A 71752-nucleotide genomic window follows, 5' to 3' on the forward strand; every position below is an offset into this window, starting at 1 on the left:
AACAAAATAATGCCATTTGCAGCAACATGGATGGACCTAGAGATTATCATACTAAGTGAAGTAAGTCAAGCAGAGAAAGACAAATATATGATATCCCTCATATGTGGAATCTAAAATATGATACCAATGAACTTACAAAACAAAAACAGACTCACAGACATAGAAAACAAACATAGTTATCAAAGGGGAAAGGGGAGGATAAATTAGGAGTCTTGGATTAGCAGATACAAACTAGTATATATAAAATAAACAACAAGGTCCTATTGTATAGCACAGGGAACTATATTCAATATCTTGTAATAACCTATATGGGAAAAGAATATATATACATATGTATATATGTATAATGGAATCACTTTGCTGTACACCAGAAACATCATTATAAAACAACATATACTTCAATCTAAGAAAACCTTCTCCATCGACGCTACTTCTCCCGGGCTCCTGGTGTGTAACTTCTCGGGTTGCTGGTGAGGGGTGGAAGTGTAGCTTTAACATTGAATGGAACTGGGGATAGAAGGGATCCTCCTGTGAAACTGAGCTGATCAGAACAATTTCCAGCTAGAAGACCCCCCACTCCCACCCCTGCTCAGAGACTTGCTCGGGAATCCCTCAGGGACAGGGTAACTTTGAGAAGACAGAGTGACCAAGGTGCCACCATGGTTCCAGGCCATCAAGCAGGGCTACAGTAATCTCTACCAGGGGAATTTTTTTCTAATTTAAGACAATTATAACTAAACACCCACCTAAATCATTAAAAAAAGAAAGTCATTCATCTTTGATAGTGTGACTTCCTAATGAATCCTCCAAGCTCAACTAGTGCCAAATGTGCTCCAAGGTGACCCAGGTGATGAGTGCCGGGGGTTACAAACCAAGCACCAGGTACAAGCTGGGAAATCGCTGCCGCCAACAATGGCTTCGGATACATGACAATTAAACTAGAGTTTTTCCTGCCAATAAGTAGATAGAAATTTTTATGAAAACCATTGCTGCAGGTCATTAGTCATAATAACAATAGCTGACATTTATTAATCATTTATTATATGCCAGGCACTCTATGTTCTCAGGGGAGCCTCACAACCGTGCTGTAATTGGGGGGAGCAGCCCATCATTCCCATTTTACAGATGGGTGATCCAAGGCTGAAAGAGGTGAAGTAATTTGCAGAAAGTCAAATAGATTTGTCTGACTGATCTGCCTTTGCCCTCAGCGGCTATGCTGCCACATTTGTGAATGTGAAAAGTTCAGCTCACCAGCAGTGGTATGGAATGGTTAAGGAATGAGTTTCGGGGTGGGGAGGGAGCGGTGGTAAGGGGAAGAAAGTCCTGCTTACCCCCCTGAAAATAATTGTCATATCCATGAAGAGAACATTCTCCCTGTTTCAATGATCTATTATTGTATAACAAACCACCCCACAATGTGGTGACATAAACCAACCATTTATGATTGCAATCAGGTGCTCCCTGGAGGTGGAGTCCTCTGGAGGGTCAACTGGGCTGCATATCCAAGATGGCACACGCACAGGCCTGGCGGTGGATGCTGGCTGTCATCTAGGAGGTCAGCTGTCGACCAGAGTGCCTATATGTGGACTTGAGCTGTGAAATTTGAATTTCAATTGTTTTTTTCAATTAATTGTTTAATTTTTCAATTGTTTAGTGAATCAGTTTTTAGTGTAAGTATATCCCAAATATTGCACAGGATGTACTTACACTAAAAAAAAATCATTGTTTATCTGAAATTCAAAATGGAGACATACTTATACTTAAAAATATATTAGTAATCTTGTAGTAACCTATAATGGAAAAGAATTTTTAAAAGAATATATGTATTACATATGTGTGTATATTCAGTAAATATATATATATATATACATATATATTCAGCATAACTGAATCACTTTGCTGTATACCTGAAACTAACGCAACATTGTAAATTTATCTGATGTTCAAATTTAACTGAGAGCCTTGTATTTTTATTTATCTGGCAACCCTACCCAGGAGACCACTCTGCCTCCATTCTCAACTACGTGTCTGGCATGGAGTTGGCTTTAACCCCGTATTAGTTTTCTTTTGCTGCATCACAAATTATTATAAACTTAGCAGCTTAAAACACCATCCATTTATTCGCTCACAGTTTCCACGGGTCAGAAATCCCGGCATAGAGTCATTCAGCCCGATTCTCTGCTTAGAAGCTCACAAGGCTAAAATCAAGGTGTCGGCAGGACTTGTTCCTTTCTGGAAACCCTGGGAAAGGATCCACTCCAAGCTCTTTCAGGTTGTTGGCCAAACCTAGCTCCTCCTCACATTTTCCACCCGGCCCCCTCCATCTTCAGGCCAGCCAGGGTACGTCAAGTTGTTCTCCTGTTTTGAATCTCTAGGATTTTTCCTTCTTCTTCGGCTTCTGCCACCAGCCAGAGAAAGTTCTCTGCTTTTTAAAGGATCATGTGATTCGATTAGGCCCATCATCTCCCTTTTTAAAGGTCAACTGGGCCACATAACATAACACAATCATAGGAGTGAAATCTCATTAAATTTACAGCTTGTGAGGGGGGCATGGGATCTTAAAGGGCCATTCCTAGAAATTCAACTCACAACATCCCCAGACCTGGGGGTAGGCCCTGAGGGTCTTAGGCCAGTGAATGTTTCTGATGTCCAGCTGCAGCCCAGAGCCAGTGAAATGGAAGGAAATGTTTGTCCAGGATTTGGGGAAAGAATTTTTTCTCTTCTACAGGATTGGGTGCTACCTGGGGAGAGGTCTGGAGGTACCACCATCAGAAAACCACCAGGGGTGGGCTGGAAGCCAGCAAGGACAACCACAGAGATCTAGAGATGGAGCCTGCCCAAGGGAGCAAAGCCAAGAACTGGGGTGGTGGTAGCATCACAGCCCTGAATCTGGCTGCTCTGGAACCCCACTCTCCTTGTTGACTTTTTACTCATGGTGGCCCAAGAAGTCTGGGTAGCTTTTTCTCATCAATTTCTATTGAAGCCTTCTTCGTTGATGCAGGAGGTGATGTCACTAACCCACCTGGAGTGTTTCTAGCTGCTGGTAAACTGTGTCAAACAAGCTCCAGATAAGTCCCTCATTTATAAAAACAGGGCCCTGAACCCATGCTTGGCTACCCGCAATCCAACGGAGGAAAAATTCTCTCTCTCAAAGTAGGGAGAGAATGAAATAACTCTCAGAGAGAAGCGGGTCTCCTGTAGATGCCAGAAGCCTGCTCCCCTAACTTTTCCAATTCCTTCAGGGGTCAGTCAGGCTGACCCAAGGGTTATCATGAAGAAGAAAAGCAGTGTGCTTGGCCTGGCTCACTGTCGCTGGTCCTTTCTAGAGCTTCCTCTGGTGTGTTACGCTGTGAGAAAGGCTCATATCACTGGTCTTTGCCCTCAAGAAATGTACAATCTATTAAGGAAGATGATTTGTTTGTGTGCCGAAAAGGAGTTGGAAAGGGTTGTAAAGGAGAGATAGGGTTTCTACAAGTGAGAAAGGAGTCTGGGGGTATGTGAGAAACTGAGGGCAGAACATTGTAACAGGGCAGGAGGCAGGGGAGGGATGGCAGAGTTCGCAGCAGGGAATAGAAGATACAGAGAATGAGTGGCTTGTAGTCCTGCATGAGGGAAGGAACCCAGCCAGTGAAATTAGAGCTTCCTCACAGATGGCGGACCGTCTCCATGGCCCAAGCAGATGAAGTTTCCTCATTCTCCATTTTGTTCTCAAATGTTCACAAGATGGCACCACAAGGAAGTGGAGGATTCCAAGCGACAGAGCCAATGAGGAAGCCGTTTGCTGCTGGCCAGTTTGAAGAATCTTAACCTGAAGGGTCAATCTGCTGGGCTCTTTTATTTTGGGGGGGGGTGGCTTTTGTTATATTGCATTGGTGAAAAATCTTCCAGTTCGACCGCTGTGAAGTATTGACCCAAAGAAGATAAATTTCAAAAGGAACCTTCCAAAAGGAGCATGAAAGGCACTGGGAAAGAGAAAAGAATGATAATAAAAAAAATTAGATCTTAATTTAAGTTGGAACTGTGACTAGAGGGAAAGGAGGAGGTGGTGTATTTTGTAATTGAAGACACAAACCCTTCGTGGCTGGAACCAAGAGTTAACACAAGACAGGAAGGGACCTGGCTGAGGCCTCCTGGACTGGCCGGGGCCTCCTCACGGAGTCCTAATTGGCTTAGGCCAACAGTAGTGTGGGAACACAAATGGGGGAAGGGCCATATATAAAAAGTTACGGGACAGTTCATCTACCTCAAGTGTCTTACAGCGCACACCTCTTGAATTTTAACGACCAGAGTTACGACTGGGCAATTAACCCCATGTGCAGTAGCCCTCCACCCAAGACAGCTAAAGACAAAAGGCAGAGATGGGGGCCATTCAGTCAACAAGCAGGGCTCCACCCTCCTCCGCCTGGGCAGAAGTGAATGGCTTTTCTTTTCACGCCAGGATCTCCAAAAAAGTAAGCACACAAGCAAGGGAATTACCCTATAACCTACTGTCTAAAAAAAAAAAAAAAAAAATTGTTTCCTTCAAATGTACTGTAATTCAAAATGTTTAGAGGCCAAATGGTAAAAATCCCTTTAAAAATCCGAAAGGCCCAAAGCAGGTTTGAAGCTGTTAGGTACTTAACGACCATAATTAGCTATTCAACGCAAAAATCACTTTTCTATCCAGGCTGGCACAACAGTGGGGAATGAGTTACTGAAAGAAGTTAAGAACAGAGTTTCCAAGGCAATCCTTCTGCTCCCTGGAAGGTCACTTTCTGGAGGGTTTATGCAACATTTTGGAAAAGGGTGGCATTTTACCAATTGTGCTTCACCGGTCCCAGCCTCCCTGCTCTTCTGACCAAGGCAGAAAAAACAGAGTGGGGACGGCCCACAACTGACAAAGCGCCTAGGAGCACTTTGCTCTTTAAAACAGGGGTGATAAGGGTAGGATGGAATTGAAGGTGGTCTCATTTCAAAAAGAGTGGCTCCTGATACCCAAGCTGCCATGAAAGCAGTTCCAGAGATGGAAGGGATAGGACCGTGTGTGATCCCAATGCTCTAGGGAAAAAACAGCAACAACAGATTTATTAAGTCATGACCCCAACCCCCTCAAGTCATGGACCACATGCTCTGGAGTCTTTATTCAAGGCCCTGCCTGATCTCGTCCCTCTTGGTTATATACACTACCGGAGACTGCTATGCGGGGGTGCATTAAATAATTTATGTGATTGTTTTAATGAAAAGTTCACTCTCTATAGGAAAATCAATAATGGCTACATCACGTCCTACTTTGGTCCAGGAGTGCACGGAATCTACTCTCTTGGACTCCCGCCGCCCAGAGTGGGTGTCCAGCTGGCCGGGTTGTACTCTGACTTAGAGGCCAAATACTGAGGACATAGAGGCAACCCCTCTAGTAGCAAGTCTTGTCAAACTAAGCCTTTTGAGCATTAGTCGTATCATCAGGCAGGGCCGGCTCCATGGCTGATCACACAGGACCCTGGGCTCAGAAGGGTCCTGTGCTGGGGGTTTAATGCTCTGTGGTGGCCATCTTGAAATGCTGAACAATTTTATCTTTGGATTGTTGTTTGGTAAGTGAAGTCTAATAGGATAATAAAGGGGACTTGGAGGCTCAGCTCATGACAGTCTCCCCCATTCCTTGCCCATCCACCCAGCAACCACCCAGGGTCTCCATCCCTGGTAGGAGGGCTGAGGTGGGATGGGCTCTCCCCGGACAGTAGGGAGGGGCACGGTGGAGGCCACGCCCACCCCAGGCTGGTAGCACTACCCACATCTGGTACCAAGCATATCTCAGCAGGGAGGCAGCTTAGGGTATTCCTGTGTGAAGAGGACAATGACTCCCCTGCCGGAGGACCACATAGGTCTGGCTGAAGAAAGGGGGAACCTGGCAGCTGGTGGGCCAAGGGTGCAGAACGGTAAGGCGGGACCCCCAAGCCCCTGTGATGGTGTACACTTGCCCCAGAAGTATCCCTGTGCCCAAGGGGACACGACATGAAGTAGCAAATTAAAAACATGATTGGTTGAAAGAGAGACTGCAGAAGAAAGGGAAAAGTTTCATATGTTAGTACCTTTCATGGCACCTTTTATCCTGCTTTTTGAATAAGGAACCTTGAATTTTCATTTTGTTCCAGGTCCCCCAAATTATGTAGCTCGTCCTGTCCCCATGTTTTACCCATATTTTGATCCTGAGTGCTGACACAGATTCTAGATTGCCCCTCACTGATTTCAATCTGTATTGGGCCCTCTGGCCTGGGCCCTGACCCTCCCCGTCTGCAGCCATGCCTGGGTTCTCCAATCAGGGTACCGGCCCAGCGGTGACCTGCTGATGATTAACAAAAGTTCTCCAGGGATGACAGCCCTGATTTGTAGCATGTGCCCATTTTGGTGATGTAAACACTCCCACCACAGGCAATTTCAAGAAGAAAAGCCCACTATCTGCTGTGTGTGCAGGTGAGCACTGCCTGTGCAATGCCACTTGGCCTCTGAATCCTCGAGGCATTAAGCCAGGGCCCCAGGAAGCCCAGGGAGATAATAGAACAAAAGAGCTTTCTCCTAGATGCAAGGTTTTCCATTTGGCTGCACATTGCAATCACCCAGGGAGCTTTAAAAATGCGTAGACCCAGACTACGCATCCCAGACCAATTACATCAGCATCCCTGGGGGGGGACCAGGCTGCAGTATTTTTAAATCCCCAAGTGATTCCAATGTGAGGCCAAGGTTGTAAACCTCAATGGATCAGTGGTTCTCAAACCTTAGTGTGCATCAGAATCCCCTGGAGCGCTTGTCAAAACACCCATTCCTGGGCCCTGGGCCTCGACCTTCTGATCCTGAGGCCTGGGGTAGGGCCCAGGAATTGGCATTTCTAACCAGTTCCCAGGCGATGCTGAGGCTGCTAGTCCAGCGACCACAATTTGAGATCCAGCGTTTTCGAAAAAACTGCCTGGTGTCAACCACCTGGGGTTCACCCTGATTAAGAAGGTGCAAGGTGGGCTTCTCTGGTGGCGCAGTGGTTGAGAGTCCGCCTGCCGATGCAGGGGACACGGGTTTGTGCTCCAGTCCGGGAAGATCCCACATGCCGTGGAGCGGCTGGGCCTGTGAGCCATGGCCGCTGAGCCTGCGCGTCCGGAGCCTGGGCTCCACAACGGGAGAGGCCCCAGTAGTGAGAGGCCCGCGTACCGCCAAAAAAAAAAAAAAAAAAAAGAAGGTGCAAGGTATAAAGCTGTTACTTAATTGGAAGCCCTGGAGTTGGGCTTTACAGAAAGCCTCCCTCCCGTGAAAAAGCTATTTGTTGAGAGGAAGAGGCAGGAGCCTGCTAGTGAAATGCGACTGAGCTGTGACACGCCACCTGCTTAATTAAAAATGCATACCCGGAGACAGAGGTCAGGTTGGTCAGTCCTAGTTGGTCACCTTGAGGGATTTGCTGCCAGGTGGGCAGGGAAGCAGAGGAAGAAGCAGAGAGAGGGGAAGCTGAGCTGTCTCCCTCTGGAGAGTCCTAACCACTGGACCGCCAGGGAACTCCCCCACCCCAGCTTTTAAACCACCATCCCAAGTTCAACCACCATTGATTAATTTTGCCTGGCCTGGGACTTCACGTAAATTGAATCAGAATGTAGGTACTCTTTCATGCCTGGCTTTGTTCAGTCCGAACGTCTGTGAGGGTCATCTATGTTGTTACATGTGTCGCTAGCTCTTTCTCCTGCATTGCTAGGTGGTATTCCATTGTATGAATACACAAGCTGGCTGCGCCGGCTTGCTCTAATCCCCTCCAAGGTATGTCAGGCCCCTGGACCTGGCTTCTCAACTCCCTTTGGAAGTTCTTTCCCGCATGTCTATCTCGAATTCACCCTCACCTGCTTCTGCACTGCAGCCCCTTTCTTGGACTAAAATAGGGAGCCATGCTTGGCAAACAAAGGCTGGTTATTAACGACAATAATATCAACTTTAAAAAAAAACTTCAGGACTGGAATTCCTGTTGCCTTGTGTCTGGAAAATCACCAGGTGAGACTGCGGAGGCAGGTATGGGGAAACGGCTGGTTCATGAGCAACTGTCCCACCTAACGCACTATCTGAGCCTCGTTCTTTTTTTTTTTTTTTTTTTTTTTTTGCGGTACGCGGGCTTCTCACTGTTGTGGCCTCTCCTGCTGCAGAGCACAGGCTCCGGCCGCGCAGGCTCAGCGGCCATGGCTCATGGGCCCAGCCGCTCCGTGGCACATGGGATCCTCCCGGACCGGGGCACGAACCCTCGTCCCCCGCATCGGCAGGCGGACTCCCAACCACTGCGCCACCAGGGAAGCCCTGAGCCTCGTTCTTGATAGAATCCATCTTTTTAAAGGTAACCGGAACTAAACAGAAACACACGAAAATATTCTGACCCAGGAATTCAACTCCTAGGAACACCCAAGAGAAAGGAGTACACACACCCTCACGAAGTCACGGATACGAACATTTGTGGCAACTTTCTTCATAAGAGCCAAAAAAATGGAAACAACCCAAATTGCCATCAACAGGAGAATGGATAAATAAATTGTAGTGTATTCATACAATGGAATACCACCTAGCAATGAAGGAGAAGGAGCTAGTGACACATGTAACAACAGAGATGAACCTCACAGACACTCAGACTGAAAAAAAGCCAGGCATGAAAGAGTACCTACATTCTGATTCAATTTACATGAATTTCCAGACCAGGCAAAATTAATCAATGGTGGTAGAACTCGGGATGGTGGTTTAAAAAGTGGGGTAGGGGGAGTTCCCTGGCGGTCCAGTGGTTAGGACTCGACACTTTCACTGCCGTGGCCCAGGTTCAGTCCCTGGTCGGGGAGCTAAGATCCTGTAAGCCACATGGCGCAGCCAAAAGTAAATAAATAAATATAAAATAATAAGTTTGTGTTGGGACTTCCCTGGTGGTCCAATTGTTAAGAATCTGCTTTCCAAGCGAGAGAGTGGCATGGACATATATACACTACCAAACGTAAAATAGATAGCTAGTGGGAAGCAGCCGCATAGCACAGGGAGATCAGCTTGGTGCTTTGTGACCACCTAGAGGGGTGGGATAGGGAGGGTGGGAGGGAGGGAGACACAAGAGGGAAGAGATATGGGAACATATGTATACGTATAACTGATTCACTTTGTTGCAGAAACTAACACACCATTATAAAGCAATTATACTCCAATAAAGATGTAAAACTAACTAACTAAATAAATAAATAAAAATTTAAGAAAGTAAAAAAAAAAAAAAAAAGGATCTGCTTTCCAATGCAGAGGACACGGGTTCAACCTCTGATCGGGGAACTAAGATCCCACATGTCGCAGGGCAACTAAGCCCGAGCGCCACAACTACTGAGCCCAAGTTCTCTGGAGCTCGTGCACCACAACTAGAGAGCCCGCACGCCACAACGAAGAGTCCACGTGTCACAACGAAAGATCCCGCGTGCCCGCAATGAACACCCGACACAGCCAAATAAATAAATAATTTTTAAAAAGAGGTTTGTGTTAAAAATAAATAAAAAATAAAAGGTGGGGTAGCATTGACTGAGAAGGGGCAAGAGGGAACCTTCTGGAATGCTGGAAGTATTCTGTATCTTGAACTGGGTAGTGAGGACACGAATCTAGACATATGTAAAAATGTATTGAGTTGTACACTTAAGATAAGTGCACTTTCTGATATATAAGTTACAGTTTCAGTTTAAAAAAGTATTTTAGTCCATGTGACCTCAGACGATAGTTTTTGATACCTGGGAACTGAGGTTTGAAGAAGTTGGACAAATTAGCAAAGATTTTCTTCTTCTCCTTCTTCTTCTTCTTCTTCTTGAATCAGCCAAGATTAAGAAATGATTCTCGCCAACCCAAGACCCCACGGGCCAGCACACTGGGGTTTGGCAACTACCACTAGTATGTATTGAACGCTTACCCTGGACCAAGCCTCTACCAACACTGCATGTGTGCCCTCACCTCATAACAGCCTGGAAATATGGGGACAATTATTATCCTATTTCATGGACTAGGAAGCTGAGGTTCAGAGAGCTTGAGTAGCAGCTAACAATGGAACCCAGCCCTCTTGTCACCAAGGCTGAGTGCTAACCCTCCCATCAAACTGAGTCTACCACAAAAGGTGTCCTGTGTGTTTTATGGATGGCGGTCCTTAAGAAGGGGTGGGACTCTCTTACACCATGGACCCCTGTGGCATCCACAGGCTGGCAAAGCCTATGGACCCCTTCTCAGAATAATGCTTTAAACGCATACAATAAAACACCATGGATTGCAAAGCAAGCCAATTATACTGAAAGAGGCATCCAAATATCTTGTGATATAGCCATATACGTGCTTATTTAATGCATTAAATAGAGAGGCAAAATAACTGCTAGAATTTCAAAATAATGATGAGTGTAAATGATATTTGCAACTATCTGCAATAACGGTAATGTGATATGAAAATATCTGTGATTTCTGTTGGTGACAAAGTTACAGCGACTGCCAATCTCACTGTGGTTTCTTTCCTACGTCCATTAAAGGCAACGCTAGATTTCGCTTAGCGGTTAGTGAAAAGAAAGATGTAAATTTTCTTCTCATCCAAGTTCACGGACCTTCTGGCGTCTATCAGTTTAATAATCCTGCCTTCCAGGAAGCAGCCGGAGGCCCTAGAAGGAGAAGGGCAGCTGGGCTGGATTTGGGGCCTGGCTCTATCAGGAGCTCACTGGGTGGCCTTCCAGAGCTTACTTCCTCCCTCTGGCTCTGGTCCACTCCGAGGAAGAAAGGAGGTCGCACTTAGGCACTCTTTGCAGCCTCTGGCTGTGTGCTTGTCCCCAGAAGCTCCACGGCTGCCTCTGGAGCCGTCTTCAACCCATCAATACATGTTTAATGTGGGCTCACCCTGTGCTAAGAGGCTGGAAACCCCTGAGGGGCACCCCTCTGCTTCCCAAATGTAATCGGGCCTCCCCTCCCGAACCTGAAAGCTAGCGTAAAGCCCCAAATGCAGACTTCCTTCCTGGCCAGCTCCCCTCCAGGAGTTTGGTGCGACTCCAAAAACGCTTATTGCCGCCTGCCTTGCCATCGAATGATCTATGGGCGGCTCTCACCCTCCCCAGCCGACCTGAGAGGACCAGGACTGTCCCCCTCATCTCTCAACACCCTTCATTCCCAAGCGGAAGCATTTGCGGCTCAAAATTCTTTGTCGCGTTGATGCTGCACCCAACGGAAGTGGGGTTAAGTGAGAGGAGAGAGTACATAACCCGGCTTCGAGTCAAAGTAGTAAACACCGGGGAAGATAAATAATAACACAAGGGTCAGATCAGGCCCAGGAAGGAGTGATTAATTACCCAGCACCCACATCCAAAAGCAAGCACGTGGCGAGAGGGAGCATTCAGTGGGATCAGACCCTGTGTCCAGAAGCCTTTTGCAAACGCAAGGGCCAGAGATGGGCCTTGAGAGCCAGCAAGATGTAAACTGGCCAAGGGGAGGGGGCCCAATGGCAAAGGTCAGTAGGCCCGGATCCAGGGCACAGGGGTACATCTCTCCACCGGTTACACTGGTTCACCCCTGCGCCTCAGACCTGGCAGCACCGCAGGATCAACTGGGGTGATTTTTTTGTTTTGTTTTGTTTTGTTTTGTTTTTATTAAGTCAGTGCTGCCTGGGTCCCATCCTCAGAGATTAGGATTTAATTTGAGTGAGGTCAGGGCCAGGCATAGGGATTTTTTTGTTTGTTTTCTCCCCCGATGACTGGAAAACAGGACCAGGACTGAGGACCCCAGCTGGCAGTGATACCCCACAGCAGCAGACTGGGAAAACAATTTTCCTCTTCCAGCTGCGGGCATGGGCGGGGCACTGCCAGGGCAAGGAGGCTCTCCAAAAGAAGAAACCTGCAGGCAGGCCAGCGGCGGGCTAGAGAGATGAGACGCGAATTCTAGGAACTCTCTGAAGTAAGACTGCCCGTCCTGCTTTCACGGGATCGGCCAGTGTAGACACCTGCTGTTGTGTCTTTTTCCCTTTCACTCAACAAAAACACAGCTAAAACATCTGCAAGAGCCCAAGCAGCTGGTCTAGGGGTTGCAGTAGATATAAAAGGGTCTGCCTATGTCTAGCTTTACCTGCCAGTGTGCATAAAGAAAACAGCCTTAGCAGCAACAGCAAGATGCCCCCGAGTCATTCCTCCACCCTACCCCTCAGCTGAGTGCCAGCCAAAGTTCCCCTGGGTATTTCCTGAAACCCCCAGAGGGCCTCCCAGGTGCCCAGCATTGAGCTGTCTGCTCTGCTCAGGGGCCCTCCAGCCATGGTGGGAAGCGGGGAGGCCTTCCTGACAGCACTGCATACAGGACTCCCGGGGCCATCAGGGTGGCCAGGCAAGGCCTCGGTCAAAGACATGGGAGTTGAGGGGCTGGGTGTGGGGAGAGAATAGTTCTTTCTCACACTCCAGCCCCATTTTATTACCAACGCACGAGTCCAGTATTTGCCCCAAGCCCCACTCATTCACATATTCAACAAATATTGAGAGCCTACTCTGTGCCAGGCACTGAACTAGATGCTGAAAATACAGCAAGAAACCACAAAACAGCTTTTTTTATTTAAAAAAACAAAATTCCTTGTCGGCATGGAGGCTGCCATTCTGGTAAAAGTAAGACCAGAGACAAGATAGCCAAGTAAACAAAATAACCGAGTAGGGACTTCCCTGGCGGTCCAGTGGTTAAGACATTACCTTCCAATGCAGGGGGTGCGGGTTCGATCCTTCCTCGGGGAGCTAAGATCCCACATGCCTCGCGGCCAAAAACCCCAAACATAAAAGAGAAGCAATATTGTAACAAATTCAATAAAGACTTTAAAAATGGTCCACATCCAGGAATAAAGAAGCAGACGTAGAGAATGGAGTTGAGGACACGGGGAGGGGGAAGGGTAAGCTGGGATGAAGTGAGAGAGTGGCATGGACTTATATGCACTACCAAACGTAAAATAGATAGCTAGTGGGAAGCAGCCACATAGCACAGGGAGATCAGCTCGGTGCTTTGTGACTGCCTAGAGGGGTGGGATAGGGAGGGTGGGAGGGAGATGCAAGCGGGAGGGGATGTGAGGATATATGTATATGTATAACTGATTCACTTTGTTATAAAGAAGAAACTAACACACCATTGTAAAGCAATTATACTCCAACAAAGATGTTTAAAAAAAAATGGTCCACATCAAAAATAAATAAATAACCAAATAAACTATATTGTGGTTCAGATGGTAATAAATGCCAAGAGGTACAAGAAACAGGGAGCGGGGACAGGGTGTGTGGGAGTCAACAGCCAAGGAAATCCTCCCTGAGAAGCTGACATCTGCACAAAGACCTGAAGGGAGGAAGGGATCAGCCAGTGTCAGGGGGCAGAAGATTCCGGGCAGAGGGAAGAGGAAGTGCAAAGGCTCTGAGGCAGGAGCAGCCTTCTGTGTTCTGGGCAGTGTGGCCAGAGCAGAGACAACAAGGAAGAGAGACTAGAAGATGAGGTCAGACAGGTGGCAGCCTGGGTGGTGCAGACCTTATAAGACACCACCAAGAGACAATAGAATTGCCATCAGCGAGGTTCTCACCCTGAGTGAGCTGGGAAACTTGGGACGGCTTTGAGCAGAGGAATGATATGACCTGACAGGGGCCCACTTCTTCTTCATTGAAACTCGGACTGCAGGGGCAGGGGTGAAGCTGAGAGGCAAGCGGGGAGTCACAGCAGAGGGAAAATCAGGGCTCGACCCAGGCTGGTGGCAGGCACCCATGAAAACAGTCTGGGGGTGTTTTTTTTGTTTGTTTGTTTTTTGTTTTTTGCGGTACGCGGGCCTCTCACTGTTGTGGCCTCTCCCGTTGCGGAGCACAGGCTCCGGACGCACAGGCTCACCGGCCATGGCTCACGGGCCCAGCCGCTCCGCGGCATGTGGGATCTTCCCGGACCGGGGCACGAACCCGTGTCCCCTGCATCGGCAGGCGGACTCTCAACTACTGCGCCACCAGGGAAGCCCTGGGGGTGTTTCGAAAGGGAGGCCAATGGGGTTTACTAACCAAGCAGATGCGGAGTAGTAAAGAAAGAGAGGCAAGGGGGACTCGGAAGGGTTTGAGCCTTTGATGCAAGACGAAGGGGGTAGCTGTTTACTGAGATGGAGGGAGATTGGAGATCAGAGGCGCTGGGGAGGGGGGTGCCAGGCCACGCTGGAGGGGCCTTTCTGACATCCCATTGGTGATGTCAAGGAAGTTGGTAGATGACTGGGCTTCCATGCCCTGTTTCTGAGCTTTGGACCCTAAAATGGGGAAGTGCAAAGGCCCTGAGGCAGGAGCAGCCTGCTGTGTTCCCTGGGCTGGGGCATAGGCAGCCCACATCCCTCCATCCTCCTGAGTCTTTGCCCTCTCCCCCCACCAAAGAACAACAAAGCCCCCAGGCTCATCAGCTCCTGGAAATACTGGAGACCTTTGTCACCTGAGGTCAGCCAACATGGGGAAAGCCCACTTACCCTGAAACCACTCAAATAGAGATCAACACTCCCAAGTACATATGGGAAAATTTTTTTAACTGGGACTCGATCTCAAAAATGACACTTGAATCATAAAAATAAGTTATTTCATCTTTAACAAAAGAGAGCTTCTAAGTGCAACGGTGCACTAATTCTTAACAGTAGCAAAGTACTAACAAGTTTGGTTGGGGGTTCAAAGCTTTTCCCTCCCCCCGCCACACCAAAGCATCTAGTTGGCACAACGGCCTCTAATTCACCCTTACATTTCACATGCCATCATAAAGAGGGTCATTTGGCAAAATGGTTCAAGGCCTCCATGAGTTAGCCCAAGTCTCTCTTGAGTCTTTGTTCTTCAAAGGGTCTTCTTTTGGAAACTCCCATCATGCTCCCTGTTTGTGAATAGTCTCTCCAGTTGAGAATCTGGCCAACTCAACCAGACCCCAATTAGAGGCTTCGTGTGTGATGGGAGCAACTCTCCGGCATCGTTTTCATTGACTTCAAGAAATCCAGCAGCTATTGACTTCACTTCGCAATTGCACTGCACCGTATTGGGCCGTAGCCCGCATCCTGGAGATTCAGGGACTCGGGAGGGACTTGGCTGCTAAGCAGGGAGGGATGCTTGAGTAGGGACCGATTTCATGTGGTCAGTTCATTACTGACTGTTTATCTAATACGACAACTTCTGCTTTCCTGCCCAATCACACAGCTGCAGCGACCCAGAGAGCAAATGCTTGGAGAAAGAGGAACTCCCTGCACGTGGCCAAGGCCATTCTAAAATACCCGCATCTGGGGACCTCCCTGGAGGGCCAGTGGTTAGGACTCCATGCTTCCACTGCAGGGAGTAATGGGTGGAACTAAGATACTGCATGCCGCGTGGCGTGGCCAAAAACAAAAAATAAAATAAAATACCCGCATCTATATCCCAGTTCCGACTGCGCTAAGGCACCTCAAAGAGTTACCATCTCAGACGCAGAAAAACACACGGAAGTTTCCCATCCGGCAGATAGGATTCTGCAACCCTAGTCTTTCGAAACCACAAGGCTGCGTTTTCTCCTTTGTTTTGCTGTGTTTTTCTTCGCAACTCCAAGGGTATTACCCGTGCAGAGCTCTGTGCCCACAAAGCCACGTTTATGTAATCATTCCAAAACTCACAACTCCTAAAAACTTTGAGGAATGTTATTAGGCCCTGTAGGCCAGAAGGGCCGTTTCCAGGGTAACAGCAGCTCCACACTAAGGAAGCAAGGCCTTTCCTGTCCTGCACGTCTCTCAGAGTCCAGGCCACTGGGGAGAGACACAGGCCTGGAGCCTGAGGAACACTCCCCCTGGTCCTGGCCCAACGAGCCAGCACCCACGGTGAGGACACACCACCCGTCCCGGTGCACTTAAGGCCATACCTCCTGCTTGCCATACCTCTTCCTGTTGTCTTGTCATAAATCCACCCATTCTTGTTCATCAGCACGTCCCCATTTGCGGTCTGGAAAAGCCGGCAGAGATGTGAGAGGGACTCCTGCTCGGAGTTTGTTTTTCCACTGTGGAGCTGGAGGCCAGCTGCCTGGCTTTTGTTTGGAGCAAGGTGGAAATGAAAACTGTGTCTCGAAGGGGAAGGAATGCTCTTTCCAGGTGCTTGAGTGACTCCAGGCTCAGAGAGCTTGACTGTGCCCCTTTGACCTTGGTGCAAAGATAAAACATCAGTGTCTTTCTTGCCTGAACAAGATACATTTCCCCCATCTGATAAGGAAACTTGGAAATGAAGAGGGAGGCCCGCAGGCGAGCATTGGGAACCGGCTGTCCATGTAAGGCTTTCTCCCCTGTGATTGTCAGCTTTCTGCGCTGCCTAATCCAGCCCAGCTCTGGCCCGACAGCTGAAGGGGGGTGCGTTCAGCCGGGTGATAGATGCCCCCTGTGGGACTCATGACTTCTCACTGAAGTCCAAGAACAGGGTGATAAAGCTCATGGGGCCAAGGCAGGTCATAGCCACCGGCCATTCTACCCTTTCTTCCTTCCCGTCTCTCTGCATCCCACCTCCCCTGCCCCCGTGGACACCAAAATCGGCCTTGGCCTCGCCTTGGCTTGTAAGTTTCTTACTCAGGAGAAGTCTGAGCTATGGCTGGCAAAACAGATGTTTCTGCCTATGACACTGAACTTCTCTGATTCATATGGAGTCAGACCTTCTGATTCCTCACGGGTGCAGAAGAAGTGACAAACAGGAAACCCTTGGGATTGTGGGCCTTCACCCTTGGGAATGGGAGAGCCCAGAGGAGAGAGAAAATTAACACGTGTGACAAATAAGGGGCAAGGGTAAAGCTGAATGGCTCTATTTAAATTCAATAGCAACTCAAGAGCTTTTGGGGTGGGCCCACTTGAGAGGGGAGGGCCAGGCAGAAGTGGGAATGCCCCTGGCCTGTGCGAGCAGAGAAAACCATCCACAGAAAAACAGCGTTTGCTTACTTCATTTAGAGGCTTTTCTGCTACAGATTGGAGCCCCTCAGCATTTACCAGGCACCCACTACAGGGTACCTGCTGTGGGTCAGGCAGGGGATCTGAGGCTGGTTCAGCAAGACCAGTACCGAGCAAACAAGGACAAAGGACCGGAACAAAGTGACATGTCTTCTGAACTTGGGCCCCCCGGTAGCCTCCACTGAGACAAAGACAAGTGGTTTATCTGGTAGGAGGCCAGGAAGTGAAGGCAGCCAGTGAGCAGGTTACCCTGTGGACAATCAAGGCTCCGTCCCACTGGGGACCTCTGAAAGCCGGCACAGGACAATCACTCCAGAATGTTCCACCACGGGGTGAGGGAGCCGGGGTGTTTATCCACCAGCTCCCAGAAGTCATTGGTTGAGGGCTGCTCCCAGGCAGCATTAATCCCCTGGCACTTCCTGGCTCCTGGGTGGCTAGACACAGGTGCTGGCAGCTGAGAACAGAAATGGTGAGCACAGGCACTTCCCTGGCAGCCCAGTGGTTAAGACTCTACGCTTCCAATGCAGGGGGGCGTGGGTTCGATCCCTGGTCGGAAAACTAAGATCCCACATACCTTGGTGCGGCCAAAGAAAAAAAAAAAAAAAAGAAAGAAATGTGAGCACAAGGGGATGGGGGTGAGGCATGCATAACATCTGCTGCACATGTGGTTGAAACGGGGGCGGAGGGGAGAAGAGGACATGGACTTGTGACCTCAGTAAAGACACCAGGACAGAGATGGGTTCCCAGAACAGTCCTCGAAAGATCCTCTGGAATCCAATATGTTGATTGAGGGGGGGTGGGGAAGAGGTGCATCATTTCACATAGATGGAGCAGCACAAACAATGACAGCCAAGCAAGGGTCATGTCTGCGGGAGGCTGAAAGGTGCAACCTGGCTGAAGCGCAGTGGCTGGGAAGGTCAGAGGGGGACCTGGGGGACCCCGTGGAGAAGGCAAGGCCTTTGTCCCAGGCAACAGCTTTATTCCTCATTCATAAGCAGTGGGGAGCCACCGAAGGTGCCGGAGCAGGGGTGGCATTGAGCTGTGTTTGGGGAACATTCACCTGGCCAAAAAGCAAGGGAATAACTCCGGGGTGGGGCGACAAGGGAAAAAGTCCCCAAATGAACCATTTGTCAGCCACAGCGGTGATGATGTTGCCGGGGAGAGAGATGAAGGGGGCTCCCTCTGGAGCTCTGGCCCCAAAAGAAAGGCCCTGAAAAGAACCGCGTGGGAGTTGCTAAAAGGGGGACCAGCCCCTCAGCTGGCCGGCCCAATTGTTCCTTCTGGCAGAGATGTGGGCCCACTCACTTCTCTCCTATTTTCTTTCCTCCCCAAAACGCTTTTGGCCTCTGGTTGGTGAAAGCTTTGCTCCATGAGTTTAAACAGCATCTCACAGCATGGCCGAGCAATAACAAATGGCGCCTGGTGGTTCGCCTGCTGCCGGCTTAAAAAACAATTGATGACTTTTAATCAGCTGAATGAGCATGGGACAAATGACAGCATGGCCTGAATGCGCCCAGACGTCATCGGGCTGACATCAGTGGGGAGGAAGGAGGTGTCCTTCTGGCGAGCTCGGGAACAAACAAGAGCAGTTCCTGGCCCGGGTCCTGGCTCCATGGGGAGCCCCGCCTACGCCCCAAGGCTGCAGCTTCTTTCACAGCTTTTGGGGAGACCGGGAGAACCAGCTGCAGAAACAGCAAGGGTAAGCCTCTGGGAATTACAGAAACCTGCACATGGTGTCACAAGACCTGATGGGCAAAGGGCTGGGGCCCTGGAAGCCCAGGGCCCAGGTCCTTTAAAACCTGCCCAAGTCAGTTTCCCTCCAGACCTCAGTCTTCCCCTCTGGAAAATGGGTGATAAAGACAAGCCTGCTTCCACTGTCAGGTTGCCCCGCACGCCGGATGGCTTTGGGAGAGGGCCGGATCTCTAAAGGAGACTTATTTAGGGGGGTCTGTCTGTGTATTCTGCCTCTCCCACTCCTACCAACACCACGCCCCCGCAATGACTCCCCGGACCCATACACCAAACAGTTCTGATAAAGGGGTACAAAGTAGAGCAAACGAATCCAAACTGAAAATGAAGGTAACTATTGAGTGTTTACCATGTGCCAGGCCTCGCGCTAAGCGTTTAGAGGCATTATCTCCATTTTGCAGGAAACAGACTCTAAAGGGTCAAGGCATTTGCCCCTAGTTCCACAACAGCTACTATGTTGTAGTGAGAGGGACCTGGACCCACACCCACCTGCTTTCAAAGCCTCACTTTTCCAGATCAAACGGGGCACAGCACCCACCTAAGAAAGTAAGAGGCCAGGGGACACGTGGCTCATTGCGGAAACACATAAATTATGTTAAGAAGAGCCCAAAGTCTGACTAGGCAGCTAAAAGTAACGCTTACGGGCTACACCTCTGTCAGAAGCACAGGAATGCAAGATCTTTGGGCCATGAATCCTCGCTGACCACCAAAAATTAGGGATCAAGAATCTGCTTCTGGGGCTTCCCTGGTGGCGCAGTGGATGAGAGTCCGCCTGCCGATGCAGGGGACACGGGTTCGTGCCCCGGTCCGGGAAGATCCCACATGCCGCGGAGCGGCTGGGCCCATGAGCCATGGCCGCTGAGCCTGCGCGTCCGGAGCCTGTGCTCCGCAACGGGAGAGGCCACAACAGTGAGAGGCCCGTGTACTGCAAAAAAAAAAAAAAAAAAAAAAAAAAGAACCTGCTTCCCAGGATTATCTTTTTTTCCTTCTGACTATGTGCACTGCAGACTTTCCTGATACCTCCTGTGCCCACAGCGCCTTCGCAATCTTCCTTACGCCCATCCTAACACTCCCTCCCTCCTCTGACCTTCCTAGGACTTACTGTCCGTCTCTGTCACCAGCCCATCACAGACCCGGTCCCCATGCACAGGAGGAAATCCGGACTCTCCTGCATTGCCCCAGGTAACGCCTGCCCTCCATGCTCCGTGCCCCTCTGCACACAGTTTCTCTCCCTCAGAAGGACTGTCCATCCCTCCCTCCTCCCCTCCCTCCTTCCCGTCCTCCCTCCCCCCCCCAGGCTTGTGTCAGGTTGCCTGGGAGATGAGCCCCCAGATGGAGACCAGTATTTAGGAGGTTGGCTGGAGGGTGCTCTTGGGAACAACGCCCGAGAGGGAGTGAGGGCCATAGGATGGGGCAGAGAAGTTGAACTACCGTGCAGCTGCAACAAAGGCCTCAGCCGACCAAAAGTTCTGGAGCTGGGATGGCCCTTCAGAGGTGTCTCAAAATGAGGCAAGGGGGTGTGCCCTAGTACCCCCCGCCAAGACCAGTCATTGAATACAAGTTGGCCCCCCCGGGGTAGGGGGGCATTACGTTGGGTAAGGCAGCTCAGCACCCCTCAGCTAAGGGCAATTCTAAGTGGACAGCAGTCCCCCCCCAACCCCTGAAGGGGGGATCTAGGTGGTACACCACTGCGTCGAGTACCCCAGCCCTACAAAACTCCTGCTCAGCCTTCCATTAACAGCTCCAGCCCGCCCCATCCTTGCCAGACTCTAGCCACCCCCTAGGTGCCTGGGATTCGCCACTATTTCAGTACTGATCACCGGGCTTCAGAAAAGTCAGACAACTCCTTACTCTCCGTGTCTACACAGTGAGAAGCAGGGATCACCTTTACTTCCCAGGGACCCCCTGAGCCTGCAGCACTGTTCTTGCCACACAGAAGTCTCTCCCTAAGTGCTGAGTAGATGGATATTGCATGGGAGGTGCCGGCAGGTCCGTGGGAATGTTCCAGCTTCCACGATTTCTACTCTGTCGGTGCCTCAAAGTGTCGACGTGGCTTCTGCCCATGACAGGCAGGCACAGAGAAAGCTTGCTTCCACGGCCAACCTGGCAATCTCTCTTGGGCTCAAGCCAAGAAAGTCCTGTCCTTGTTTCCTTCCCTGTCCAGCATTCTGCTGCAAGTCCATTTCCTAGCTAAGAGGACCGAGTGCACAAGTGCATTTAGAGACCTCCGTGCCAGGGAAAGCCCAGTACCATTGCCAACCGCGCTACATCGCCGTTCTTCTGAAGGAAATTACTATTGATCCCACAGCTCGCCTCCCCATGCTGTTTGCCGGGGACAGCCAAGGATTCCCATGCCAGCTGGGCTCCCACACGGCTCCACTGTTCCTGCACCAGATGGCCAGACCAACACCCTCTGGCTGCCACACGCCCCTGGGAGACGAGGCTCTGACGTCTATCCGCCTGGCTTTTTATGTGCGGAGGGCTGCAGGGTCAGAGATTACAGGGCCAACCACATTACAATAAAAATCTCTGCAAAACGAAAAGATGTCCAAGTCCCAGTCACTGTCAATGGAACCAAAGAACCAAGTTTTTCTGTAGCCCTGACTTTCACTGCTCATTCAACAGATCCTAGTCAAAGACTTATTCGGCCAGAGGGATGCAGTGGCAAACAAGACAACCCCTACCCTCAAGGAAGTTACAGTCTAGCGGGACACAGGGAGGGCGACTACATCATTTATTGTTCAAGCCAGGACACTTTTGAGAACAAAAGGGTGTGCGATTAATAGTTAAACCAAGGCTGTAGGCATAAGGCAGGACTTGTCCCAGGCAAACCAGGACCCTTGGTCACCCCAGATATAGATCCAACATGTCCAAAGTGGGGGAGTTCAGACAAGGGGGTGTGGTAGTGTTAGGTTGTGCCACAAGGTGGCGCAATTGAAATACTCGTAGCTTTTCTTTGTTTTTGTTTTCTATCTTGATGGAAATTAATTTTTCTTTCCTTTGCCACAGAGCAAATAGAAGCCTTCCCTGGTGTGCTGGAGCTGGATAGTACCAGTTTGTGAGAGCTGATCATTAAATTTTCAGGAGTTTTGTAAGCCAATCGTTAAATGCAACCCCCAATACAAATGAAATTAAAATCACTAAAATTAAATTACAATTAAAGTAATTAAAAACTGAACATTGAATAAACCATATTAAAAACAACGGTGATAAATACTCAAAACTCACGCCTTCCTGATGACTTTGCTGCCGTTTCTATTATCTGTGTTTCTGAGATTAGCTAATCCGTGTTTCTGTGTGGTGGAAATGCTACTTAATGGTGTGCTATTGTACATCGCTCCCCAGCTCCACAGTCAGAGCCAGCGCCTGAGTAGCTTGAGACTGGCCGGGGTTGGAGTATTTCCATCATGGAAATCAACAGATGCTACAGCTCAGGAAGGGAAGTGGGTGGGGCAGCCAGTCGTTAAGCATTTACCAGCACACTGCTGAAACCAGAATTTAAGCTCATGAGTTAGGTGGCCAATTTTCATGTACTTTGGACAGTTTTATCACATTCCCCCAAAAGGACGATGTCCTCCCCACCCCTCCAAAAAACAGAGCGTTGGGAGAGAAAGGGCTCATGTTCCTCCCATAACCTCATCTAGACAAGTAGGAGTGGGGACCCTGCACAGATAAGCCAGTTCAGTGCTAAATGTCACGACAGGGGTGAGTCAGGGGGTCCACAGCCAGGCTCTAGACTGTTACGGAAAGCTTACCCCCAAGTAATTGATGCCTAGCATTTGCATATTCAAATTGACCAATGGGGAACTCAAGGTATCTTGTCTGTGATTGGTGAGATGACTTTGAGGCTGCCCACAGCACAGCTCTCGCTGTCTTGAGTCAGGGCCCCAGCAGGAACGGATGGCGCTCTCAACGAGACGGTTAATTGGGAAGAGTTTAGCAAAGGGGCTATTTACAGAGGCGTGGGCAGATTACAGAAACCACAAGGGACAGGGAAGTGCCCTGGGACTAGCAACAGTGGGAAGCTACTACCAGGCCCTGGGCTGAAGAGGTGAGGGCTGAGGGCTGTTAGCAGAACAGGAGAGATCTATAGGTGAAGGCTCCTGTGGGCATAGAAATGTAGCCCGTGGCAAACTGCAGCCCAGCCAGGGAAACAAATACTCCCACCTCTTGACTCTTCCTGCCAGCCAGGTTGCCGGTTGGTGCATCTCACTGGCCAAACCTTAACCCAACCGGGAGTCAGTGGCCAAGGCCACCCAACTGATCTGGTCCATGACAAGCAGCCTCCTGGGATCCACAGACAGCAGACCTGTGGGGGGGCAAACGGATCTGCCCAACCAATGTGGTGCCGCCCTCACCGGGCTGCAGGCCCCAAAAAGACGAGCCAGAGACCACTCACCTGCTTGAGGCCTGGCCCAGCAGAACAAACGACAGGCTGGCCGTGGCCTGGCAGAGCTATACCAAAGAGCCAAAGAAGAGCTGTCCCAGACCATGCACTTGACCCACGCTTAACATGTGAATGTGTCTTAGCTACACGTATGCCTATAATTAAGCATCTGCACAGGTGTGGATTTTACCTTGACGCTAATAAAGCTTCATGTTCAGGCCACGGGACAGGGACTCTATTCCCACCACCCCGCGTCTTGAGGGAAAAGAGGGGTTTCTGGGCTGCTACCTAAGAAGTAGGATCTAGCGGAGAAACGCACGGCTCTCCCTGGCCCCAGCTTCTCTCAGAGGACCCTTTCCCATTTTCTTCCTTCTCAGGGGGAGGGTTAATAGATATGAGGGGGTCGGCGGAGGCCTTTTGTGGCCAAACACTCTGGAAAAGATTGGCGCTCCCCCCAGCCCCCCGAAGATTCACAATGTACATTAGCATAGTAAAGGCTCCAGATAAAGAAAACGTTTGGCTTTGTTTACAGTGGAGGTTACCCGTACTTCCTGGAGCTTAAGCTGAAAGCGAAAGGAAGGGTAGGAGTTAGATAAGAGTGTTTGAGGCTGAGGGCACGGCCCAAGCGAAGGCCCGGAAAAGCCTGGAGAAGTGGATGAAGTTTGAGTGCAGCTGGAGGAGCCGGCCTTTGATCCAGAGGGCCCCGGGCGACGATGCGCTCGGAGCTAGCGCGCCGCAATCCGAGGCAGCTCGCCCAGCTCTCCGCAGGCTTGGCTGGCTGCCCCCTTGCATCCTTCCATCTGTAACCGATGTCTGGGGGACGGGCAGGAGTGGATGAGGACCGCGGGATGAGCACGTCCTCTAGGAGTTCCTCCCCCGTAGCCTCCGGCTCTCTTCACTGCGAAGAACCACAGTGCCCAGGGGTCCCCGGCAGCAGATAACCCTGCTAGCCCCTCAGAGGGGATGCGCACTTCAGGCTGGTTTCCCAAGAACCGAGGAGGGTTTGGAGATATCCCTTGAGCCCCACCCCCGCTATGATCAAAAGTACTGTCCCCAAAACCCTTGGCCATGGGGCTGCAGCCTGGCACCACCAAGTAAAGTCTGGCTCCGGGGACAAAAAACAAAACAAACAGCCTGCAGGGGTGGCACTGGCTGTCTTGGAAGCTCTACAACCCAGGTCACTGGGTGCTGGTCTCAGTCCCGTGAGACTTCACAGCTGCCAGGGATGGCAGAAGTGAGAGTTCACAGATGGATCCTCTTCAGAAAGGTGGGGGGATGGACAGGTGCTGTGAATGGCTGGCAGAACGGGAGACCTCCGCAACGCATCCCTGTCTGCCACTCTCCTAGTTGAGGGCCTGGCCGTTCTCCCCAGCGAATAGTATCTGCGGACTGCATCTCCCGGACCAGAGTGCACTTTCCAGCCTCAAATTACCACCCTCCTTATGTCAAATATAACACATTCTCCGAGCTAATGACCTCTGCCCCCGCCTTTAAAAAAAAAAAAAAAAAAGAAACAGCCCTCCACTTCATCTGTCTTTAGGCTGGTGACTGCCTTTCCAGGAGCAGGCGGACAGTCTAGCAGTTCTTTTGTTTTCCAATGATGTTTTTTCTCCTTGATTCCCTTCCTTTCAATCTGATTTTCCCAGGCTACTGGCTCACCCTGGCATCAGGCGGAAGGCGGTCAGGGGAGCCTCTGATTCGATGGACAGATTTGCAGGGTTGGCATTCAACTCTCAGATTCATGCTCGGAGCGGCCATTCGGAAGGAGTTCTGGGCCTCAGAGCGCAGCCTGGCCTGAGGACTGACTTTCCAAGAGCAGCCGGGCAAGCTGGTGGGTAGAGCCAGCCTTTTTGGCAGCAGGGGCCCTGGGCAGAGATGAGTCCGACTGTACCCAGGAGCAACTGGAAGAATAAATACAAGTCGCAAGCATCATGGCCACCCAAGTGTGGCAGCGTGCCACCTCGCCTTAGAGGCACGTGGGAGAGCGTCTGGTGCCTACAACCTTCTGGAACAGGGGCAAAGGGGTAGCCGAGAGCTCCGAGCTTCACTCTTGACTCTACACGACCCTGCACACACAAGCGTTCTACCTAAAATGATGGAGAGCGCAGGAGTCTAAGTGTTGGTCCCTGTGGCAGTCCGGGTCCTCCAGGTAGCAGACACCAACATGGAATCAGAAGTTCAGGAGATGTATTGGGGGTAACGTGCGTGACGGATCAAGGGGGAGGGGGCAGGAGTAGGTGGGAGAGGCTTCAGGATTCAGGTCTGATCCCTGAGAAAGGAGGGGAAAGGAAGGAGGATGGGGTGGGAAGAGCCTCAGACACAGCGCAGCTCTGAGAAAGCCTGCACCAGGCCGATGGGGAGCCCCGCAGCAAAGACCGCCCATCAGAGACGTCCCACGTCCGGCAGAATGGCCCAGCTCTGGTGCCCCCATCTTGCGGTCACTGGGTGGGGCAGCCTGGGGAGCCTGTGGTCTCAGCTGCTGTGGCTCCTGAAGGTACAGCAGCTGGGGGCTGTCAGCTAAGAGCACTCCTTCCAGAACCTTCTCCACCGAAGGGAAGCCTGGGCTGGCCTCCCCCCCCCATGGCTGCCATAGTGCTTTTGTGCCAAAGCAAGAGGCTGTATGGGAGGATGCGGTGCACTGGCTCTAACCCTGGTCTCCTGACCGCAGACTAACTTTCCCCCCTTTTTGTCTCGGTGTGTGGATGAAGAGAATTAGCTGTCACCTCACCTGTCCTCGTCTCTATGGGATGCTGAACACCCTTGGATTCTGGTTATTTTCATCTTTGAGCTCCTCGAAGGTAGATACGGAATCAGAAAGGATTTGGGGACTGAGGGGCCTCTACCCCAAAGATAATTACATTCAAGTTGGAAAGGGTCCAGATTCGTATTTGCAAGTCCAGAAGGAAGGTGGGGTGGGCCAACTCAGCTGCCCGTTGATTTGATTACTCCTCAAAGGTGTACTAAGCACCTGCTCTGTGCCCAAGAGAGGCCACGAGTCTCCTGAGTACCACAGCAGCTGGAGCAGGAAGACCCTGCCGTCCACTCCCTCCATCCCCCACCCGAGGTAGACAGATGAGGGGTTCAGAAGTTCCCTAAAATGGAGAATGTAATCCCAACGCCCCCTTCACACACACACTGCCCATTCACAAATGAATGCGCGTGCACGCACAAAACACACACACACACACACACACACACACGTGCGCCCATACAGAGCCATCTTTGGCATCGTTAATAATTTATCTTTGTAGAACTCTGTACAGTTTACAAATATTAAAGCATTATCTCATTGTTTTGATCACAACAACTGCTTTGGAGCAGCCTCATTCTTTCTGATAATGAAGCTGGGCTCAGAGATAAGATCTGAGCAAGGTGAAACAGCTGCTAGGTAGTTCTTAACCTTTGGGACAATCTCAGATCCCTTTAAGAACCCTCCTCTCAGAAAAATGCTTACCAACTCAAATTTTTCCCCAAGCTTTCAGGGCATGACAATTCCCTCCTCCAAACCCTCCCAAACCAGGGTGAACACCCCACCCACCAACCCCTAGTGGTAGCAGGCCAGACTAAAGTTTCGACCTGCTGGGGCTGAGGTCCATGAGGCAGCCCCTGGATGCAGTCCCGAGAGGAATCTGCATGCCACCACAGCAGGACGAGGAAATCTCTCAGCCAGGTTGGGCATGGAAGGGTTAAGGGGGTGTAGGGTTTTGTTTTTCGCCTCTGAGGACTCTGTTCTGGGTCATTAAGAACACGCAAGGCCGAGTGAGCATTCCACTCGCCCGGCCTGCCTCTAGCTCACAGCTCTGCTTCCCAACAAGATAAGTCCTGTGCAGAGGACAATTCTGCTTCCCCGAGAGGCAGATGGGAAATCGCCCCAGATAAGGGCCGTCCAGTGCCGGAGTCACACGGGCCCTTTCTGCTGCAAGAATGGCCAAGCCGGAGGCTGCATTTCTTGCAGGCTAAGGTGGGGGAAGCCTTTCTGAGGGGCCCCCTAACACAATGCTCTTTCGGGCCGCTGTGGAGGAAGAATCCTGCCCCGGGTGCAGCACGGTACAGGGCAAAAGAGGGGCTGCCTCCAGGTTGTGGAGACGGGGCCTCGGTGTCGGTTTGGGGCATGGCTGGGTTCCAGGGATGCCTCAGCGGCCTCCGGCTGGGCTCACATGCAGCTTACCCACCCTACCCGGGCCTTGGAGCACCCCCCAACCCCCATCCACCATCCAGGTAGTACCTGGGTCCGCACAGGTAAGGAGAAAGGCCTGTGGAAAACACCATTACAGATAAGTAACAGCCCTTTTCAGGTTTAATGACACGTTGCATCCATCCTAAAGCTCTCAAAAAAAAAAAAAAAAAAAAGGCCCTCTCGAGGGACAGCGCCTCGCGCCTGTAAGTAGGAACGACATGCCGGGGCGCGCGCGGGGGGAGGGAGCACGGCGCGGCGCGGGTGTGTAAATTAACTGGGGGCAGCAGAGTAAATACATTACACACGGTATTTATTATGCGTCCGGGCCTCGGAGGGTTTCTCCGGCTCCCGGACGTGGCAAATCTTGTCCTGAGCGCCGCAGGCCGCGCTGCCGAGGCCGATGGCGAGCAGGTCGGGGCCCGGGGGGTGGCGGGGGGAGCGGGGGGACTTTTGATCCCGCCCCCAGGAGCCCCGCCGGCAGCCCCCTTCCCACGGCTGGCGGTGGGGGGAAGGGCGGGGCGGGGGAGACGTGGCCCCGGGCGCCAATCGGGCGAGAGGCCGGGCAGGGAGGGCGGCGGGGTGGGACCGGGCGGCGCGCCCGGTCCCTTAGCATTCTGCCGGCGCGCCCGCCATCGCCGCGTGCGCCCCCGCGCCCCGCTGTAATTACCCCGATTACCAAATGAATCTCGCGCTTTTGTGCTCGCCGGGCGGTGGGTGCGGGGAGGCAGTTCTAATAGTTGTCATTAGGGCCGGGGGAGGCGGGGCGCCGGGGGCTGGGGGTGGGGAGCACGAGGGGGGGGGGAGGCCCGCCGTTCCCTCGCTCGCTCCCTCGCTCGCTCGCAGGCGGTCCCGGGCGGCGCGCAGGCCGCTGCTGGCTGCTGAGTAATGATTTTTTTTCTAATTGGAGGCGAACAGCGGCCCTAATGGATGGAGCCGCTCTCGGCGCGCTCGCTGCGCCCGCCCCTCGATCAATACTGCCTGCAGAGAGCGCCGGGCCGAGCTCCCCCGCCCTTTGTGTCGGAGATGTCGCGGGGCCCCCAATCTCCCCCACCACCGAGCCCCCCACGCAGCCTCTGCCCCGCCCGGGGAGGCCCCCTCCTCCCCGGACACCCTCCCACCCCTCACGGACTCTCCGTCCCCTCCTGTCCTCACACCACGCCAGCAGCCTAGTCCTGGTGGCTTTCCAGCCAGGGCAGGTTGTCGGCGAGGCGCAAGGGTGTAGGGGGAGGACGGATCCTGGATTGCGCCCCGCCCCCCTCCGCAACCACGCTTCCGCCGAGCGCCCCAGGCCCGGAGGAGAGCCAGGCACTGGCGGCCGCCTCTGAGGGTTTGCGCCGGCTGGTCCGGGAAGGGTTCGCTGAGTCCAATGAAATCCCCACGTTTTTTCCTCCCTGAGCCCTTTCCAGCTCAAACTCGCTCCTCCTCGGCCCCTTCAGCTTTCTGTACAAGTAGAACCACGGCGGTTAGACACACACCCCGGGGTACCGTTCTCCAAGAAGCCCCCGGTCTGTTTAGCTCCGAAACTGGACAGGGGGAAGAGTTCTCGGGGATGACGAGTCAAATGTGCTCCCTGTTTCGCCAGCCCGGTTCCTGCACTGCTTCTAACTAGCTGGTGACCTTGGGCAAAGACTCAGCACCTGGGAGCCCTTTTGGTTACACCCTGCCAAGTTTATCCAGCCCTACCAGCTAGGTGCCTGGGATACAGCGTTCAAAGCCATGGCCAAACCCTCCCGATCCTCCCTGTAGTTTGCAGACCCTCCTCCCTCTGGAGAAAATCCGAAAATCCGGGCTTCTGGGAGGACCTAGCTGCTCCAACGTCTACCTTCCTTCCATTCTGCACTTTCTGTTGCTGACCATCAGTCATGCTTATAGCATTTAACATCACCCAATATAATAAGCTCTTGTTTGTTTATTATCAGTCTTCCCCACTACCATGTAATCTCCATAAGGACTGGGATTTTTGTCCATCTTGTATCCCCAGCACCTGAAATTAAACTTGGAACATAGGAGGCGCTCAATAAGTATTAGTTGTATGAATGAATTGAAGGAATTTGAACTTGGCCCAGCTTCTTCATCTCCTCTCCCAGAAGCAGATAAGACCTTGGCTTCTCACTCCTTGGGTTCTGTGGCATATCGTATTTTCCAGAAATGGCCACAGCAATATTTCTGGTCTCACATGCTCTTCTGTATTTTATTTATTTATTTAGGCTGTGTTGGGTGTTCATTGCTGTACGCGGGCTTTCTCTAGTTGCGGCGGTTGGGGGCTACTCTACGTTGCGGTGCGCGGGCTTCTCATGGCGATGGCTTCTCTTGTGGAGCACAGGCTCTAGGCGCACAGGCTTCAGTAGTTGTGGCACGCAGGCTCAGTAGTTGTGGCTTGCGGGCTTAGTTGCTCCGCGGCATGTGGGATCTTCCCGGACCAGGGCACGAACCCGTGTCCCTTGCATTGGCAGGCGGATTCTTAACAACTGCGCCACCAGGGAAGCCCTCACATGCTCTTCTAGAACCTTGCCACTAGCCCCCTTTAGGAGGAGGAGTTTCCCCTCCACTTGAACCACGTCTGGCCTTTGTGACTACCTCCACGAATAGAATGTGGCCCAAGTGATACTGCAGACTTCCTAGTCTAGGTCATAGAAGGTGATATGGCATCCATCTGACTCTCTTTCTCTCCCGGGATGGTCACCCTTGGAATCCAGCCACCATGTTGTAAGGAGGCCCAGGCCACATGGAGAGGCCAAGATAGGTGTCCCAGCCAACAGCCTGATGTTCCCACTAATGTCCTAGCTGACAGCCAGCACCAAGCACCAGATAGGTGAAAGAGGGAGCCTTCAAATGATTCCTTTGATCCACCCTAGTCAATGCCAAGTGGCGTCACACTTTAAGCTACCCAGCTGACACTGAGTGGAGCAGACAAGCTGTCCCTGCCAAGCACTGCCCAAGTAGCAGATTCATGAGCAAACTAAATGTGGATGTTGTAAGTCACTACATTTGGGGATAGTTTGCTACCCAGTAGTAGATAGCTGGATCTCCCAGTCAAGTGACTTCTCTTCAGCCCCCTACTTCCTTCCAAGCACACCATGGACCTGCCTGCCACGGTACACAGAGCCACCCCCCTTCTGAGGCGCTCAGCTCTGGGCTCCATCCCTTCAGCCCACCACTTTTCTGAGGGTCCTCAGTTCCCCTAGCCAGCTCTCTCCCACCTGACACACAGCTACTCCTTACTCTCCACTCAGCTCCAACTTCACAGAGACCACGGGAGTCACAGATTTACCCCATCCCATTCCCCACCCCAGCATCTGTCCACATCACCCTGTCCGCCTGCCCTCCAGTGCCAAGGGAGAAGTATCCTCTCACTCATCTCGTGGCCAATCCCATTGAACTCTGTGTCCCAGGAGCTCAAACTCTAGGGCAGAGCTCTACAGTAGATCTTTTTTGCAATGATGGAATTGTTCTACACTTTCCTAGCCACTAGCCACGTGTGGCTCTTGAGCACTTAAAATGTGGCTAGTCTGACCAAAGAACTGAATAGTTTTATTTTGTTTATTTTAATTAATTGAGAGAATTGAGCACGGCTAGTAGCTACTGTACTGAACTCTAGACAGTAGTCCCTGTCCTCCCGTGTCCCCAGCCCCACCCTCCCCATCAGCAATTAACGTGTCCTTCTCTCTCTCATCCCCTTCCGGCTGCATGCCCCTCATCTTTCCCTGGCCCTTCGCAGCCAGACTTCTTGATGGATTTGTCTCCACGGCCTCTTCTCCTACTTACATCTCAGGCCACGAACACCCAGCACCCACACCTGCACCCTCTCCGTGCCCCAGGTCTTGCACACGCTGTCAACTCTGTGAACTCTGATTCTCTTGGAAGCCTCCACTGAAAAGTCTGGAAGAAAGAAAAGGCTTATCTTCCAGGAAGACTTACCTGACACCCCCATCCCCGAATAGGTTGGGGGTCCCTGCTGTGTGCTGCCATGGTTCCCAGTTCCCCAGGACTGCATGTGTCACTGGGTATTGCTACTGTCTGTGTAATCTTCCCTGCAGACTGGTTGCCCCACGAGGGTAGAGGCCAAACTCCCTCACTCATTTTCACACCCCCGTGCCTGGACCAAGCACATAATGGGGACTCAGGACATATCTGTGGAAGAAATACCCTGGGAAGAGGGGGACAAAAGTCACAGCCTAATGGGGGAGACTATAGCTCTACAAGCGAGTGACAGCTGCTTCAGTGGAGGACCCACCAGGTGGGTGGGAGCATTCTGGGGGCGGGGAGACGGGGGAGAGCTGGGGGCTGGCAAAGATGTCACAAGAAGGTGACATCTCCAGCAGAACTGAAAGGACAGAGTGCATTTACCGGGTGGGTAGGGTGGGTGATTCTTTCAGGGAGAGGAATGTCCTGAGCAAAATCCCAGACGGGAAGTGGCAAGGAGCAGAAAGAAATGGAGTGTTGGCGTGAGGGGTCAGAGAAGGGAGCTTCTGGTGCCTTCGATGTTTGGTGTCCCCCTCTGCCTCAGGCTAACGTCCTGTCCCAGGACTGCCCACCCAAGACGCCCATGGACAAAGATGGGGTTTTTCTCCTGGCTTTCAAGGTGATCTGTGCTCTCGGCTCAAGAGTCTGAAAGATGATGTTTGCAACCAAGGGGGGCAGAATACCTGAGAACGGCTTAGGCAAACAGCCAGGCCAGGCTGCCTGAGGAGAAGGCTTCTGGGTGGGGAGTGGAGGACGGAGAGAGAGGAGCCCACCCCAGGCCTGCTTGAGCCGGAGCCTGGCCCTGCCCACGTTCACAGCGAAGAGCTTCTCCAGGAGAGGCTGCAGGGGTCGGCAGTGACGCACTCTGCTGCCTGCTCTGGGGGTCTAACCAGTGGTGTGCTGGTGAAGGTTTAACAGCCGGCTCTGGGGTGGAGTCTCAATTTCTAGCATTTGCCAGTTTCCATAGAAGAAATCCTCCTACCCTAGCCAGTTCCAAGCTACCTACTGGTCCCTGAACACAGAGGTGGGAAGGGATACGCACAGTGGACTCGGCTCATTTTTTAAAAATAAATTTATTTATTTTATTTATTTTTGGCTGCATCGGGTCTTTGTCGTGGTGCGTGGGCTTCTCATTGCGGTGGCTTCTCCCGTTGCAGAGCACAGGTTCTAGGCGCACGGGCTTCAGTAGTTGCAGCACACGGGCTCAGTAGTTGTGGCTCGCCAGCTCTAGAGCACAGGCTCAGCAGCTGTGGCACATGGGCTTAGCTGCTCTGCGGCATGTGGGATCTTCTGGGACCAGGGCTCGAACCCCTGTCCCCTGCATTGGCAGGCGGATTCTCAACCACTGCACCACCAGGGAAACCCCAGACTCGGCTCTTGTGAGCTGCAGGCGGCTCCAGCACACCACTGGGTCCAGCCCCTTGGCTAAAGGGGCCGTGGCTCCCTGAGTACAGCCAGGGGCTCCTAAGTACAGAGGGCAGGGCTGGGGAGCGGAAGAATCAACGCGAAGGGACAGGGGTTAGGGGCTTCGACTGCCTAGGCCCATTAGCTGGGCTGAGGTCCTGGGAGGGGAGGTGGCCCCAGATGCCAGATCACAGCCCGGGGTGTGGCCGGATGGTCTGGCCCAGCATTCATTCCTCTGTTTGCTGTCTCTTTCTGGTGACCCTCTAGAACTCAGGCCCTACACAAGCGGACGCTCACTACCACCTGTAGTTGAGAAGCGTGTGCAAGCTTTGATCCAGGCCTTTCTCAAGGAAAGCTGGGCCATGGGCTTGGCTGCTCTGGGCTGTTGGGGTCAGAGTGGGGGGCTGCAGTTCAGACCCCAGGGCTGGAGGGGAGAATTGCTCAGGGTAGAGCTGAACTGGACGAGAGGCTCCTGAAGCAAAACTGGCAACAGGGCTCCCCTTCTACAGAGAGACCCCTCGGACCAGGCCTGAGGCCGTTAGGAAGCTAAAGGCCACCGCCCGACCCGCTCACCCTCAGACCATCTTCCCCGAGTCCCATCCCCTCCCTGCTGCTGCCTGACTGACCCGAGATCCCTTTTTCTTTTCTTCTTCCTCTTCTTTGTGCACAAAGGAGAGGACCAGTCCTGCTCAGACCTGCTCCTCTCTGGGCATCGCTGGGAATCTGACTGAGTGACGCCCGCACGCGGTGGAGGACGGGGCAGGTTCCCCAAGCCCCGCGTGGGCACCTCTGATAACCCCCATGGTGTCTGTTCTTCATGCCACCGGCTCATTAGGCTTTCTGGGGCCGGGCCAAGAAATTGCCAAGGACAAGACACGCGGTGTCTGCTTGCAAACTCCGCGGAGCCCACTCCCCTCCGAGGCCCTTCCTTCAGTGTGAGTTCCGCTGAGCTAGAACCGCGCCTGACAAGTGACACTTTGACGAGAGATGTGATGACGAGTCCCTTGGGAGGCTGTGGAGTCTGGTTCCTGCAGACAGTGTCTCCCCTGAGGCAGTCTCCGTGCTTGAGTGCTGAGTCTGTGTGTGTGTGTGTGTGTGTGTGTGTGTGTGTGTGTACACATCCTGCTTCTCTGAGGAAGATTCTCCAAGCTCCACAGCCAGCTTGACAGAGACCCTCCTGAACACTCGTGGGGCCCACAGAGAACAGATGTGACACACCAGCCAGTGGCTGCCGGATTCAGGAGATCCTTCCCCGGGTTGCCCTGGCTTCACCCCCTTGTTCCAAGCTGGTCCCGACGTGGCCAGGGAGCCTCCAGGTGTGTGATTTGCCTGCTAAGTCCAAACCCCTGGATCGAGCCCGAGCCATCGGCCCCATGCTAGGCACTGGGCAAACAGAGAAATAAATAAAACAGGATCCCTTTCTTTAGAGAGCTTGCCATCCAGGCACTGTAGCTGGTAAAGGTCATTGGTTCCAAAGCAGCCAAGGTCACATGAAAAGCTTTCAGAAAGAGGTGGCATTTGAACTTCAAAAATGCCTAGGCTGAGAAAAGCGCGTGGAGATGGGACACGCAGCAGGACTGGTTCTGCCTTTCAGCAGGGGTGGCGGGGCCGGCAGAGTTCCCTGTGTGGGAAACAGATGGAATGAATGTGGAGGAGAGTAAAGAATCGAAGAAGCTTCGGGTGGGACGGTGTGCCAGTCATCTGGCCCCCCAGGTCCCCTTCCAGACGCCGACAAGCAGCCTGGGCTTTCCCCTCCTGCCCCGCAGGGAGTGCACCAAGGTCACACAAGGTCACACCAAGGTCACACATGGTCTAATTTAGATGGCTCTTGATGTCTCAGAGTCCCCATCTCTACTGAGCCAAAAGGGGCTACTCCCTTGCTGTGCTCCCAGGGGCTTGCAAGGGCAGATCTCACTCCTCTGCCACCAACGGCCCTTCAAATACAGTTGACCCTTGAATGACGCGGGAGTTAGGGGCGCCAGACCCCATGCCGTCAAAAATCCACGCACACCTTTACTGTCAGCCTGCCGTTTCCACGGTTCCGCATCTGCAGATTCAACCAACCGCAGATCGTGTATTACGATCGTGTATACGCATTTACTGAAAAAAATCTGCGTGTAAGTGGACTCGTGCCGTTCAAACCCATGTTGTGGGAGCGTCAGCTGTATTTGAAACAGCAGTGTTTTGGTTATCTACTGCTGCCTGAGAAGCAACCCAAAACTCAGTGCCATAAAACAACAATTGACGTTTTCACACGATCGATGGGTTGGCTTGGCCCAGCGGGTGGTTCTTCTGTTCCACGTTGGCTGGAGTTGCTCACGCAACCGCACTCAGCTGGGAGTCTGGCTGGGTCTGGGACATCCCGGACGGCCTCACTCACGTCTTTTGCACTTGGTGGCAGCTGTTGGCTGAGGGGGCTTTGTTCTCCCCGAATCGGCCTCTCCAGCGGGATGGCCTGGGCTTCTCACCTGGCACTTCCGTTTGAGGGAACAAAAACAGATGCTGCCGGACCTCTTAATGCCCCAGCTCAGAAGTTACATGGCAACACTTCCGATGAATTCTGTTGGCCCAAGCAGGTCACAGAGCCAGCCCAGATTCAAGGGGAGGGGAAATGGATTCACTGTTCCTTCTTTTGGATGGGAGTAGCAGTGCGCACGCGTGGGGCTGGGAGAAATTGGTGGCGGTTAATTTTGTAGAGTCTGCCATCATGGCCCCTCTACCTCAGCTCCTCCAGGCTGCATAGCCCACATCCTTTCAGAAGCTCCTGACAGGCCCAAGGCTCTTTCTTCAAAGCCATCTCTCGCCCTCTGAACCCACTCTGGGTTGGGTACATCCCTTTCAGACCTGCCCTAGAACCTCTTTCAGCGGGTTGGGAGGAAGTCATCTGAGCAGCATAATACTGAGGGCTTTCAGAGGAGATCTGGGGAGATGGCTGAGGCCAGAGTAGGCTCTCACCTCTGAGGCAGCCCCCAAATCGACTAGGGCCAGAGGATGGGGTGAGGGAGAGGGGCCTCTTGATTGATTGAGGATGATTTAGAGCCCTCCTTGTCCGAAAGGCCCTTAGGAAAGAAAGCTTCCCGGCTGGTAAAGACTCTGGGAAACCTGTCACACAACAGAACAAAGCGTTCTTTAAAAACGCTAAGGACTCTCCCTGTCCCAGCTGGTCACTAGGAGCAAACACTGCTGGTTAGGAAACTCGTAGTGCTTACTTGGCAATTAATCACTTAAAACCCTATGACGTCCTGCATATTGTGCTGGGTTGTTATTTAACTCTGGCCGTGTTTATGCTGCCAGGCGCTGGGTGGAGCCTCTAGGACAGAGTGCAGAGTGGCCCAGACGCCTTCTTCCTGGGGAGAGAATCTCTCCTCTCAATCTCTCTCTCTCTCTCAATGATAATTTTTATTTTCTTCTTTATATTCTTCTGTATTTTTCGATGGTTTTCTATACCAAGTATATTGTACTTTCATAACAAGAAAAAAAATGTCAGGGGCTTCCCTGGTGGCGCAGTGGTTGAGAGTCCGCCTGCCGATGCAGGGGACACGGGTTCGTGCCCCGGTCCGGGAGGATCCCACATGCCGCGGAGCGGCTGGGCCCGTGAGCCATGGCCGCTGAGCCTGCGCGTCCGGAGCCTGTGCTCCGCAACGGGAGAGGCCACAACAGTGAGAAGCCCGCATACCGCAAAAAGAAAAAAAAAAAAAGTCAGAAACAAATTCAAGGAACCCCTGACAAATGTGTTCATTGCGGTATTATTTATATTAACAAAAACTTGAGAACAGCATCCATGTCCAGCAACAAGAAAATTGCTAAGTAAATTAAGATGAATCCATGGGGTGCAAGAAAGCTATTTAAAATGATGCTCTAAACAGACTTCTGGTTGCCAAGGGGGTGGGGGGGAGGAGGGATGGATTGGGAGTTTGGGGTTAGCAGATGCAAACTAGTATATACAGGATGGATAAACAACAAGGTCCTACTGTACAGCACAGGGAACTATATTCAATATCCTGTGACAAACCATAATGGAAAAGAATATGAAAAAGAATGTATATATATGTATAACTGAGTCACTGTGCTGTACAGCAGAAATTAATGCAACACTGTAAATCAACTATACTTCAATAAAATAAATTAAAAATAAAAGTGAAGAATAAAGTGATGCTCTAGAAAAAGTTTTTGATGATACAGGAAAATGCTCATACTAAAACATTCAGTGGGAAAACAAGTAGCATTCAACATGTTTTAAGGGTTTGATCTAAATTGTGATATATAGAAATAGGCTGGTAAGGGCTAGCATTTATTAAGCACTCACTGTGTGCCAGCACTTAAGGAATCATCTCATTCCATCCTTGCAACATCCCTATAAGGTAAGTACTCTTCGTATCCCCATTTTAAAGACGAGAAAGCTGAGGCACAGATAAGTTCAATACCTTATCTAAAACTGACACAGCTAATGTTACAGGGCACAGATTTGAACCCGAAGAGCAAGATTCCTGTCCCGTACTCTTCACCACTACGCTGTGTGCACATTTATAACAGGCTGGAAGGAGACGGGTTAAATGTTCACAGCCGTGATGTCTAGCTAGGGATTATAGGTGGGTTTTCGTGTCTTTGTTACACTTCTCCGTGAGTTCCAAATTTTCCACAATACAGCATGATTTACTTTGATCACTGGGAAGAAATAATAATTATTTTCAAATAAGAATCAAAACCAATGGGACTGGCCGTCCTGGCTCCCGCTGGTTCCCGCTCTTGGCTCTTCTCCTCCATTCTTGGCAGCTCTTCATCAGTATCTGACTGGACCTCGCAGGTCCTAAGTGACTACGGAGAGGCAGCTGCTTCCCCCACGCCAAGCCACACCCCCATCCTTTCCACCTCCCCCCGCCTCACCCGTACACCCCCCTGGTTTCACTGCCCCAGCATCTGGCAGACACGTGTGTCTTATCCCCACTCCTCCCAGCGCAGACCGTGCCTTGCACACATCCTGCCATCACCCACGGCAGCTGACGTTTTGACATAGATAACCGCCTCCGAAAACACATCTACCCACTGGCTGCCCGACACCAACACCGACACCGGAAGCTTAGAAACACTTGGGCAGTGCAGACAGCTTGGAAGGTTATGGTGGGTGGAAGCATCATGCCAGCCCCAGACACCCTACCCGAGTGGGGAGAATCGAGGGAAAAGTGTGTGCCTCAGACTAGACATACCAGAGCCACCAGATGGGCCAGTGTGAGGCAGTCAGAGAAAAAAAAAAAGCAAGAAGGGGCACCAGAAACTCCATTCCTGCCATAGAACCTTGAGGTGGGGGTCTTGCCTGTACTCACAGCAAGGAGGTCGTCTTCAGACTCATTGACATTCAATCCAAGCCCCTGTGGGATTCACTTTGTCCCTGTGAATGTCAGCCTGTATTTATCAGTCAGTCAACAAATATTTATTGAGCCCAAAGCAGCAAGTTACAAGGTACTTGGGTTAGGGCAGGGGTTTGTGGGGTGTGGGAGGAACAGTGGGCCCCTTATCTTCCCCACGCATTCCCCACCACGCACACACACAAACACACACACCCCCCACACATTTTGGAACCACTAACATTGGAACTTGGGAGGTTGGTTCTGGTAGATTTCAGATGGTTTTTTTTTTTTTTTGCGGTACGCGGGCCTCTCACTGCTGTGGCCTCTCCCGTTGCGGAGCACAGGCTCCGGACGCGCAGGCTCAGAGGCCATGGCTCACGGGCCCAGCCGGTCCGCGGCATGTGGGATCTTCCCGGACCGGGGCACAAACCCGTGTCCCCTGCATCGGCAGGCGGACTCCCAGCCACTGTGCCACCAGGGAAGCCCCTCAGATGGTTTTAATGGCTGGTTTACAGGCTGCAGGATAGAGCGGTCAATGGATCATTATTCCCCAATTCCTCTCTGCTCCCTGCATTAGAATGATACATCCATACCCCTTGACATGGGATTTTGCCGTTTTTCTCACTGAAAGTGGAGTATATTTCTCCACCCCTTGACTTTGGCTTGCACGTGTGACTTGCTCTGGGGCAATGGGGTGCCGGCTCCAGAAACTTCCAGGTGAACCACCAGGTGGTGAACGGCTCTCCTCACTCTCTTCTGACTCCCTGGGGACCTCATCAGCCAGTAGATTCTGGGCTCCCAGGTCAAGTCCAGCCCAAGGGGAACATCCCTCACCTGTGATGACCTGGTAGCTGTGTTTCATCTCAACCCCTGGCTGATAAAGAGCCTGGAACACTCCTGCCCACTCTCACCACCACGACACTCACCTGCTTCAGAGGCCTGGGCCACTTGAACTTCAGCCCTGGGCCGCCAGAAGCAGCCTGTGGCACTGAGCGTGCCCCTGGCCACGTGACAGAGGTCCTGGATGTGCTGGGGATTGGCCTCCCGGTGGACCCCACCCCCTTTCACATTGGAATTGGAAACCTCAGGCAAAGAATAAAATCACCACTTTTTCCATCTCCACCAGGGCCAGGGCCTGGGGGTTTGGAGATAAGGGCCCAGGATAAGACCTTATCTCCAAACCCAGAGGCCCATCACAGGACTCTCCAACCAAGGCGCCTGTAGCCTGAGAATGCAAGCACAGTGTCCTGGGTTTACATAAGAGAAGACCCTTTCTAGTTTATAGCCCCTGAAGGACAGGGCAGGAAGGTGGAAGTCCTGTCCTTTACTATTGTATTAGAAAAGGAGATTTATTTGAGTCAAACACTAATTCACACCAAGTCCAGAAGATGGCTAAACAGTCCTCTACTTAAAGTCCCTTAAAATCCCACACAGAGCAGATCTCTATGATTAGTACAGGATTTGGCTGTGAGTAGCAAAGGCCAAAGATAAGAGTGCCTTAAGAGAGTCAGAGTATATTTCTCACTCGACTTCCAAGCTAGGTGATTGGGGCTGGTATGGTAGCTCTCTCCCTGAACTCTAAGGGAATGTGGCAGGTGGTATTTTCCAGAACTGACCACCACAGTACATCTCATCCCTCATGCTCTTGGACAATGTGACCTTGACGCTCTTCCAATCAGGATGGGGAGTCTAATTCCCCTCTCCTTGACCCTGAACAGACTTGTGACTGTTTTTGGCCAATAGAATTAGCAGAACTGATGCTGAGAGGTTTTTGAGAGTGGGTCATAAAAGGTCATGCAGTTTCCTCCTTGTTCACTGGAATATTCCTGCTTGGGGCTCATGGAAGACACCAAACTACCCTGAGGCTGCCATGCTGTGAGGACACCAAGCCACACGGAAAAGCCATGCGTAGATGCTCTGGTTGGCAGTCCTAATCTTTTTAGTCATCCATTTCGGGCTCCAGCCATGCAAGTGAAGCTGTGTTGGATCCTCCAGACCAGCCCTTCAGCCTAACACTGAGTGACCTTAGTCAACACCCCCGAGGGTGAAAGAATTGCCCAGCCAAGCCCTGCCCAAATTCCTGACCCACATAATCTATGAGCACAGTAAAATGGCTGTTTTAAGCCATGAAGTCTGAGGTGTTACATACCAAAAGTGACTGGAACAGGCACTCAGTTTCCATCCAGTTCATTGCTCTGCCATACCTGGGTGGGTGGGTCGGGAGGGATAGCCTTGTCCTCATTGTTCAAAATGGTGTCTAGAGCTCCAACCATCACATCTGCATCCCAGACAGCAGGGTGTTGGGAGTGATGAAGAAGAAAAGCAAAGGGCATGACCCTATTAAGGAAGTCCGTGAAGGATGTCTCAGGACATGACACATCCTACTGGCTAATATTTAGTCATGTAGCCATACCTAGTAGTAAGAGAGGGTGGGAAACATTGTCTTTATTCTAGATGACTGACTATGTACTGAACTAAAAATCAGGAATTCAATTACCAAAGAAGATGAAGAAAATGAATATTACAGCAGTCTTCCCCGCATCCAAAAGTTCCTTTGCCCTCATCCCTCACCACCCCCCAAATTTATTTCTATACTCTCAGCCACCTGAACACCAAGGCTGAAGAAACTATAGACCTTCACACTGAACATCCACAAGACAAATGAGTGCTTCTCCAGCCACTACTGAAGGCACTTCTCAAGGCATAATTTCTGATGCTGACATAGTCCCTTTTCTCTTCTTTCTAAAGACCCCTTTCCACAAAGGATGAGGAAAGATGGTAAGTTTGGGTGGGGGTGGGGGACCTGGCCTGCCATGTATATTAGTTAAGCATCTGCTAGCTTGTCCGGCACTGGCTCATCTAATCCTCACCCTGAGATCCAGCACTGCTATTATCTTCATTTAACAGATGAAAAAACTGAGGCTCAGAAAACGTAAGTGACTCACTCAAAGTCACACAGTTCATCCCCCGAGCACAAGGCCGGGGCAGTGACTCTGTAAACACCAGGTCCAAGCGTGTCCCTCCCTGAGTTCATCAGAGGGCCCACCTGTGTTCTGCAAGGTCCTTCCACTATGGAGATGCTCCACATCTTTCTCTTTTCTGCTTCTTCAGGATCCTCAGTGAGTGTGCCTGAGGGCAAGAAGCCAGTGTCATTCTTAATCACCTGCCGCCTCAGCCAAGAGCAGCCCCATTGACTCCTGTGAAGCAGGCAGGCTCCACAGTGGGGCTGTCAGAAGCCTTGAGCTGGCTGGGGATGGGGGTGAGGGGTGGCCACAGCTGAAGCACCGGGAGCCTCTTTTCTTTCAGCTCGGGCTGGGTCACGCTCCAGAGCCCCGTTCCCTAGCCTGAGCCTCCCACCTGGCTCCCCTCAGAGGCACGCTCACCACTGCGAGAGAGTCAGGGAGGTGGGGGCAACCCCCACAGCTTATAAATCAGTGAGCCTTGCTATGTAAAGAACCATCACAAATGATGAAAAAGTTCTGAAGATGGATGGTGGTGACGGTGGCACAACAATGGCAATGTACTTAATGCCACTCAACCGTACACTTAAAAATGGTTCAAGTGGGGACTTCCCTGGTGGTCTAGGGGCTAAGGCTCCCTGCTCCCACTGCAGGGGGCACAGGTTCGATCCCTGGTCAGGGAACTAGATCCTGCATGCCACGCAGTGAGGCAAAAAAAAAAAAAAAAAGTTCAAATGGCCAATTTTATGTAATATACATCTTACCACAATAAAAAACATCCTACAAACTTAGTGGCAGGACTTCCCTGGTGGCGCAGTGGTTAAGAATCCGCCTGCCAATGCAGGGGACATGGGTTCAATCCCTGGTCCAGGAAGATCCCACATGCTGCGGAGCAACTAAGCCCGTGTGCCACAACTACTGAGCCTGCGCTCTAGAGCCCGCAAGCCACAACTACTGAGCCTGCGAGCCACAACTACTGAGCCCGCGTGCCACAACTACTGAAGACCGCGTGCCTAGAGCCCATGCTCCGCAACAAGAGAAGCCACCTCAATGAGTAGCCCGTGCACCGCAGCGAAGAGTAGCCCCCGCTCACGGCAACTAGAGAAAGCCCGCGACCAGCAACGAAGACCCAGCGCAGGCAAAAATAAATAGATGAAATAAATACATTTTTTCAAAAAACTTAGTGGCTTAAAAGAGCAACTGTTTATCAGTTCGTGAGTCTATGAGTCCACAGCTTGGGCTGGGCGAGGCTGGGCAGTTCTGCTGGACTCACCCGGGCTCGCTCAAGAAGCCGTGGTCAGCCAGCAGGTCGCCGGACAATGGTTGGCCGAGGAGGGCTTCACTCCTGTCTAGTGGTCGGTGCGGTTGTCAGCAGTCTGAGCCCCATACCTCCAGCTGCCTAATCCAGGCACGTGTTGTCGTAACCGAGGTGTATTCACAGCTTGGTAGTTACGGGGGGGTCCCAAGAACACCAACAGAGGGTAAGTCCCAGTACACAAGCACTTTGCAAACCTCTGCTAGTCATGTCTGATAGCGTCCCTTTGGCCAAAGCAAGTCACATTGCCAAGCCCAGAATCAGTATGAGAGGAGACGACACCAGGGGATGAATCCAAGGCGATGTGAGCAAATGGAGGGTCACAACCGCTACACGTCTTGCCCACGAATTACTGTCACTACGACAACGTACGTGTGTGACCGCACAGGTGCCTTCATTTTCAAACCAGAAAAGAGAGCTGGTTGCCCAAACCAGCAGCTACTTTAGTCATTAAAGGCACAAGATGCCTCCAGGCAGGAGTGTGGTTTCTAAAAATGCAGACCAGAGAAAGGGAACATTCTAGCATGAAGTCTCCCCATGGAGATCCAGAACAGAGCCCACATCTTCAGCTCTTGGGGGTTTCTGCAAGTCTAGGGGAGCAAGCCGGGTGCCCCCAGCTCTTCCCCAGCCGGGTTTGTGGCAGTGCTATCCTCTCCTGGCCCATCCACTCCTTACGGGCCAACGGTGATTCCCAGGCCCTGTCCCCATCAACACTGGTATGCTGAAAATCAGGGCTGGAAAGTGGTGAGAAGGCAGAAAATGACTCCTTCCACAGTCTTCCTTTCTGCCCTGCCCCGGGAAAGCTGACTGTGCCCTTTCACAGGTGACCCTCTGTCCGTCTGGGAGGAAGGTGGGGGGTTTGTCCTGCCCCAGTCACCTGTGGAAGGCCAGCCATCACAGCTAAATGGATGGCAAGAGAAGCATCCACACCGACAGCACAAGTTTGTACAGGGGGCTGGACGGCCTGGGTCAGCGCCACCGACCACTGCTGAGTGTCCCTGGGCAAGTTACTTAGCCTCATCCAATTAGCTTCTTCCTCTAAGTAAAAAGACTAGATTAGGGCTTCCCTGGTGGCGCAGTGGTTGAGAGTCCGCCTGCCGATGCAGGGGACACGGGTTCGTGCCCCGGTCCGGGAAGATCCCACATGCCGCAGAGCGGCTGGGCCCGTGAGCCATGGCCGCTGAGCCCGCGCGTCCGGAGCCTGTGCTCCTCAACGGGAGAGGCCACAGCAGAGAGAGGCCCGCGTACCGCAAAAAAATAAAAAAAAAAAAGACTAGATTAAGTCCTCCTGCAGGGCCATCCAGAGGATCCTATGCCCTAACCCAGCGGTCCCCAACCTTTTTGACCCCAAGGACCGGTTTCGTGGAAGACGATTTTTCCACGGACGGACAGTGGAGCGGGGCAGGGATGCTTCAGGCGGTAGTTTGAGCAGTGGGAAGCAGCTGATGAAGCTTCAGTCGCTCGCCTGCCGCTCACCCTCTGCTGTGCAGGCCCGGTTCCTAACAGGCTGCGGACCGGTACCGGTCTGCAGCCGGGAGGTTGGGGACCCCTGCCGTAACCCTTGCATACAACAGACAGTTCGGAGCACGTAGAAGATGCTTAACAACCAAGGCTTGTCTTTCAAAATGGCTGTCTCTCCCAAGCCACAAGCCAAGAAAGCTTCTGTAACCTAGGCCAGGGTAACAGGGCACAGAGGTTTTAAACCCTTGTTTGGGCAGCCCATCTAATAGCCCTCCCTTCATCCAAAGGGCCATTATGGCATGATTCCAGACAGCCTCCCTCTCCTCTGCCCAGGAGCCAACCCAAAGTCTAAGGATATCCCAACAGTCCCTGGAAACCCTACTTCACACGCACTATGGCAGGCGTAGGGGAGGCGCCTGACAGGAAAGGAGGTATCCCCATGGCGGTGGTTGGGGGGTGATCACAGGCCACTCTCAGGGTGCATCCCGGCAGGTTCCAGAGATCAGGTCAAACCACGGCCCCACACACCACCTCTCCACGGTGCAGAAGCTGCATTATTGAAAGAATTTGAATTTTTCCCTTCCCTAGACCTTCCCCTCCAGCGCACCAAATGCCAACCCCGGGGAAAGTAGGGACAAGAGGGCATTTTTAATGACTTCATGTGGTAGCAGCATCCTCCAGGATGGAGCATCCTTTGGGGAAAAAAAATAATTAGGATTCTCATCGGCTGGAGAAAGAATCTGAGGCTAAGAGATGGTGTTCTCTCATCCTATCCAAACTGCCACGCACACACACACAACCCCCCACTTCACACCCCCTTGGTTCACCAGATTTCGCCACTGAGCCTATTCAGTAGTCTGGAGCGGACCAGCAGCGCACCACAGATTACCCAGGTGCTGGAACCCAGGCTCGGTTTGCATGTTGACTCGGCAAACGCTGCCCCCACCTGTTCAGTTGGTTTATTGCAAGTTCATTGGTCTCCCCACCCCTACCCAGCTCCGTCATACTCTGTTACTTATTTTAATAACTTTATTGATTTCTATATATCAAAAAGCATAATGTTTTCCTGCTCTTTCATGAGATAAAAACCGTCTCTGCCTCCCAATTCTTACTTGGAGTTGGAGGGAGGGAGACAAGCGATGTCCCCCTGGCACTGGGGAACACTTGTAGGCTCCCTCCCCTGGGCTGTCCTGCTGGGAAGGATGCACTGCCCCCTTTTCCTTACGGGTCAGGCTGGGAAGGCTGCAGTCCTCCTGCTGTCCCCCGTGGGCTCCTTGCCTCCTCGGCTAGGGGAATCAGGCCGTTGTTAAATTGCGGGGGGGCACATAGGTACGGAGTGGGGGGCAGCAGAGGACCCTGATCAATCCGTCCTGGCTTTGAAGCTCTAAAGAGGAGCTGCCCTCGCAGCCTCCTTTCTCCAGTTTCAGAAACCTGGACAAATAACTCCCCGCCTCCCAGGGCCGATGCCCAGATCTGGATGAGGGGGAGGAGAGAGCGGGCTGTGGGAGGGAGGAGGTGGCAATGTCGCACCGCCGCTGCTGCCGCCGTCGCCGCCACCGCCTCCCCCTGTGTATAAAACTCCCTTTGTATGCAGGTCGCCGGCTGCTCCCCATGCCAGGTGCAGCTGCCAGGATTCTCAATGCGGTTTGAACACAATTTGCCAGTGTTGGTTCAGCTCCGCTGGCTTCCAGTTGGGGGGCCATATGCTGCCTTTAATCTGCCTGTGCGATTCTCCCCGATGTCAATAGGCGCGGGCGGGTGGGTGGCTCAAATGGCCCGAGAGCCGGGGCTGGGGTGGGCTCCCACTGCTGCCCGGCGCCCCGGCTCTCCACGCCGCCGGGGACCACCAGCGGGTCCTCGCGGGAGGCCGTGGCGCTGGGCGGAGCGGACAGGCGGGACCTGCCGCTGGCAGCTGCCCCTGTGTTTGGCTATGGCGCGTGGGAGCCTCTCTGGTCGGCCATCCCCATAGCCATCATTGGCCTTCCCCTCTGCAGAGATCCCTGCCAAGGAAGTCGGCCAGGGAGGTGCCAGCGCTCAGTCCAGACTTCACATTTCCCTCATTCTTTCTTTAATTGGATTTTTGGTCCTGCTGGGCAAAATAAGCTTTCCACTGGCAGAGGACTCTTGCTTCTTCTGAACGCACGATGGTGCCCGGCGGCTCCGGGAGGCTCTAGGCAGAGCCTCGCCTTCCTCCCCCGCCAAAGCGTTCATTCCTTCTCTCCAGGGGCATGAGAGCATGGTGTGCCCACACGCGCGTGCACACGCACACACACACCACGTGCACAAACACACCACATGCACACACATGCCACCAACCAAATGCACACACACACACCACATGCACACGTCCACACCACACCACATGCACACAAACATCCCACCACCATCGTGTGCACACACGTATACCACGTGCACACCCTACATGCACACACACACTCTGCCAGGTCCAGGCACACTCGCCTTCCCCCCAGAATTTGATTCTGAGGCCTTCTTTGAAAACAGTGATTCCCACTAACCAGGTGAAGATCCCTGCTGCGAATGGCGCAGCATCGGGCACCAGTGTCCTGACCCAGCCACAGATCAAAGTGCCAAGAAAGCCATCTCCTGTCCTTACAGGACCACCAGGCAAGCAAGCTTAGCTTGCTGGGGGCGGGGGCTGAGGAAGAAGCGGGCAAGCAAGCTGGAGTCTGACGGAGCAGTGGCATTTCACTAGCAACGCAACGGAAGAGATTTGGATACTCTGAGACTTGCACTGAGCGTTAGGGAAGAGAGGGAAAGGAGGGAGAGAAAGAAGGGGGACGGTGGGGAGGAGGGGAGAAGGAAGAGGAGGAGAAAGGGAGGAAGGCAAGAGGAGAATGGGAAGAGGGGAGGAGAGGGGGAGGGAGAGTAGGAAGGAGGGGGCAGGAGAGGGGAAGAGGGAAGACGAAGGAGAGGAGGGGAAGAGGGGGAGGAGAAGGAGAGAGGAAGGGAGCAGAGGAAGAAGGGGGAAAGAAGAAGAGGAAATGGAGGGGAGAAAAGGAAGGGGAGGAGGGAGAGGAAGAAGAAGGGAGGAAGGGAGGGAAAAGCCATCCCCCACCCCATCCCCATCCCCATCCCCATCCCCATCCCCAACCCCATCCCCATCCATCTTTAAAGGAGGTGCTTTTTTTTTTTTTTGCGGTACGTGGGCCTCTCACTGTTGTGGCCTTTCCCGTTGCGGAGCACAGGCTCCGGACGCGCAGGCCCAGCGGCCATGGCTCACGGGCCCAGCCGCTCCGCGGCATGTGGGATCCTCCCGGACCGGGGCACGAACCCGTGTCCCCTGCATCGGCAGGCGGACTCTCAACCACTGCGCCACCAGGGAGGCCCAAGGAGGTGCATTTTAAATGGAGGCAGCTCTGAGGGCAGGATGGGCTAACCCCCCATCCCACCCCCGCCGGGGTTTAGCATATTAAGGAAACGCAGCCTGTGGCATCATCACTCCCACGCCCTCCCGCAGCCCAGCAATCTTCAATCCCGGGCACCGGAGGCCGCATGTCTCCCGGCGGCTGGGCCCTTCCACCCGGGGCCCGCGAGCGTTAGAGATCTCCAAGGACTACCTTAAGCAGCCCTCGCCCGGGGGGTTGCGAAGGTGCCTATTAAAATACACTGCGCTCAGCCCCAACTGCGGCCCCGGAAAGCTGCTGACCGTCCAGTACATCACAATATTTCAGAGTCCCTGTTAACAAGCGCCCATTAAAATTTGACGACCAGGTAGTAGCGCAGAAAGCGCTCATTTTGAAAAAACTTGAGCGCTTTCTGCTGGTTCAGCAAGACAAAGCCGGTTTACCTGTCCCTGGCATTTTAAGCCCAGAGGAGCACGGAGGCCTTAGCTCCTGGGTGCCGCCTGGTTAACGGAATGCGGGGTGTTTATTTGCCAGGCCACATCTGAACCCGGCTTGTTAATGAGCCTGCCGTTGTAAGCTCACTGTCAGTCAGCCTGCCTTTTTTATTTATTTTTTTTATTTATTTTTTTTTTTTGCGGTACGCGGGCCTCTCACTGTTGTGGCCTCTCCCATTGCGGAGCACAGGCTCCGGATGCGCAGGCTCAGCGGCCATGGCTCACGGACCCAGCCGCTCCGCGGCATATGGGATCCTCCCGGACCGGGGCACGAACCCGTATCCCCTGCATCGGCAGGCGGACTCTCAACCACTGCGCCACCAGGGAGGCCCCTTGCCTTTTTTAAATCAAAAGATAAAACAGTCGGTTATCAAGGATTAATGACTCTTACAGCGTCCATATGAGACTCGTATTTATCTTTTAAAAGAAAACGGAAGGAAGAAAAATGACGAGATTTTGTTTCAGTAAGCAGTTTAAATCTGCTCTGGTAAGTTGAATTCATTCATTCATTAATTCAGTCATGTGTCTGGGAGAAGCCAGCGGGAGCCCCTTCCATCATAAGAACTTCTGACTGTGAAATAAACCCCGAGTAACCAGATTAACTATGAAGTATGTCTCCGTCAGGTTTTAGGCATTAGTTCAAGTGTAGTTTCTGGGCGTTCTGGCTTATTGTAGCGAGTTGCCGGTTCTGGGATTCTAGGCAGCACTTCGTGGGGAGAAAGAGCCTCTGTTCCCCTTCTCTGGCTTCAAAATAGAGCTCGTGTGTGCAGTGACATGGTTGTGCAGTGTTGATTTCACTGAGAATATCAATATTTTAAATAGATTCCCATATAATTCATATATTTTTGCATAGCATGGAGCATGTAAATCTCTCTCCACATCTGAACACACGGAGGCACATGTGCACACACAGGCACGCACGCGCACATGTGCGTGCAACGCGCACCCGTATCACATGTACATGCTCGTGACCATGCAGAGACTATGGCTACCAAAACACTCATTTAAACTGTCAGGGGGCTTTGTTTACAACAAACTGTATGATACTGGGATCTTTTATTTAGTAACCCAAGATATAGTTTGGCCAAAAGAAAAAGCTGTCGGCTTTGCTCTCATCCAAAGTGGGCCCAGCCGTTTTCTAAGTGGGCTGTCTCCATTCACGGTCCTCTCTGAGTGCCTATGTGCTCTGGGGGATGAAAGCAATAACTCACATGAGGATACTTGAAATCACAGCCAGAAATGTCAAGGTGCTCCTTCCCACGTCATCAACAATGAGACGCTCAGGTGACAATGCCGGACATTTTGGAAATCAAATGATGTTTATGGCGCTGCTGCCCAATATTCGATGGCTTCAAAGAAAGGCAAATACTGATTCTGGATGGGCTGGAGATCACAGACAAATTCAGAAACCTCAATGAGGTCTGTCTACTGTAGTTTAATCTCGCCGGGTCTCCGTCTCCTCATCTGTAACATGGTGATATTAACACCTGATCTACCAGCCGGCTGGGGATCCAGGAGAATTAGAGAAGAAAACAGAAATGAAAGGAAATGCCTAAAGGGGATTATTTCAGGGTGGGGTAACTAATAGTTCGGTTCCCTTGGGAAAGGTGTCACCTGGAGGACCTGGAACCCCGGCTGTTCTGCAGATGGATGTTCTGACCTCTGGCTTAGGAAAAGAGGTTGTTGGGGGTAGGAGTGTGGAGACAGAGACCCAGGGACTCCCCTTAACCAAATGACAACGTCAACAAACCAGCGTCATATCACATGGCTTGCGACATGAAGCGCTGAGAAGGACACAGCATTGCTTCTGCCATCTTCTCGCCCAACGTGCAGAAGCTGAATGGAATCATGAGGAAACATCAGACAAGCCCAAGTCGAAGGACATTTTGCAAAATAACTAGCCTGTGTGCTTGAAAAAGATCAAGGTCAAGAAACTCAACTAAAGACCGTGGAACTGTTCCAGATTAAAGGAGACTAGAGAGACATGACAAGGAAATGCAACGTGCAACTCTGAATTGGATCTTGGAGCAGCAAATTTTTTTTTTCTTTTGCTATACAGAACAGTAGTGGGACAATTGGAGAAATATGAATGTCTGTAGATTAGATAACAGTATTATAGCGATGTTAATTTCCTGATTTTGATCATTGTATTGTGGTTATATAAGAGAATATCCTTGTGTCTTAAGAAATCTATACCAAAGTATCATAGTTAAAGGGTCATCGTGTCTGCAGCTTATTCTCAAATAGTTCACAAGTATCTATTGTACATCTACAGCTATCTACCTATCTATGTCTGTCTAGAGAGAGAGAGAGAGAATGAAGGAAATTGGTAAAATGCTTACCTTTGGAGAATCTGGGTGAAGGGTATATCAGAATTCTTTGCACTATTTCTGCAACTTTTCTGTGAGCCTGAAATTGTTTTTAAGCTACGGATTAATAAATATATAAAGGACTTTGGGTTTCTCTTTGGAGATGCAAGGAACGAGGGGGCACAGGAGGGGGCTGGAGCCAGACTTGGTGAGCATGAGGGTGGCCATGACCCAGCAGAGAAGAAACGAGACAGGGCTCAGCACTAGTGCTGACCTCAGCCAAAAGCTGCCTCTGGAATTTTCTGCAACGTGTACTGAAGTAGGCTGGGAAAGTGTTCTTTATGGCTCAGTGCCTAGCACCAGGCTCACCACTTAGTAGGTGGTCAGTCCACCTACTCTACAGGTCTGACCAGGGCGTTAAAGGAAGCTTGCTCCTCCGTTTAGTGGCCCCAGTTGGGTGAGAAGTCTTGAGTGGCAGTGGGGGTCAGAGCTCCCTGCATTCATCTGAATCCTTATTCGGAGATTCATTATTGAAGCGACAGCACATCCCCCAAATAAACACGTGCGTCTTTGCAGCCTGCAGCCCAGGAGCACTATTAAACACACAGCAGCAAGAGGCCCAGGCCCTGGCTGCTGCGTGCAATTTCCAGCCGGCTCGCTATTCTTTTGTTACCGCCTTTTTATTGGTTTTCTCAAAGTGGTTACAATGCTGTTATTGTAAAACCCTCACACCAGAAGAGCGAGAGAGGCGGCAGTGACGGGGGAATGGAGCAATTTCTGCCGGGAGAGCCTGCCGACCTGGTGTGGGAGGCTACCTAGCAAAAGGGGTCGGCGTAGGGGGAAAAAGAGCCCTTTCTTTGCTCCGGTCCACTTGACCTGCTCGTAAATCCACTGGGAGCCAGGGCAGCCCTTGAATTCCCTGGAGGGTAAGTGGCCTTGCGCTTTCTGCCCCTGGGGAGGGCCCTGTAAAGAAACTCAGGAGCCCCTCCCCCTTCACAGTCTACCCCTGCTTCTGGATGCTCAGCCAGGCCTGGCCCCAGATGGGGGGAGGGGGGAGGCTGGAGGACAGAAGCCAGACTCTTGGGGGCTGTTACTTCCCCAGCATCCCCACTCCTCACCTGCAGGAAAGACTTTTCTTTCAACCCACCCCTGTTATAAGTATTGAGGTATAATTTACATGCAATGAAATGTGCAAATTTTGTGTCCCGACACCTCAGTGACTTTCTACACGGCCCAGTTCAAGAAATAGAGCAGCGCTGTCCAATACAATGTTGTGCAAAGTTGAAAATGTTCTGTATCTGTTACATGCGGCCATTGAGTGCTTGAAATATGGCTGGTGTGACTAAGGACGCAGATTTGTAATTGCATTTCATTTTAATGTCCGTAGCCACATGAGGCTAGCGCCTACTATATTAGCACAGATAGAGAACATTCCCATCAGCCCAGGAAGTTCCCTTGCACTCTTCCCAGTCAGCACTCCCCAAGAGGTAACCACTTTTCTGACTTGCATCGCCCAAGACCAGGGCTGCTCCACTTCGGATGGACATTTGGGGCCGAGCTGTGCCCTGTAGAATGTCTAGCAGATCCCTGACCTTGACCCACGAAGTGCCAGTAGCGCTCATCCCCAGTCGTGACAACCAAAAATGTCTCCAGACATAGCCAAATGTCCCCCATTGGGGTGTGGGGGGGTTGGTAGGGTGGAGATTGACTCCTGGTCGACAAACCATGTCCTAAATTAGTTTTGCCTGTTCTTAAACTTCAAGTAAATGTAATCATATTGTAAGTACACTGTGCAGCTTTTTTTTTTTTTTTTCTTAATAAGCAGCAGAAATTTGTTGTTCACAGTTCTGGAGGCTGGAAGTCAGAGATCAGGGTGCCAGCCTGGTGGGGTGAGGGCCCCTTCCAGGTGGCAGTCTTCTCTCACTTGGCAGAAGGCTGCGTGTTGATTCTTTTACTCAACATAGCGTCTGGGAGACTCGTCCAGGTCGTTTCGGGTATCGGTAAGACATTCCTTTGTATGGCTGAGTAGTATTCCATTGCATGGCTGTATCACGGTTTGTTTATCCATTTGTCTGTTGATAAGCGTCTAGGCTGTTCCCACTTTGGGGCTATTATGCACAAAGTGCTGTGAACATTAATGTAGGGAACTTTGTGTGGATAGAGGCTGTCATTTCTCCAGGGTAAATGCCCAGGAGTGGAATTGCTTGTCACAGGTAGGTGTGTGTTGAACTTCATCAGAAGCTCTTTCTCAGAGCGGCTGTGCCATTCTACGCTCCCACCAGCAACCTACGAGGGTCCCCTTTCTCCGCACCCTTGCCTTGTGGCATCACCCATCTTTTTCATTTTAGCTGTTCTAGTGGGTGTGAGGGTGGCCTCCTAAAGGCCGCAAAGCCTTCCACAGGAGTCAGATTAAAACTGCAGCTACAGGGCTTCCCTGGTGGCGCAGTGGTTGAGAGTCCGCCTGCCGATGCAGGGGACACGGGTTCGTGCCCCGGTCCGGGAGGATCCCACGTGCCGCGGAGCGGCTGGGCCCGTGGGCCATGGCCGCTGAGCCTGCGCGTCCGGAGCCTGTGCTCCGCAACGGGAGGGGCCACAGCAGTGAGAGGCCCGCGTACCGCAAAAAAAAAACAAACAAACAAACTGCAGCTACAATAATGACAGCGTCGAGACTTCCCCGGTGGCACAGTGGTTAAAAATCCACCTTCCAATGCAGGGGACGCAGGTTTGATCCCTGGTCAGGGAACTAGATCCCACACGCATGCCGCAACGAAGAGTTCACGTGCCACAACTAATGAGCCGGTGAGCCACAACTAAAGAGCCTGCCTGCTGCAACTAAGACCCGGTGCAACCAACATGAATAAATAAAATAAAGAATTTTACATGATGTATTTTTTTTAAAAAATGACAGCATAAGAAGTGGGAGGGGCCTCGGAGACCCCTGGCCTTAGTGAGCTTGAGTCTGGGGAGCTGAGTGCGCCTTGGGGACACCCCCCGCTGGGAGTGTAGCCAGTTGCTTCCCCATGAGGCTCTTTTCTGCTCCACAGCTTGTAGGAGCGGAGACACCTCGGAAGGTGCCCCGGGGCAGGGAAGACACAGACAAGGAAGACAATTCCTGTAAAACAGTTTGCATCCCAAAGGAGAATAGCACGGAAAACGTGTTCAACCCCTCCCCCCCAGCCCCACCCCATTTCCAAGGCACATGCGGACACACAGCCCTCCCTTAGAGACACAGGACAGCAATTTGTCCTTTGCAAAGCAGATGGGTGACATTGACGAAGGGGAGGCAAGGAGCAAGGAGGAGGCAAGAAAAGCTGCTTGGCTGCTACTTGGGGAGTTCAGAATGGTTGGCCGAGGACTTGCCAACTTTTGGAGGGCAGGCCCTGCGAATATTATAAATTGGACACTAGAAGATGGGAAATACATCCAAGAAATCAATCCCTATCCCCACCTCGGAGCACCTTCTGGTCTAATTTTCGAGGGAAGAAAAATAGTGCAACTCTGAAGTTGGAGATCATATAATGCCACCAGGACCTGGACACAGAGCACTGCCCACGTCGGGACTGACAGAGTATGACAGGTTAGTCCAGAGGGTTTACCACAGGAAGTTGGGAATATGAAGAAGAGGGGCACCTGGAATTAACCACGAGACAGAGGAAGCACCCCATCCGAGTCAGAATCCGTGTCTCAACACGCTCTTTCATTTGGTGCTGTTTCTGAGGGCCTCTTTAACTGCGTTGCTCCCCTTAATTGTTATCTTGGGGAAATGTTATTCCCCCCCTAAGAAAACCCCACTAATCTCTCTCTTTTTTTGGGGGGGGGGCTGTGTTGGGTCTTTGTTGCCGTGCGCAGGCTTTCTCTAGTTGCGGCGAGCGGGGGCTACTCTTTGTTGCTGCACGCGGGCTTCTCATTGTGCTGGCTTTTCTTGTTGCGGAGCACAGGCTCTAGGCACATGGGCTTCAGTAGTTGCAGCATGCGGGCTCAGTAGTTGCGGCCCGCGGGCTCTAGAGCACAGGCTCGGTAGTTGTGGCACACAGGCTTAGTTGCTCCACGGCATGTGGGATCTTCCCGGACCAGGGCTTGAACCCATGTTCCCTGCATTGGCAGGCGGATTCCTAACCACTGCGCCACCAGGGAAGTCCCATTAATCTCCTTTTAGAATCTTAAGTAAACTCCTGGTAATGAAGCAACCTACACCCACTACTACAAGAACTGTCAGTCTCTTGTGGGCCACCAGGGAAGGTCTCTGACAATATTATCCTGTAGAGGTCAAGGTAGGGGTGGCAGAGATAGGGAATGGGGTAGGGGAGAGTCCCCTGGAGACGGCATCACCTGTTCTGTCAATGGCTCAGGAAAAAATTGGCTGGAACTGGGAAGTGACCCTTCTGGCATTCGAAGGTGAACCTTGGTCAACCTAGAGAGGGGACTTGGTCTAGTTCTCTCGGGGCTGGAACATTCTTAAGGGCACCCTCCCATGGTAGGGCTCCAAGTTGACATCTGCTCGGGGAGAAGAAATGTTAGCCAGCGAGGAAATCCTAGGGGGAGGACAATCAAGCTGAAGACAGTAAGCCAAATGCTCCAGGTTAATGGTTGTGTATTTTCTCTGTGCCTGCCTCAGAAATATTTATTAAAATGTGAGCTCCACGAAGGCAGGGACGTCAGCTGTTTTGTTCACAGCCGCATGAACAGCTACAGATGTGTCTAGCACGTCGCTCACCGAATATGTGTTGAACCACTAAAGAGCAGGACCCTGATTCAATGCTCAGGCCTTGACTTAGCTGAGCGGCTCAATCATCTGGGAAGACACGGTATCTGGGAGCAGAGAAGGCCCGCTCAGGGTGTGGCAGAGAAACAGGAAGCACCCGTGACGCCAGCGTGACAGTCTCAGGGGTGACCAGCGCAAAGAGCCCAAGGGGAAGGTGACATCTCTGAGGCTTCATTGTCCAGCCGTGTTCTCATTCCCTTGGTCCTGGTTCGGCTTCCATTGCCAGTCTCCGGGGACAGTGGCTTTTATTTTACTTCTCACTGCCCTTACGTGGCCTCTTTTCTTACACAGGCCCCTGAACCTTCAAGGCGTGAACAAAAGCAAGTTTCCAGGAAGGAAAAGCTCCAAGCGGACAGGGGCGGCTGGACTCCCAAACTTCCCTCCCTCCCAGAATGGCCCTTCCTCTTGGGGTTTGTGCCTAGAGGCCTCGGGCCACCCCCAGGAAAGACGCCTTTTGTGACTGGTCCCTGAAGGACAGAGTCCTTTTCTCTGTTTCACCTCAGCAGAGTTGAGACAGGCAGACATTTTTTAAATGAGCTTTGCTGAAGACTGAAGGAAGAGCAGAAGCATAAGTAATAAAAAAATCAGGGGCTTCCCTGGTGGCACAGTGGTTAAGAATCTGCCTGCCAATGCACGGGACACGGGTTCAATCCCTGCTCCTGGAAGATCCCACATGCCGCGGAGCAAATAAGCCCGTGCGCCACAACTACTGAGCCTGCGCTCTAGAGCCCGCGAGCCACAACTGCTGAGCCTGCGTGTCACAACTACTGAAGCCCATGCACCTAGAGCCCATGCTCTGCAACAAGAGAAGCCACTGCAATAAAAAGCCCACACACCTCAAGGAAGACTAGCTGCGGCTCGCTGCTACTAGAGAAAGCCCGTGCGCAGCAACGAAGACCCAATGCAGTCAAAAATAAAATAAATAACCTCAAAAAAAAAATCACACTAATTTCCCAAGTCCAGACTCCAGGAGGTAAGCATGCCTGGACACAGAGTGTACCCTTGGTTCCAAACCTGCACTCCAGAGTAGGATAAGGGAGCTGGAGTGTAAGCCAGCAGCCCCGGTTTTGCCTGTCTCCCTACTCCCAGCCTACAAGAAGCCAAGTCCACCTTCCTCCAAGAGGCAGACACCGTCTCTGTTCCAGGGCCTGCGGGGAGTCGTTTCCCTGTCCTGCCTCGGGATGGCACCTCCCAACTCCCCTTGATCTCTCCCCCATGGTGTGAGGGTGCAGCTAGCCTGTAGATGATTTGCAGGACAGCCGTACTTGACAGCCAGCAAATAATAGAGCTCCCTGGGTCTATGTTATCTAATCCACCTACCTCCGGAGCTTCCCTTGGCAACTCACTCAGGAAGTGCCCCTCCCCCCACACCATCTGGAAGTGGTTTTTGAAAAATCGACTCATTATTGTTAAAAAGCAACACGTAGGCTTTTGCAAGATACAATTGCAAGAGCAGCCCCTAAACTGTAAGTTCCTGGAAGGTAGGGATTTGATTTTGTGCCCCGCTGTAGAACCATCACCTGGCACATAGTAGGAGCTTGATAAGTGATGGTGCCATGAATGAGGAATTAATAAACTTACAGAAGGGTGTTCCAGTTATTTCTGCATAACAAATTATTCCAAAATGTAGGAGCTTAACAACTATTTTATTATTCTTGCAGTTTCCACGGGTTGGGATTTTGGACCAGGTACAGAAATGGTGCCTTATCTCTCTGCCCCATGATGTCTGGGGTCTCAGTTGAACAAAGGTGAAGGTTTGGGGGCTGGAATCACCTGGAGAGTCCTTCAGTCACATGTCTTGCACTTGGGCTGAAATAACTCAAAGTCTGGGCTCAGCTGGGACTGTCAATTTGAGCACCTACATGTGGTCTCTTTGTGTAGATTGGGCTTCCTCACAGCATGGCCAACTCAGGGTGATCAGAGTGCTTACACGATAGCCATTCAGGCTCCAGGGTGGAAGCTGCCTGGCCTTTCATGACCCAGCCCTGTCATACTCTTAGTTGAAGCTGTCATCAACACATCCAGATTCAAGGGGAGGAGAAACAGACCCCACTTCCCATTAGAAAAAGTGTCAGAAAACGTTGGGGTCATGTTTTTAAACCACCACAATGGCTGAAAGATTGGAAAGCCCTGTCTCCTAAGGATTTTGCATTCATTCCCTCAACAGAATTTATGTTGTGCATCTACCACGTGTCAAACCCTGGGTTGGGTGATGTGTAGGGATTTAAGGGAGTGAACAAAATAGACATTGTCTCTGCCCTCGTGTAGCCTGCATTCCACTAGAGAAATAGACATTAAACAAATAAACATGCAAACAAATGCATAGTTACAGACCACGATGAGTGCTATTAAGCAGGGGTTGGGGGTGGGGAATGCCCTGAGAAAGAAGAGGGAGACTTAATTTAGACGGAAATATCTTGCTCCTCTAGAAGCAAAATCTGACGCAAGGTTTTGAGTGTAAGCAGTTTCTTTGGAGGCGATCCTCGGAAGCACTATAGGACAATGAGGGCATGAGAGAGAGCCAGTAAGGAAGCCGGAGGATGTATTAATAAGTAGGCCATCACTGTGGGCAAATGGGTCACTTCTGGTTGACAGAGTAGAACACACGTCAGCCTGTTCCACCCCAAAGTCAAGGAAGCTGGGGCATCTCCCCACCAAATCCTAGTAGTTGTAGTTGGGGGCACTAGTGCAGGCTGCCCTCCCTGTGGGCACTGCTCATTCAGGCAGCCAGGGAGAGCCTCGGGCAAAGGGCCACAAGTGCTGGTGGAAGGAGCCTTCACTTGGCTCCGGAGCCAAGGGGATGTGGAGGGACATCAAGGTGCCTGCCCCAGGGGTCAGGGTGGCCCTCCCTGAGCAGGCGACCTCTCAAAGAAGGCGTTCAAGCGTCAAGAACACAGGATTTGTAGATGCTGTATATATTTCTCCGTGTTATATGTGGGTTTTCACCAAACACCACCCCAATGCCAGCACTTAGCACGGTGCCTTCGAGAGCAATGCATTTTGGGTTTTCTTCTAATGACTATGGGTTTGCGCTGACTGGCCACGCTGCCCACCCTACCCCCACCCACCTTTCCTCCGTTGTGACTAATGGAAAAACATTGGCAAAGTTGCCCATGGGCAGGCAAGGTGGAGCTGTTTGTGCCCAGGAGAGTCTTCCCTTTGTGTGAGGGTAACCGCCAGGGGTTGTGGGTGCCACAGCCTGCAACTCTGACTTCAGCTGGGCTTGCAGCAGAGAGGCTGGCCCACCTTAAGCCACCACGTAGCAATTCACAGGGCTCGTGCAAACCTAGTCAATTCCCCAAGAAGGGAGGATGTACATACAGGGAAATCTGGTAAGCCCCACCGTTGTCCAGGGGTGGTCCCATTCACTGGAGACCATGCTCTTGACACGTGCCCGATTCACAGTCAAGGCTGGCAGGTGGGTCTCTGGCTCTGGACCCCTTAGTGAGTTTCCAAGAGAACACACGCAGTTCCTCGGAAAAGCTTTGCCAAGCTAGGCTCCACCAAATCACAGGGCTGCCGCGAACTGGGGGTGATGCTACAAAAACAGCATCTAATAAACTAGAGCAACGGGGTGGGGGGGAATAAGTGAGTCGCTGAAAGGAAAGGTATTTTTACTACAACAATATAATACCCTTTTATTCAAATAGCTAAATAGAATTTCTGTAAAATTTTCAAAGAGCGTTTGTCTTAATATGATCCTTTTAAAGCATCCTTTTCCAATTCCGCTGCTACCGAACATCAAGTATATGCCATGCCCTGGGTTAAGCAATTTTTTTAAGTTAAAAATAATAATAATGACTGCTGAGGTAGTGAAGGCGCTTGGCAGGGTGGGTGACTGAAGTCAAGAATGGAGCTCTCGGCCACTTGTCAACACATTTTCCGTGCTGTGCGAGCACTGCCGTCACCTGCTGCTTACCTGAGAGGCCGGCTCGGCTGGGGGCTCTCAACTGTACTCCCAAGCAGTGGCCCATCCCTGTGTCTCACCTGGGTCACTGCCACCCCAAGGACAGCCAAACCAGGAAGGGGTGGGGGGAGGGGAAGAAGGCAGGAAAGGGCGCGGAGAGGGAGGGGAAGGGGGAGGGGAAAGAAAATGGAAAAAGGAAGCAGAGGAGAGGGAGAAGAGAGGAGGAAAGAGAAAGGGAGGGGGGGAGGGAGGGGAGAGAATTCTATGGGGATGGAAAAGCCAGGAAGTCAAATTCCTAAGCTAGTGATAAATAGAATCCCAGCTGCACCAAGAACAGAGCAGTGGTAAGATCGTTCACACTCAGAATTCCTGACCGTGGAAAATAAACTCATCATTGCTGGTGAATGGAAACTTAGGGGGTGATGACGTCCGGGACTCTAGACCTCACATCCCGTGTCCCGGTAGAGGGCATAGACACCTTAGTGGGTTGAGAAAGGGGGCTGGGGGCCTGCCTGAGAAGGCACCCCTGGAAGTCTTCAGACCAAGTTGCCCAAAGTCCAGAGAGGCTGAGAAAAGAAGCCGGAAGGAGGCAGGGAAGAAGTTAGGAGTCAGAAGATGGGAAAGAGAGCGGGTTGGCCTGGAACAGGGAGGGGCACGGAGCTGAAGCCCGAACCCAAGGAGCCTGGGGGGGGTGGGGTGACCTGAAGGAGAAGCTGCAAGTCTGGGATGAGGAGTGGAAGAAAGGAAGGCTGCTAGGCTGCGGGGAAGGAAGATAAAACCCCGGACATGGATTTTGAAGCATTTGCAGCAGTGACGATCAGAAGCCTCGCCTGGGTGGTGGACAAGACTTAGTCGCCGGCATCCTGGGTCGGTGCCTCCCTCACCCCCATGCCCGGTGTCAGGGTGTCCCCAGAGGTCGGTCTTGGTCAGAAGCTCCTCAGGCTTCGGCATCCTCCTCATCCGGCAGTCCTTCCGCCTGGTGTGAGGGGCAAAGCCTGGGCAGTGCCTCGCCTCCCGACTCCAACCACCTTCCCCGCCCCTGACACCAGTCTCATCCATGGCGGGCTGCTGGCCACGGATGGGAGGAGAGGGACAGACCCCTGGGTCCCATTTGGATTATAAGCGCCCCTCCCCCAACTTATGCCAGCCTGCACCTGTGACTCTTTGCAGGCTGCCCTCTCCTCCTGGAGCAGCTCATCCTCAGGGAGCCAGACGGGTCTGGGAGTTTGTCGCCCCACTCCCAGGGTCGCCCTGAGCATCTGACAGTGCCCGGTGAGGGAGTATGATAGCTCACCTCTCTTGCCTGGAGTCAGGCCAGACTGTGAGGTATGACTTACCCTCCAGAGCCCCCTGTAGGGTCAGGCTGAGGCTGCCCTCTGCAGTGGGACTTTGTCTGAAACTGGCTTCCTCGCCTTCCAGGTCCTGCCTCCTCCATACCTTACGGGGCATCTCCTGGAAGCCCTTCCATCAGAAATCACTTCCTCACACATCCTCGTCTCAGGGCCTGCCTGTGGGGAAACGGAAGTCCTAGGGCCCACGGGCTGGGTAAGAGCAACAGTTACTGTGGGTACACACGTTACCGACGGCCCCTCGTCCAGTCCTCGGAACCGGACGGCCCTGCTGGTACTGAGTGCGCCGCACCAAAGAGGAAGCGGAAACTCAGCGATCAGAAGGGACTCTCTCGGGGTGGCACAGCTGGTGAGCAGAGCAGCCTAGATTAAAGCCAGCTGTTGCTGGCTCCGAAGCCAGCATTTAGTCCTTGACATCCCACTGAAATGAGATGGGGGCTGCCGGCTCTCCTGCGCAGAGCCCGGCTGCTTCGGAAAGGAGCTAACATCTCTGGGGCCCTGCTGCCAGGGCCAATCTGGGGCCAGCTGGGTATTTAGGACAGGTGACCAAGGAGAGGGCGAAAGCTCCATTCAAGCCCTTAGCTTAGCAATGGATGTCTCTGCGTTCCCTGGCTCACCCGGACCCAGTTCCCCAAAGCCCTGCTGGATTTGCCAAGCACCCAGAGGTCTTCAGCTAGGGGCCTGCTCGTTCATCAACTCCCCCCCATTCTCCATGTGGTTTTTTAAGACAACACCCCAAAGCCGGCACTTACTAGGAGGAGGGCAAAAGCTGCGAAAAATGCCCTATGAATAAATGTTCAGGGTTCCATCCAGAAACGCCCACAGTGACTGATGAGTCATCAGATGACCAGCTGTCACCACAGAGTGCTATATATAGAAGGGGAAAGCCAGAGGGGTGCCTGGGACCTAAAGCAGAGAGCAGGAACAGGCACCTAGGAGACGAGGCCCCAGCTGGGGGCGGGCCTACAGGGCACCTGGAAACTGTGCCCTCAGCTCCCCCAAATAATGGAAGCCGGGTCACTGGTGCCCCAGCACAGCATACTGCTTGATCTGGAAACAGACAGGGCCGGACGCGGGCGATGCCAGAACACTGATGATGATTACTGCTAATGATGCTAATGGGAGAATAATCGCTCAGAGAACTTCCCGCACATCACCTTGTGTTCTTCCCATCAAACATACATACGGAGGACGTACTAACAGCGCTGCCACTTAAGCAGCCTAAATTGAGTTTCTGGACTCCAGGCTTGGTTAGCCTAGGCCTGCGCTGTCCAATACGGTGGCCATGAGTCCCGTGTGGCTATGGAACACTTGAAATGTGGTCAGTCTAAATGGAGGCATGCCGTAAGCATAAACTACACACTGGATTTCAAAGGCTTAGTTCCCAAAAAACAATGTAAATGATCTCATTAATAATTTTTTTCTTCACTACATGTTGAAATGATAATATTTTGGAAAAACTGCGTTGAATAAGATATACTAGTGGGCTTCCCTGGTGGCGCAGTGGTTGAGAGTCCGCCTGCCGATGCAGGGGACATGGGTTCGTGCCCCGGTCCGGGAAGATCCCACATGCCGCAGAGCGGCTGGTCCCGTGAGCCATGGTCACTGAGCCTGCGCATCCGGAGCCTGTGCTCCGCAACGGGAGAGGCCACAACAGTGAGAGGCCCGCATACCGCAAAAAAAAAAAAAAAAAAAGACATACTATTAAAATTAATTTCACCTGTTTCTTTCTACCTTTTTCACGTGGCTACTAGAACATGCCGAAGGACGTATGTGGCTCACATTTGTGGTTTGCATTGTATTTTCTATTGGACAGCACCGGGTTACAGGCTAGAGGCCAGAACCTTCAGGAAACCCTGGCTATGCCCTGTCCTGATAAATAAAGCCTGCTCCCTGGTTCAAGGCTGAGGGAGGCCAAGGCTGCTCTCCAGACGATGCCAGTGGCCACCTTCAGCTCCACACACTGGTCACAGCAGGCCCAGGTGGCACGCAAAAGCCCCTGAGTGTCTGTCAACCTCAAACTTGCCCTTCATATCTTCAGAAAATTCCCAGCCTTCCTGGGAAATGTTGATGAATCCTCTCTGGCTGTGTCTGTCTTCTCTCATCCCCCACTTCACCCCCAAGAGAGTTCAATTTGATGCTGTGTGATTACAAAAAAGAGACTCATAAAATAAGGCCACTTCATAAATGAAGTAGCCCTTTCCCTGGAATATGCAAACAGCAGAGTCAATCAAAGGAAAGAAGGGAAATGAGAAACAGAAAGAGAAATGCAGATGAGAGTTACCACAATTCACACCGAGAGGGAGAAACTGTATCCCGGACACAGACACACAAATGTCACACACTCTGCCCACAGAGACCTGGGGCGAGGGAGAGCAGGGCGCTCGCGCACGCACCTGTGTGTGTACGTGTGTGTATGTACACCATGAGTGTGTCTGTTGAGCACAAGAGAACACCAGAGAGGGCTTCCCTGGTGGCGCAGTGGTTGAGAGTCCGCCTGCCGATGCAGGGGACACGGGTTCGTGCCCTGGTCTGGGAAGATCCCACATACCGCGGAGCGGCTGGGCCCGTGAGCCATGGCTGCTGGGCCTGCGCGTCCAGAGCCTGTGCTCTGCAACGGGAGAGGCCACAACAGTGAGAGGCCCGCGTATCGCAAAAAAAAAAAAAAAAAAAAAAGAGAACACCAGAGAAAGGTTCAAGTTCAAGAACGAGGCAGACACACAGAAACTGAACAAGAGAAATGCAGGAGGTAAAGCCAAAGAGAGGTTCAGGGTGGCTGTGTGTGTGTGTGTGTGTGTGTGTGTGGTGGGGGGAGAGTTGACAGCCTCCCCTTTGTGGCAAGGGCTGCCTTTCCTTTCTGTGTCAGTTTAAATTATTCACGTCAGGACAATGGAAAGAATATAGCAAAATAAAAAATGCATCAGGGCCAGGCGAGCCCTAGATTCCTATGTGGTGGAAACAACCCAGAGGGGAGGAAGGCTGCCTGCCCTGCACCTAGGAGTGGGCTAGGCTTCAGGTGACTTTGTTGGGGGTGCCTTTCTGCTGGTTCCCATACCTAGAGAGTTGACAGAGCCAGGGCTGAATGTGCACCCCCAGGGGCCAGGCCTGGAGGGTCCCTGCAGACCACAACCCCTCTCGGGCCAGATCAGAGGCCTCCCTACTGCCTCCTTCCCATCCCCAGACTGGCTAACACTTTGCACCAACCTCCTGCCTGCCCTGAGCTGAACCCTCACTGGTGAGTACAGAGACCCTGGGTGACCACCAGTTAATCCAACCAAAGCAGCTTTACATGCTGCCAGGACAGGATGGGGACTAAGGGGTGCCCCCACCCCAGGGCTCCCACTCCTCCCAGGTAATACCTCTAGGGACAGGCCTTCTGGGAGCCTGTACCCACCTCGGTAACCTCACCGGAAGAGGGCCTTCGTAAAGAGGATGCAGGATGAACGTGTTAGTCTGCTCGGGCTGCCATAACAAATCAAGAGATATTTAAGACTGGGTGGCTTAAACAACAGAAATTTATGTCTCCCAGTTCTGGAGGCTAGAAGTCCCAGATCAAGGTGTCAGCAGGGTTGGTTTCTCCTGAGGCCTCTCTCTTTGGCTTACAGACGGCCGCCTTCTCCCTGTGTCCTCACATGGTCTTTCCTCCGTGCATGCGTGTCCCTGGTGTCTCTTCCTCTTCTTATAAAGATATCAGTCTTATTGGATTGGGGCCACACTCTTGTAACCTCATTTTAATCTTAATTACCTCCTTAATTAAAGGCCCTATTTCCAAACATAGTCACAATCTGTGGTACTGGGAGTCACCATATGACTTTGGGGGGACACAATTCAGCCCATAACAACAAAGAACAGAGAAAGATAAGGCCAAGCTAGCACAAGGACTGGGGGAAGGTGGGAACAGTTCAGGGTGAACCGCTCTGACTCCCTGACTGTGTAAGGCCACCTCCACGTACATTTATAAAAACTAAAGATGACAATTCTTTGGGATAGGGGCTTGGGGGGATTTTCTCCTCATGGCTGATAGTTGCTGTTTTCCCCAGGACCAAGGATTTTGTATCCCCAATTCCAACTCAGTGTCTGGCTCCTAGCAGGGCAACTCTAACAGGGCAGAACAGAGACTATTGGGCAAGGCTCTGGGTCCCTACTCACTTAGTATCTTCTCACTAAGGAAAGTGACTCCAAAATGAATTTGGACTTAACTCACAGAGGCCCTTACAAAGTTAAAAACAAAATTAAAGAGAAAAAGCGTAATGGCACATTGCATTTTCCAAGATGGTCACGACAAGATCTCCCATGCCACGTGCCCTTCTTACAATCTCATGTCATTCTTCCCATCAAGAGCTGAGATCTATGGTCCCTCCCCTTGACTCTGTGTGGATTTGTGACAGTGGTAGAAGTGTCGCTATGTGACTTCTAAGGCTTCCTCTCTCGGGATACTTACTCTTAGAAACCAGCCGCCATGCTGTGGGGAAGCCCAGATTACACAGAGAGGCCTCATGGAGATGTTCCAGCTGACAGCTCCAGCTGACAGCCCCAGCTGAGATCACTGCTAACAGCCAGCATCAATGACCAGACATGTGATCGAGGAAGGAAGCCTTCCTTAGGACTTCAGACCCAGGCATTGTCTGATGCAATGGCACCAGATAGAGACAGAGACAGAGGGAGAACTGCCTAGCTGAGGGCAGACAACCCCCAGAACAGCAAGAGATAGTAATAAAATGATAGCTGTTTTTTTAAATCACTAAGTTTTGGAGTGATTCATTATGCATTAATAGATAACCAAAACACAGGCCAAAACACACACACACACACACACACACACACGTGCGCAAAAGCCCCACTTCACAGGACCTGTTTAGAGGCCCCAGGCAGCAGGCCTGGGTGCTCACCACATAGGCCCTGGGGCCAGGCTGCCAGGATCAAATCGCTTTTCCACCACTTCTGCTCTACAACCTTGGATGAGTGAATTGACACACCTCTGCCTCAGTTTCCTCATTTCTGAACAGGGACCCATACCCGAGCCCTCCAATACGGATGGGTGTGAGGATGCAATGTGATAACCCACATCAAGTGCTCAGATGGGCGCCAGGTATGCAGTAGGCGCTCAATAACTACTTGCAGTGATGATCTTAGTCAATATCTCTCTTTCCTCTTCCTAACAGGTGGGCTGAGAAACATGCCATTTCTGGCAGACACTCTGCTGACTGTCTTTTTCCATCACACTGAGGTCACCAGCCCTGCCCCACGCTTATTTGTTTTGTAAAAATGTCAGCAGCTGGGCCCCAGTCCCTTCCCCCAGCCCTTGTGGGAAGTAAGCTCCCCTCCCCCTGCGGTATTTGAGTTGTGTTCCCTGCCACTGTCATCTCGCTCCTTTGCCTTGCAAACCATTGATTGGCAGAAGACAAAACACTGGCTAACAGCTGACCTCAAGACCTGTTTTTAAAGTCCCTGGGCCCGGCCCAGCCAACCAGCCGTGGGACCGGGATGGGCCGGCAGCAGATGACGACAGTTGGCTGGGCTTGCCCCACCCTCTTGCCTCTCCTTTTGTGAGGTGGCTGAACATTGCAGCCCCGGGATGCCCAGTTCCTCTACACGCTGCTGGCACATGGGACCCCCCTCCCGGAGGCAGCTCCCCCAGCCTGCAGCGGACCAGGCCAATACAGGCTGGTTCCAGCTGTAGCAAGTCCTCCTCCCTGCCGGAGGCCCCTCGGGGGTACCAACAGAGGCAGAGGCCCCTCCCCTTAAGAACTGGAGAAGCCAAGAGCAGAGCAGAAGGAAATCAGCAGCAGAACCCTTTTCTGTCCAGCTAAGGCTTGCCTGGCCTCCGCAACGGCCCCCTCTGCCTTTTGGGGGGCAACACCTTGATTCTGCCCGACCTGAAATCCCGTCTGACCCCGCTCCCACCTCCTCTGACTTTTGGGCTCTCTCGCTCTGGGTGGGGGAGGGGAGCCCAAACTCACTGGGAACCACCCACAGTCATCTCACTCTCCATTGGTGGTAACTGCCTTCCCTACGTAGCACCTCCCCCCTCCCCCCATACTCCTCCCCCACACCCCTCCAAGTGGCCGCAGCTGGACCTCAGTGGGTCCTCAGGCGTCTCCCAAGCTTCCTTGGGCTGCAGGGTACACAGGCAGGCTTTCGATGAGCTCACCAACCATCTTACTCGGAGCAGTCCCTGCTCCAATACCTTGGGTCTCCTTGAAAAATGATCCTTAATCTCTAAGGAACCAGTGGGATCTTTAGAAAAGACACCTGGAACTTTCTTTGCAGCTACTAGCTCTGTCAGTGGGAGCACTACTGATATCTGGGCCTGGGCATATCTCCATTGCATGGGACGGTCCCCCTCACTGTAGGATGTTAAGTGTCCTTGCCCCCCACCCCGCCCACTAAATGTCAAAATCTCCCCCTATTCATTGTGACAACTAAAAATGTGCCCCCGGGCTTCCCTGGTGGCGCAGTGGTTGAGAGTCCGCCTGCCGATGCAAGGGACATGGGTTCGTGCCCCGGTCCGGGAAGATCCCACATGCCGCGGAGCGGCTGGGCCCGTGAGCCATGGCCGCTGAGCCTGCGCGTCCGGAGCCTGTGCTCCGCAACGGGAGAGGCCACAACAGTGAGAGGCCCGCGTACTGCAAAAAAAAAAAAAAAAAAAAAAATGTGCCCCCATTTCCAAATCCACCCCCCACCCCCAGAGCAGGGAGACAGTTCCTGAACAGGGAAGCACTGTTCATCTCTGGATAAAATTCTCTCTGCTCCACAACCATCACGGAGCTGCATCTCCCCCATAGGATCAGTTATGCACACTTGATCACTGCAATCAGCAAGTCCCTCCTTCCGTTCCCACACTCACCTGTGCACACTGCGAGCTGGGGCTCCGAACTCCCTAACTCGACTCCCCTTTAGTAAGGCTTAGGTGTGGGTTGCCCCGAGAGATCATTCGCCACAAAGCCACAAAGCGTTTACTGAGAAATCCTTTGTAGAATTCCGCACCTCCCCTTCCATCGCTGGGCATCACGTTAAAAACTAACTAAATAAATAAATAAGAGCCACCATGGTGGGAAGTGTTTCGTGGGAGTTATTTGTTCTTCAAGGTCTATTGAGTCAAAATTCCCAGTTTAACCTTGAATGCTCAGCTCTGCTGCTTCTACTGCGAGGTGGATGCTGGTACCTTAAAAAGAGAAGGGAAATCTTGTCTTCTAAAGAAAGAGAAAAGGGAATAAAATAATCCTCCCTCTGCAGTGCCTACTGGATGCGTTCACTTTTCAATATAACGTGAGGATGCTGGCCCCTTTCATCTGCCCTTTGAGCTACCCTTTTACTAAAACCCATGGCCAGCCTGGCCTGAAGTACCCATACTTGGATCTACCAGGAGAAAAAGCATCCGTTTTCACAGGGACGTAGCTTTGACCCTCCTACTGACAGTGAAGCATGTCTGTGGGTTTAGCTGAAGTAGGTCCAGATACCTAGGGCAGTTTTCCTTCTTGGAACAACTGCTCTTAACACCAGTAGCTTCTTGCTATGTCTTAGGTCCCCAATCTCATAGTGACGGCCTAGGCCTGAAATTGAAGGGGGAGGTTAGTCTTTGGGGGTCTACTTTTACCTACAGCCTCTCTTCCCAGAACAAGACATGCATGTGTACGTGTGGGGTGTGCCCACACCCGGTCACACAGAATTTTTGCACACAATCATAAAGCTTCCGGAAGCCTGTCCACAGGCCGTGGATTGAGAATCTAGCCCTGGTTTACCCCAGCAGGGAAACTGATGTCAAAGCAGCTCTGGTGGCACATAGAGATAGGATTTGCTTCCAGCAGGTAAGGAGACAGACTCTGTAACTGTTCTTCCTGAAACAAGCCGAGAGCCTCGTAAAGACGATGGCCGCTGTACATAGCTCCACTGGTTTGCAAATACAGCCCGAGAGAGTGAGAGAAAGCTTCCAGAACCCACTGTCACTCCTAAGCACACAAAATATATGTGGAATACTAAGGAGAGAGGCCATAAAACAAAATGACCTTGAAAAACTCAAAAGCCATTGCCCCCAAAATGAAACAGTTCATGCTGGTGGCAGTTCCCGTAGCTGATGACACCGCACTGCCTTGGACGATGATTTGCTCAGTTCACGCTGCTTTCACGGGTGTTTCCCCATCAGTCTCTCAACCACTGCATGAGGAAGGCAGGGCCGGTATTCTTGCCCCCATTAAGAGGTTATGACAAAAAAGGAGGGTTCAAAGAGCTGCCTGAAAAGCACATGATGAGTAGTGGTAGGGCTGGAAGTACAACTTGGGCGTCAGCTGACCCCCCAAGTCCAACAGTCATAGGAACTGGAGAGGGTATTACACCATCACAGGGTAATCAAATAACAATAAATATAAGAACCACAATTCACTTTTGTAAGGCAGATCCCTAAAATTCTGCCCCCAATGCTTCAGCAGCCCCATTGGGTCATGAAAAGGAATAACTCTAAAGGTTCTTTTCTGGAATTGTTGCTTGGCAGCCTGGAATTTAAACTCATGCCACTACTTCCAAATATTTTCCCGTGTCTTCCTTCTTTCAAACTGGACTTAGAGGATGTTGGAGTTAGAACAGGCAGAAAAAGGCAGAGAGAAAGGAAAAAAAGACAAAGGAAAACTGGGATTTCCCTGGTGGTCCAGTGGTTAAGAATCCATCTTGCAATTCAGGGGACGCCGGTTCGATCTCTGGTTGGGGAACTAAGATCCCACATGCCACAGAGCAACTAAGCCCTCACGCTGCAACTACAGAGCCCATGTGCTCTGGAGCCTGCGCGGCACGCTGCAACAAAAGATCCCGTGTGCCGCAACTAAGACCCAACCCGCCGCAGCCAAAAAATAAATTAAAAAAAAAAAGACAAAGGAAAACTGTATAAAAAAGTTATACTGATGCTGGTAACAAAGTGCTGGGATCTGTAAGCAGAAGATGGGGCGGGGGAGGGGTGTCGGGGGGAAGCTATATGGATGGGGAAGGTCACAGTGGTGGTGCTGCATGCCCGCCCCAGGCCAGCACTGACACCAGCAAGACTCAGCCCCAATTTTAGCAAATGTTTAGCCACTGCCTAACATGGGTCACTATCTTTCCATCCTCTTTGCCATCTGCCACCCAACCCTAAGTCAGGACCTTATATTTTAGAGTTTTTGTTACGGCTGAATCCCACTTCTGGTACCAATTTCTGTTTAGGCTAGGTTATCCTGAAGTAACAAGCAGTACACAAAATCTCACTCCCCAGGCCCCCCCAAATCTGGATCATTCTCTTCATGTGGTCTTTTCGCCTCAAGGAGGCTAGACCGGGTTTCTTCATATGGTGAGGGCAACAGGTCAAGTAGGCAGGCCTCAATGCCCAAGCGCTTGTATCATGCTTACTGATGTCCCATTGGCCAAAATAAGTCATGTGGCTCAACCCAAAGTCAGAGTGAGAGAGGACTACCTTCAGATGTGGTTACCGGCAGTTATGATCCATTGGGGACCATGTTTGTAACAATCTCCCACACACATGAGCAAAATACCTCCCCACCCACATGGTGCCTGAAACGCCATCATTTACGTTTTAGACTTTTGGCCTCTTTTGGCTTACTCTTTTAAAAATCAGGCATGGCTTCATTGCATATCCTGTGACCCAGCAATTTCATTTCGAGGCATATAGCCAAGAGAAATGAGTGCTTATGCTCACCAACAGCCATACACACAAATGCACGGAGCAGTTTTATGCAGAACAGCCCCAAACTGGAAACCACCCAAATGCCCACCAAGAGGGGAACAGATAAACTGACCATGACGTATTCATACAAAGGGACATTACACAGCATTGGAAAAAGAATGAATGACTGTTCCATGTGACAACACGATGGATGGATGGATGGATGGACGGATGGATGGATGGCTGTTCCAGGCAATGGTGAATGGAAGGAACCAGACCCACAAGAATATATATTGTATGATTCTAGTTAACGGAGGTTCTCAAACAGGTCTATACTGTTAGGAGACAGAATAATGGTTACCTTCGGGGGCGTGTCAAAATGTCAGCTGGCAAGGGGCATAAGGAACTTCTGGGGCAGATGCTGACAATGCCCTGTATCTTTTTTATTGTTGTTTTTCTTTTTTAATTGCAGTATAGTTGATTTACAATGTTGTATTCATTCCAGGTGTACAGCAAAGTGATTCAGTGATACATATACATATATTCTTTTTCAGATTCTTTTCCACTATAGGTTATTACAAGATACTGAATATAGTTCCCTGTGCTCTACAGTAGGTCCTTGTTGTTTATCTGTTTTATATATAGTCGTGTGTATCTGTTAATCCCAACCCCCTAATTTATCCCTCCCCCCCACCAACGTCCTATATCTTGATCTGGGTGAATCTATACTTATGGTTCATGAGTCTATACTTATGTAAAAAGCCATAGACCTGTACACTTAAGACTGGTGGACTTTACTGAATGGATGTTAAATCTTGATTGTTTTCAAAGTACAAGATTAGAAGTAAGAATAGGTTTCCTAGCTTGGTGACTCTGGACAGGGTGACAGGCAAAGGAGGGGCGAGTGGGAGCACCTGACCCAGGCCTTCTCAACCTTTGAAGCCAGAGGGAAGAGACCTTGCTCAGGACCTGAAGGGTTCCCCATCTTCCAGCCCTGGATGGGGGTACTTGGGGCTGGGGCCCGGTGGTAGTGGCCCAGCGGGCTCCTATGGGGACAGAAATGCTTTGAGGAGCCTTTGTTCCAGGAATTGATCAAGGAAACGAGCTGGTAATGAACAGCAGAAATAACAATAATTAATAATGGGTAGAATAAAAATGGATTTCAAATCCTGCAGCTAATTTGCCAAGAGACTTATTTCTGTGGCAGGCAGCCACTCTCCTCTCCTCAGACTGCTGAGCAAACCAGGAAGTGGCAGGACCAGGCCAGCCAGCTGCGGGAATGGGGGAGCGAGGAGAGAGGGAGGGGAAAAAGGGCCAAGGAGGTGCAATAACCCCGGGCAGTGGGAATGAGCCGGGACTTGTCTGGGTACTGGGCTGGGTCATGAGCTCTGCACCCCACTAGGAAGGGCAGGAGACCCCAAACTTCGAGGATGCCTCTCAGAGGCCAGGCAGCCTCCCCCTCCCCATGACGGCTGCCAAGCCCAGGGAACGATCCCCCGGGGCTGCCCTCGGACCCTCAGACCCTTGGCATATATCCCCACCAATACTGCCCCCCTCGTAGGAGTCAAGGTTGTAGGGGGCGGGGAGCAAGACCACACAACAATGGAAGGAAAACCCTTGTCAGAGAAGAAAGATTCTAACTGGAGCCCTAAATGCTCCAGAAAGATTATCTTTCCGGTTCCCATTGCACAGTAAGCATCGAACAGTCGCCCCGCCCATTAACCCTCACCACCCATTTCCTCCCCCGACCCCCCTCCCCCCAGACAGGCCGAGTTGTATAGCTTTTATCGCTCCGTTCAACAGTGAGTGCTCAGAGATCCTTCCAGCTTCCCACCCCAGGACGGGGCAAAAGGCTGCCCTGGCCTACTCTGTTGGTTTTTCGTGCAAGGTCTTTGCAGGGAGGAGGTCGGTGCTTGCATGTGAGGGTCGAGCCTATGAAGACCTGCTCACACCGGTGTCTTCGGCTGAACTTGTCCGTGGCCTGTGAGAAAAACGCTCCTCTTCCCATCATATCCTTCCCTGTGCGTCCCCAGTCCCCTGCAGCTGTCTCTAGCTTTGGAGGGCTTCTCTCTTGCCCTTCCCACTAGGGCCCAGGCTCCAAGCCCACTGTTTGCTGATAGCATCTACCCTTCTAAGCCTCATCCCCCGCTGTTTTCCAGGATGTGCTTATCAGGTGCAGGGGAAGCCAAAATCTATGTATGCATCTGTGTCTTTGACCAGGACGTGCTTATCAGGTGCAGGGGAAGC

Source organism: Hyperoodon ampullatus, assembly GCF_949752795.1.
Source record: "Hyperoodon ampullatus genome assembly, chromosome: X".
NCBI lineage: Eukaryota > Metazoa > Chordata > Mammalia > Artiodactyla > Ziphiidae > Hyperoodon > Hyperoodon ampullatus.